Source organism: Electrophorus electricus, chromosome 18 (assembly GCF_013358815.1).
Source record: "Electrophorus electricus isolate fEleEle1 chromosome 18, fEleEle1.pri, whole genome shotgun sequence".
Lineage (NCBI taxonomy): Eukaryota > Metazoa > Chordata > Actinopteri > Gymnotiformes > Gymnotidae > Electrophorus > Electrophorus electricus.
The window spans coordinates 9,746,618-9,808,052 of record NC_049552.1 but is presented as its reverse complement, the minus strand read 5'-3'; the positions used below and the strand labels follow the sequence as shown (position 1 = coordinate 9,808,052).

Genomic DNA, 61,435 nt, shown 5'->3' with positions numbered 1-61,435 from the left:
CAGACCATTCCCTAATTTCATTTGAACTAAGTATGAGCCACAATATTATAGCCTTGCCTCACTGTCATACCAGATGCACAAGCACGTCAGCACGTCAAAAAAATAGATTTATTGTGAATCTCTCAGACTGATCATTTGCCACTAAGATACCCTCAAACCCCACGGAACTTGATCAAATAACTGAATGCTTAGAATAAGTATTTCACTACACACTCAATAATATTGCTCCACATAAGAATAAAAAATTAGTGACAAAAAAATAGTACTTTGGTATAATGATCACATTCACAATTTAAAACAAAACACTTGAAAAATAGAACGTAAATGGCACCACACTAAGCTTATTGTCTTCCATCTTTTATGGAAGAAGAGCCCTCTCAAGTATACAATAGCACTAATTACCGCTCAAACAACTTATCTCTTGACCCTAATAGAAAATAACAACAATAATCCTAGATTCCTATTTAGTATAATTGCACATCTAACTAGGAATAAAACTGACACCAGTGCTCAGATTACATCACGTATACATCACAGTAATGAGTTCATGCGTTTTTTTAATGAGAAAATTAAACACACTAGAGATAACATTAAGAGTATTAAAATGACATCATAACAATCAGGCCAAAAAAAGACTCTAGAATCCTTTACACCTATACAAGAGCCAGAACTTATGTCTTTGATGTCACTCTCAAAATCCTCCACTTGCTTACTAGATTCACTGCCCACACACTTTCTTAAGGAAATCCTACCTGAAGTAATTGAACATTAACTAAATTTAATAAACTCCTCCTTGAACCTTGGTTAAGTCCCTAAATCATTCAAATTAGCGGTAATCAGACAACTTTTCAAAAATTCTAATCTAGACCCATGTCAGCTGTCAAACTACAGGCTGATCTCAAACCATCCATTTATTTCCAAGATCCTAGAAAAAAACTGTAGCGCAGCAGCTAAACTCATATCAGAATCAGAACTAGATACATGAAGTCTTCAGTCATGGTTTAGCCCTAAACATAGTACGGAGACAGCACTACTTAAAGTAGTTAAGGACCTGTTGTTGGCTTCTGACCAGGGTTATGTCTCTTTGCTTATATTGCTTGATCTGAGTGCAGCATTTGACACTACAGAACTCAACATTTTACTAGATAGACTCAAAAAAGTTGTTGGGATTAGGGGAATAGGCCTCTCCTGGTTTGTTCTTTTCTTTATATATGCTACCTTTAGGTGACATATGTAAAAACTGTGCTAGTTTCCACTGCTACACTGATGATACTCAGCTATATGTCCTAGCCAAACCAGAGGACATAGCTTAGTATTATTGACAAATGCATAAAGGACACCAGACACTGGATGTTGAGGAACTTTCTCTCACTTAATCCTGACAAAACAGAGCTGCTACTATTAAACCCAGAGACAGCTAGGGCCTCACTCTTTAATTATTCAATGAACCTCAATGATATTCCAGTCACATCTTCTCTAACAGTTAGAGATGTTGGAGTTATTATGAATTCCAGTCTCTCATTCGAAGCTCAGGTAAAGAGCCTTTTCCTATAAAGCTCTCACACTATGGAATAACCTTCCTGTAAATGGTCAAGACTCAGACAGTCTCAATATTTAAGGCTAGGCTGAAAACCTATCTGTACAGTCAGGCATTTTATTAACTACTTCCCATCTTAAGTAAAGATGTAGATCTGGGGGTCCGTGGGCATTGAGAGTTATGGTAAACTCGGATGTTATGATGCTGTCACTTCACCTCTCGTTTGTCACTCAAGTTTGTTGACTGAGAGAGGCAGATTACCCTCTGGGTGCCCTCGTGCCTGTGTTTCCTTCTGGCTCTATCCTGTTAGCTGTGCTGCCATAGCTAGATCTGCCGGAGTACATCTTTGCACATTACAGTTCCCTAATTTACACACCCTCGTACCTGGACATGCATAATAATCTAGTCTCTCTTTCTGCCACGGTACACCTACCCTTGATGTCATGACTGTTACTGAGCCTCAACCCATCTCAGCTGCCATGGCTACTCCCACCACCCCCTGATGTCCCCTGCTGTAGCCCACCTCACCTCCACCCCAGCCAACTACTTCTCCATTGCACTTAATGGACATTCTCTTGCGGGATGTCATGATGTTACTGAGCCTCTACCTGTCTCAGCTGCCATGGCTACTCCCCACACCCCCTGATGTCCCCTGCTGTAGCCCATCACACCTCTACCCTAACCAACTACTTCTCTGTTGCCCTTAATGGACTTTCTAGGACAAGACTAGGACCTCTAAAAAATTGAACTAGACATTAATTGCTTGTTTTTTCATTATATATTTATTTTTCTACCATGACAGTTAATCTTTGCTTGGCAGTCTCCAAGGCCTCAGATATGGACAGCTTGTTGTACTTCTGTTATGTGCCCATCTGTAGGCTCTGGTCTAGATGAGAAGGTGGGAACGTGAACAACTAGTACACTAACCAAGAACCTAGTACACCCACAAAGATCATTCCGAATAAAGATTTATTTATTGGGACACCAGTAATACCAATGTATTTAATGGGACACCAATAATAACAGTAACAATCCAACTTGATAAAGACAAACATGTGCATACAAACACAGGTGCTAGCTAGGAGAGAGAACCTGGATGGTGCCAAAGATAATTACAATAATAAAAAAGTACCTTACTACACTATAACCAGTCTAAACAGAGTACAGGGGGTGGTACCCGGCCTCTTACATGGGGTGTCTATACACAGCGTCTACCTTCGTGAGGCACAATGTAGGTCCATGCACTTCCTAACCTGTTCTCAGTCCCAGTAGACACAACAGTAAGCAAACAATACAAAACACATGTGACTGTACACTCTGCTGACATATCTAAAATCTAAAAATCATTATCTAAGGCAATCCAAAACACGGTCAAACCACAGGTCACACGAAACACACAATAACCACGAGTTCAGGAAGCAAAAACACAGGGGAATCCCTGGAGCGATAACACTCCCTTCCAAGTCTCACAGAGGCACTTATAAATACAAGGTCCCGCCCACCGGTCCTCGCGATTGGTAGATCAGTGTAGGGTGATGCTGATTCCCGGGACACAACCTGCAGTAAGTGACAGTAGAAATGACAGAAAAGATAGAACATGAACAACTCCCAACCCCTGAAACAATACAAAAATGTATTTCAGGTGCCTTATGCACCTGATTTCTCTCCATGTGGCCTTTATCTTGGCTTCCAGCCTCCTTCTCCATGGAGGATACTGCTCCTTGATGATGTTCATCTTGTAGTCAAGCATCTCATGTATCAGAGCTGCTGTGGCATATACTAGCTTGTTCGTTTCATTGATGGTCACAGTAGGGATTGTCTTTAGGGTTACATTCACATCTTCTAGCAGCCTTTGAGGTACTTCACTTGGTCTTGGTAGTCTGTCCATCTTAGCCATGATTTTCAATCTCAGATCAGCAACTCAATAGTTTAACTGCAGTTATTTTTATTCCTTCTTCAGACCCTACCACACACTCCAAAAACCCACCAGTCACATATATCAAGTTTGGACTCTCTGGGTATAAAATCATATAGAAATATAATGAACAATGCTTTATACGATTATAACAGCAGGATCATTAGAATTATTGTCATGTTATACATCATTTAAAAGCATTTTAATTTACAATTTACCTAACATTCCACATCAATTTAATTTCAAGCCATGTGTTAAGGTCACTAAAATTTGTAATTACTCAGGCACAACCATGAAATATTCATAGTTATTTAACCGGAACTTTCTGCACTTCAGCAGCTCATTTCAAGAAGTGAAATACCATATTAAAAAGTGCATTATCTGAATATACTCTATGCTTGCATATAGTTATCACAAGTATATAAAATATGACTTCCCCATAGTGAAAAAAAGTTTTTTTATTTTAGGTCAGTGAAGTACTGAGTGAGAAGACCACACCCTCCAACCTCCCAGGACTGAAGGAAGGAAATATTACTTACATCCCATGTGAATGTTTTAGGAAACAGACCTGACTAACTGCATTGTTATTGTCTGCTGAAATCGCAGATCATCCTGTTGATGATTCACATCCTCGGTAAGACTTTATTTTGTGCAAATGTATAGTTTTTATAGTGTTTAAAAAGATTTCACCTTTGATCATCAAATCTTAAAACTGATTTTCAACATCTTAGATGTTACATTTATATGAGGTTTCATAATCAGGTATGAAGGAATACAGTGAGATTACTTTGCATTTATTTCTAATTGATGGGTATTATTTTCAGGTACTTTCTATTTGAAAGACACCATATATTGGCATAAAAACATAAATTCATAAGTAAATATAGAAACACCACCCACTGCTCAGGGTCTTTCAGTGAAGGATGATTTGGTCTTTTGCTTTTTTTTTTGGATAAAATCAGATATTGTCATGGCTAAGAGAGAAGTCAACTACAGAAGTGCTCATTGAAACTGGATAAGATTCAAATTCTAATAGCTGTGCTCTAGGAACTGTTCATTGTCATCCCAATATATTCAAAGATAACCAAATAATGAAACTCAGAACAATTAGGCAAAGCAATAACTGAAATAAAAAAAGAAGTTAAATCAATTTTCAGAGCATACTGAATCTAGGATTTTAGAACAAACTTAAATATATGAATGGAAAGAATGGTTAGAACATTGCTGGAACATTGAACAACATATATTGTTTGCAGAATTTTACAAAAGTGTGATTAAAGATTAAAGACAAATTATTCTGCAGTTTTTCAGACTGAAAACAAGATGGCACTGTTAAGTCATCTTTTTCCAGCTCTGCTGCTGCTGCAGTCTGAGTTGCAGCTGATTTGTGGAGCTGAGACTGCAGGTCTTCAAACTCTCAACTGTCCTGCTCCTCCTTGGGTTCCAGGCACTCCTGGTCACAGCGGCGTTCCTGGCAGGGATGGGAGGGATGGGAAAGATGGAGCTGTTGGACCCAAAGGAGAGAAGGGAGAACCAGGTTTGAGGAAATGAATGAGTGAGTGAATAAGTGATTAAGTAAGGGAAGGTGGAAATGAATAGTCAAGTTTCTGATCAGTGACTGTCTGCTCTAATTACAGGACTGAGTGTCCAGGGACCTCCTGGTAAAGCAGGACCAGCAGGTCAAATAGGTCGAGAAGGTTCTACTGGACCAAAAGGACAGAAGGGAGACCCAGGTCCACCAGGTAAAGAGAGACACATTCCAAACACAAAATATTAAATGCCACTCCATAGATTGTAAGAGGACAGGCAGACTGATGTGACAATGGGACTCTAGGAGGAAAGAATCAAGAGAAAAAAAGAAAACTGCATAAGTGCAAAACCAAGCCAACTTCCACCTAATTCATTTATCCAGTTTTCTCATGTTCCAATGTTATGATACTTGGCAACAGTATTTGGCAAATGTTCACAAACTGAGACTGAGACTTGTTGCTATTCCTAGTACAGGTGCACCATAATGCCAATGAAGACTAAAAAGAGTACATTCAATTGCAAGAGGAATTTATGAAGTTTTGGAATAGGATGGAGAAAAACCAGTCATCGTATTCAATGTTCAGAATGATCAGGTGTTGCTTGGCATGGGCATATCTATAATCGAAGTCAGTCCAGTCCAGGGTCGGAAACCAGACGCAGAATTCAGGCAGTGATTGAGGGTCAGGCAGAGTTTGGTAATCAAAAAAAAGCTAGGAGATAATAGGACGGCTTGGTACACAACATGACAGAGGTAATACTTCATAAAGTGGATATGCAAAGGAGGGGATATTAAATAGGGAGCCCTGAGTAGGAAAGGGAATGAGAATCAGGTGTGCCTCATTAGTATACAAGTGAACATGATTGAATGTGATGGTAGAGAGAAGAGGTGTGCATGGCAGCACTGGCAGAGTCAGTGGAATCTGTAACATACACAGAGCATTCTGTAGTGTTTGTGAATGATGTTGCTGATCTGTCACTGTTGCATCTTTGATCAAAATTCACAGGGACTGATTACTTGATCAGATCCCTTCAGTCTGAACTTCAACATCTCAAAGCCAGGCTCACTACAATAGAGAAGGGTAGGTGACCCTTAAAAAGCAATGAAAGAAAGCACATAATGAAATGCACTTGACTTGTGTTAATGCTTTCATCTGTCCCTTGCAATAATCCTGTATGTCTAATTTATTTTTAGCTACAAGTTTTGACACTATTAAAAAAGTTGGACAGAAATACTATGTGTCCAATGGACAGAAGGCAAAGTTCGATGAAGGTCTGAAGTTCTGCACTGATGCTGGTGGGAAGCTAGTTTTGCCAAGAAACGAAGCTGAAAATAAAGTCCTGGCTGCAATGCATGCAGGTCTTGGTTCAGTTTATTTCCTACTTGGTTCATCAGATAAAGAACATGAAGGTCAGTTTGTAGATCTAAACAACACCCCTCTGGTGTTTAGCAACTGGGCACCAAATGAGCCCAATGACCATCAAGGAAAAGAGGACTGTGCTGCTATGCAGAGTAATGCCCTGTGGAATGATGTACCATGTGACATCTCTCTCCATGTTGTCTGTGAAATAGAGATAGAATGACATACATATAAAATGATAATCACGATGCCATAGACTAGTATTCATGCTTTTCTGAGAGATGTTAAACTCATTTTATTCATCACAAAAGAGATTCAGATACACAACTTTGAATATTGTCCCTAACAGTTTGTTATGTAAAACTGTTAGGTTTCATTTCATTACTATACCTACTAATACTTAGTACTAAATAACTTTAATGACTAATACTAATCAGAAAATGTGGATGAGTAATCTGTTGGTTTTTTTACATAAAATTTGTAATGGTCAGTTCATGTTTTCATAAATAAAATCATACCTGTCCGATTTCTAATTTGTCTATTCATTTTAATTTTCAATTATTATAAGAATCTCAATTATGACTTCACCTCAGAGATGATGTGTAGAGTCACCATAGTTCTTAATGGAGTTGAAATTAAATAATGAATATGAAATCAAATTGCAGATGTTCAGCTTTAAAATTGAAAGCATGTACATTCTAGTTTGGTGAACAATGTAGGAAATATTTCAAACATTCCCTTATTAGTTCGCTGTTCCTAAATTCCTCTATATGCTGGCATAATCATTTCTATTCATTCAATAATTAAAATACAGACATGAGAATTAGTTGAAGAGAATAGAATAGATGGTCCTGTTCTTTATTGCAGGTCAATGTTAACAAGCATTATTAAGGCATGCTCCAGAGAAGAGTCTGACAATCACAGAAAAAACCCAAATTTTTCCTAAAGTTTTCAGGAGTGGTTATGTAATCACCTGTTGTTCCTAAATCCCCAGTTAGCTAGTTGTTAAGTTAAACATTGAAATATAAAATGAAGATGCAGACTTCAGAAATAGTAAAAGAGAATAGCTGGTCCCGACCTTAATTGCAGGTTAACATTAACAAGAATTATTGAGGCACCCTCCAGAGAATGGCTAACAATCAAACAAAGAACCCACATTTTTATACATTTATCAGAAGTGATTATGTATTCACCCCAACTTTTTTACATACTAGTGTTTGCATTCGCCACCATTACATCCAAACCATGCAATAGTCAACATATGCAAACTGATTTTCAACACCCACACCATTTGGAACCCGTTACAACCACATTCCAAGAGAAGACTTCTGTTAACCTTGACCTAAAGAAGACTGTTTTCCTGAGACTGGTGGAGAAGTCATAAATCTTAACTTGAGGTCCACCAAAGCCTACCCAGGATCCTTTGCTGAAGCCTGCAGAGACCCTGTATGCAAATCATTCTGAAAGGACAAAGACTCTCTATACTCCCTCGTGTTTTATGTTATTAATCTGTTTAATTCACTGTTAGGCCTCTTGTCCCTATTAATACTCTTCTTATTTCCTCACACCCCACTTTTGTTTATACACTAGTGTTTGAAATCTCCTCTATTATATCCAGGCCATACATTAGTCAATATATGCAAATTGATATTCAATACTTGTACCAGTTGGATCTTAGTACCATTACAGTCAAAGAGAAGACTTCTTTTTAAAAAAAAAAACCAATGACTTCGTCTTAAGTAAGGTTGTTTTTCTGTACCTAGTGGAGAGATGATGTGCTTTACACAGAGGTCTGCAGAAGCCTACCCAGAATCATTTACAGAAGCCTCCCTACTCTGTACACAGATAAGGATATAGAATCTCTATGATCTTATGTTTTATGTTATTAATATTTCTAATTCAATGTTTAAACCTCATTTTCCTTTTTTTATTACGTCAATTACAATTAAAAGTATGACTTTGCATTTGGAATCTGTTGCTGATAATTTCTAATATTAAGTCCAAAAAGCTGCCACTGCCAGTGAAGCAAGCCAACATTAGGCTGGAAAATTAAATCAAACCAATAACAGAGATAAACACATCAACTATTTGATACATTATCTACATGGAAACACATGGGCTGAAAGACTATAAAAAGAACTGTGGAGTATTGTGCAAGAATTCAAACCCCTGCAAAACTGGTGGCCAGATCAAGAATGACCTATGTAAAAACTGCTTTCTGTAATCAGATCAATAATCATCTTAGAACTTGACTTTATGCGTTATCTGTAAGGTGGGCTCAAACCCAGGTCAGCTAAGTGACAACACCAATAGCCTACTGGATGAGCAACCACGCTCTAACAATGGTGGGCCCATGTGCGGAAAAGTTAGATCTTGGATCAGGTAAAACAAAAGGAAAAAAACTAAACCACACTGAGCACGGAAAAGCTGAGAATGAAGGACGCCACGGGAAGAAATGGCAACCCCGATGCACTGGGGAAAACCAAACTAAAACTTCCCAAACAAAACCAGAAAATGGGGAGGAACTTGAATGGCTAAGGGAAGCCTCGGCAGAGAGACAGACTTGAGAGGGAAAACTAGACAGGGGAGGGAATGTTTAAAAGCACAAACACCCTCGCAGACAAGAAGTGAGGTGTAGTACAAGGGCTCACAGACCTCAATACCTGAAGTTACGGGGTAGGCACTTGTCTCAAAACTTTAGCAAAGACCCAGCACTGAATGATTGGGTCACTAGGCTTTTATAAGGTCTAACCCAGCTTTTGGGTGTTAAGCCTAATTAGTGGTGTGGTTGACTCAAGGCCTTCCTCTGGTGGTCGGAGGGGGCCTTGGCCTGGTGCCAACCCTTACAGTTATCTATTTTGGAAACTTGCAATCTGGGCTGAAAAACAGGATAGGTATTATTGTCAAAGCCAAAACCCAAAAGATTTTGCCAAAGTAAATAATCACAAGATGTTAATCACTGGTTAGCCTCAAAACAAGATTAAACTTTGCCAGAAACATCTTTACAAAGTCTGTACAATTCTGGAACAGCAGCTTATAGACAGATAAGATAAAGATTAACTTGTACTAGATTGATGGGGAGGAAATAGAATGTAGAAGGGAAGGAAGTCCTTATGATCCGAAGCATACTGTAACAGAGAAATGCCACCTCTGGCCTCTAGTTTGGTCTCCCCAGAATTCTAGCTCTTTTCCCTCGTCTGCATTCCAATTCAAAATCAAATTTAATTATATAGCATTTTCTTTACAATAGCCATTGTTACAAAGCAACTTTATAGATGATAGAGTCAAAGACATCAGTGATCAAGCCAAAGACAACAGCAGCACGGAAAAACTCCCTAAGAGCATAAAGAAGAAACCTTGTGAGGAATCAAGACTCAAAGGGGGTTGCCATTGGACACCACAAAAGCAAAAATATTAACAGTAAGCAACAAAATAAATAATGATAACAAATAAGCATTGAACTTCTGTTCTGGTTTTCTAGATGTCCTAGTCTGGGTTCAATAAATGTATGTGTGTCTCAAACCCATCTGAGACAAGAATGTCTGCCCAGAATGATGGAGAAGTGGATGTCACAGCAATGGGGAAACAGGGGTTGTGGGAGAAGCACAGAAGCTGAGACACGTTGAGCAACAGCATGATACTAGGAGTAGATGTGCCTTGGCAGAAAAAAAGGTTATTAGGCATATTCAAATGTTAATTTTTCAAGGAATATGGCAGGGCACACAAGTGAACTGGCTTTTTGCTCTCTAACTTTGTTGCCTTTCTGTATATTTTTTGTATGTTTTTGTCTTGTGTTTGTGACAGTGTAGAGCAGTACATGTATATAGTCAACAAGACCTGATCAGCATCGAACTACGTTGTAAGTCTGCCATTACAAATGGCTTCACCGGCGTCACAATGGATGACTAGCTGGCCTGGTAGACAGAGATTGCTTAGAAAGCATAAACAAAAGCATTGATGCTGAGCAGGCCTACTGGCTAGACTAAAGAAGCGGCCATGCAAACCTTTGCTTCGGAGTATCTTTTTTACTAATGCAAGATTGGAACTGAAGCAGCTAATTGCTTCCAACCACTGCATCCCGTGTGTTGGTTATAATCAAAAGATGGTTACAACCACTTATCCCAGACAACACAGCTAGTGGACTGCATTAGCCACCAGCAGGACAGAGGCGAGGAGTAAGAGCAGAAGTGGGGGTTTCTGTATCTACCTCTACAATGACTGGTCTACAAATAGGTAGGATTGTGGCTTGTCATACTTGTTCTTACTTAGAAGCTCTCACAGTTTTATGTAAACCCTTCTATTTACCTTGTGAGCTAAGTGTGGTAATCACAGCGGTCTACATTCCTCCCAAAGCTAACATAAGCATCACCCTCAGCAATTTACTGGCTATTGTAAATAAACAACAAAGTATCCTGACAGAGTACACATCATATCATGGGATTTTAACCACACATGTTTGAAAAATGTACTCCCCAGTTTTTATGTGAATTTCACTGTGAATGGAGACACCTCTTTAGCTGAGGAGCTGAACTGTTTCTTAGCCCAATTTGACACTAACAGGGAAATGATAGCTGCATTGCCCAAACTCACCTGTACTTCCCACACACTGATACTGCAGGAACAAGATGTGAGGTGTATGTTGAGGTCAGTAAATCCAAGAAATGCAACAAGCCCAGATGCTGAGCAAAGTACTTCAGGCGTGTGCTGAACAGCTTGCAGGGGTCTTTACCAAGATCTTTAATGTCTCCTTGTCACAAACCATTATACCATCTTGTTTAAAGATACCATTTTCCCTTTTCCCAAAAAGCCAGTTCCAGAGAATCTGAATGACTATAGACCAGTAGCATTTACACCAGTGGTCATGAAGTGTTTGGAGCTACTGCTCTTGTGCCACATCAATGCCAGCCTATCCCCTTCCTTCAAACCACATTAAAGAATCAATAGGTCCACTGAGGATGCCATCTCCACTACAAATAATATTGCACCGAGTCACTTGGAACACCATGGAAGCTACATAAGAATGTTCTTTATAGACTATAGATCTTATCAGTCATTCTAGTAAGCAAACAGCTTGATCTGGGCCTCCCAACAAATATGTACATGGATTAATACATTTTTCACAGACTGCTCACAGAGGATTAAGCTTGGTCCACATCTCTTCTGCTCCACCTCAGTAAGCATTGTGGCAGATTTTGTCACAAAGCAGCTTTACAAATGTCCAAATCCAAGCCTCCAGTGAGCAAGCCAAGGGGGACAAAGGCAAGGAAAAACTCCCTAGAGCATGAGGAAGAAACCTTGTGAGGAACCATGACTCAAAGGGGTGGGGAGGCTCATCCTCCTCTGGCCAACAATGGTCACTGCAATAGTAAAACTTTTAAGAGAAAAATAAATAAATAAATAAAAATAAAATGAAAAAATAAGCAATAATTTCTAGTCCAATTTTCTAGAGGTCCTAGTCTTGTCTCAATGGTGTGCACATGTCCAAAACCCATCCCACAAGAGAACGCCCATCAAGGGCATCAAAGAAGCATTTGGTTATGGTGGACATCAGGGGGTGGTGGGAGTGGCCATGGCAGCTAAGATGGTTTGAGGCTCAGTAATATCATGACATCAGTGGTAGGTGTACTACGACAAAAGAGAGACTAGATTATTAGGCATGTCCAGGAATGTGGGTGTGTAAATTATGGAGCTATAATGTGCAAAGATGGACTCCGGCAGATCTAGCTATGGCAGCACACCTAAAAGGATAGAACGAGAAGCAAACACAGGCATGAGGGTACCCTGGAACATCAGTACTCCACCGATCTCAGTCAACAAACCTGAGTGACAAAAGAGAGTTGAAGTGCCAGCATCAAAACATCCCAGTTTACCACAACTCTCAGTGCCCGTGGATCCCTAGATCTACACCTTGACTAAGATGCCTGTCTGTACAGATTTTCAGGTTTTTAGCATAGCCTTAAATATTAAAACTGTGTGTGAATCTCGAATATTTACAGGCAGGATATTCCATAGTCTGGGAGCTTTATAGGAAAAGGCTCTGCCCCCTGTGTAGATTTTCTTATTCTTGGTGCTAGTAAAGAGCCTGTATCTTTTGATCTAAGCAGACGTGGTGGATTGTAATGCACTAAGAGTTATCTAAGGTACTGTGGGGCAAGACCATTTGGTCCTTTGTTGGTTATTAGAAGTATTTTATAATCAATACGAAATTTTACTGGGAACCAATGTAAAGTAACTAAGATAGGAGTGATGTGATCAAATTTTCTAGTTCTAGTAATAACTCTGGCTACTGCATTTTGAACTAGCTGGAGCTTCTTTAGGCACTTAATGGTACAGCCAGATAGTAAGGCATTACAGTAGTCCAATCTTCAAGTAATAAATGCATGGACTAGCTTTTCTGCATCATGTGAGGAGAGTATGTTACTAATCTTTGAAATGTTCCCAAGGTAGATAAAGGGGGTCCTAGAAATATTATTTACAATGAGACACTGGGATCCATAATAACGCCAAGATCTTTAACTGTTAGAGAGGATGTTGGGAGACCATTAAGGTTCATTGAATAATTAGAGAGGGAGGACCTAGCTGTCTCTGGGCCTAATAGAAGCAGCTCTGTTTTGTCTGGATAAAGTGAGAGAAAGCTCTTCAACATCCAGTGTCCAATATCCTTTATGAATTCATCAATAATACTAAACTGATATATGTCCTCTTGGTTGAGACATATAGCTGAGTATCATCAGCGTAACAGTGGAAACTAGCACAGTGTTTATATATAATGTCACCTAGAGGTAGCGTATATAAAGAAAAAAGCAAAGGCCCTAAAACAGGTCCTTGTGGGACACCATAGCTAACCTTGTATGCTGAGAAGTCTCCATTTATGTTAACAAACTGGTAGCAACCGACTAGATAAGATTTAAAGCAGGAAAGGGCTATTCCCCTAATCCCAACAACATTTTTGAGTCTATCTAGTAAAATGTTGAGATCTATAGTGTCAAATGCTGCACTCAAGCAATATAAGCAAACAGACATAACCCTGGTCAGAAGCCAACAACAGATCATTAACTACTTTAACTAGTGTTGTCTCCCTACTACATTTAGGGCTAAACTATGACTAAAAGACTTCATGTATCTGGTTCTGATTCAGATATATGCTTAGCTGCTGAGCTACAGCTTTTTTTAGGATCTTGGATATATATGAAAGGTTTGGGATTGGCCTGAAGTTTGACAGCTGACTCGGGTTGAGGTTCGATTTTTTTAAATAAATTATCTGATTACTGCTAATTTGATTGTTTTATGTACATGGCCAAAGTTCAGGGAGGAATTCGTTACATTTAGTAAAGGTTAAATTACTTGAGATAAGATTTCCTTAAGAAAGTGTGTGGGCAGTGAATCTAGTAAGCAAGTTGTGGATTTTGAGTGCGAGATCAGAGATGTAAATTCTGGCTCTTAGATAGGTGTAAAGGATTCTAGTCATTTTTGGTTTGGTTGTTATGATTTCTAAGTAGCTGCCTGATGTCATGTAAATACTGTGAATGTGAATGTTCTTAATTTTCTCATTAAAGAAATTCATGAACTCGTGTGATGTTGTGTGATGTTGTAATCTGAGCATTGGTGTTTTATTCTTAGTTAGATGTGCAATTGTATAAATGGAAATCTGGGAATATTTTTGTTATTTTCAGTTAGCATTGAGAGATAAGATGTTCAAGCTGTAATAAATGCTTTTCTATACTTGAGAAGGCTCTCCTTCCATGCAAGCTGGAAGACTACAAGCTTTGTGTGGCACCCTTTATGTTCTATTTTTCCAGTGTTTTCTTTTAAATTGTGAATGTGATCATTATACCAAAGTACAAATTTTTTGTCACTAATTGTTTATGCTAAAATGGAGCAACATCATTGAGTGTGCAGCAGAACACTGATTCTAAGAATTCAGTTATTTGATCAAGTTCAATGGGGTTTGAGGGTATCCTAGTCATAAATGATAAGTCTGGGAGATTCACAATAAATCTAGGTGCAGTGGCTGATGTGCTTATGCATCTGCTATGACAACGAGGCAAGGTTGCTATATTGTGGCTCATACTTAGTTCAAATGAAATTAGGGAATGGTCTGAGATGGCATCCAACTGGAATAGTATAACTACATTCTCTATGTCTACACCGTATGTCAGTAATAAGTCAAGCGTATGTCCACCAGAGTGTGTGGGTTCTCTTATACAATGGGTGAAACCAACTGATTCTAATACAGAACTAAAGGAGGTTCTCAGAGGGTCTTAGGCACTTTTAAAGTGAATCTTGAAATCACCATCAATAATGGCTCTTTCTACTAGAGTGACTAGATTAGAGAGGAAATCTGCAAATTTGTTAATAAATTCTGAATAGGGTCCTGGTGGCCTGTAGATACTAATTAGTGGAAGAGGTTGCGTGGGCTTCTTATCGCAGGCTTCATAATTTATGCTAATAAAAATAATTTCAAAGGACTCAAAATCATATCCAGCTTTCTTGTTTATGCCTAATGTCTCAGTATAAATAACTGCAATGCTGCCTCCATGGCCAGTTAGACAAAGGCAGTGTACATTTCTGTAGTCAGAAGGACATTCATTTAAAGCTATGTACTCATTTGGCTTGATCCAGGTTTCTGTTAGACATTAAATCTAAGATCTGTTAGGATTTCACTTATCATGAGTGCTTTAGATGTTAGGTATCTAGCATTTAATAAACTCAGCTTTAGATGAAAGGTGCGGACAGTGTTCTGTGAATCAGTTACTTTATACTAATTGTGTTATTAAGATATGTTTTTCTTTGTTTTCTGTATTTCTGCTTAGCTCGGGGAACAGACACAGTGTCAATTTGATGGACTGAAGGAGATGAGTCAGTATATATAGAGTGGTGTTTAGTGAATAACCTGACACTGAACACCACAATGACAAAAGAAATCATACTTGATTTCAGAAGAAGAAGGTGTGACGGAGAACTGGCTCCACTCTGTATAAATGGGGTTGGCATGAAGAGTGTGCAATCTCCAATTCTTGGGAGTCCTCATTTCTGAGAGCACAGCAGAGACTCCATTTTCTGAGAGTCTTCAAAAAGAACAACATGGAGAGGAAGCTGCTGGCGGCCTTCTACAAAGCCACCAGTGAGAGCATTCTGCCGTATTGCATCTCAGTGTGGTATGAAGGCTGCTCGGCTATGGGAAAGAAGAAATTGCAGAGGGTGGTAAAAATGGCAGAAAAAATCACTGGCTGCTCGTTGACTTCCTTGGATGACACTGCTACCTCACACTATACCCTACTCCTCCCCAATCACCACCTATCTGAACTATTGCACTGTGACAGATGCTATAGGTTGACCAAACTCCGCAGTTGGTTCTTCCCGTTCCTATCTGGTCTCCTCCTCATTTCACAAACCACCTCACCTGTTCAGCAAGGTGGAGTTTGAATTATGGCATGGGCTTGCATGGATGTCAATGGAACTGTTTTTTTTTGTTTGTTTTTTTTTTTATTTAATGATGATGTAATTACTGAAAAAAGCAGTAGAAAGAATTCTTAAGCATACAAGACTATATTATTTGTTAGATTTCATTATATAATTTTTCCCAATGCAGATGGACCCTGGAGTGATGCATGTTGTGGAAGCAATGCAAGTCTTTTTATGAAAAGAAATGGAACTGTTCTGCAATGGCCAAGTTCTGAATTCAGTCAAGCAGGTAATTTATTTACTAAGGCAGAGCTGTGTATGAAACTGTGTATGTGCTTCCTGTGATAACCCTGACATCTGCTTCTTGATTTATCTGTTTTATTGTTTGTTTCTGTTTGTCATTTAAAGTTTAACCAAAAAAAAAAAAGTAAGAAAAATCAAGCTGAAGATCTGTACTTTGAGCTCATGTTCATTATTTAATTTCAACTCCAATATGCTGTGGTAGACAGCTAAAATAGTAATCTTTGTCCAAATGTCCAAATATGGGCCTGACTGTATATCATGGTTGACAGCAGACAAAGAACATTTTTACTTAAAGCCCATGTGGCTGGATTTAGGACAGACCTGTCTTCCCAGGGCCTTCTGTTTGGCCAACACCAGAGGGCAATTGAAGGTTTTATGCAGTCATTGAATTTTCTGACTCAACAACTAGAACAAAACCAGATGAGTCAACTTTGTACTGACAATGCAAAAATTGTATTTCATGCCTTACCAACAAAGCGTTAGCTTGGGCCAGTGCAATCTGGTCAAGCATTCAGGCAAATACATATGAACAAGTCACTTCTGAGCTTAGTGCACTATTTGACCATGCTTGTGGAAGCAGAGCATGTGGGGAATTGCTGCTGAAATTATGTCAAGGCAATTGTCCAGTGTCTGAATATGCCATAGAATTTTGTACTCTGGAAGCAGGTAGTGGCTGAAATGAGCTGCTCGTTGCCTTCAGTAACAGTCTTCAGGGAGATGTTATGGCAGAATTTGTCGACAAGGATGAGTGTCTTAATCTCGATGAATTGATTACCCTGGCTATATGCTTGGACCAGTTATTGAAGGACCATAAATCCAGGAGATCCGATCACAACTATCACTCCTGATTGAGAGTGGGTTCAACAAGATGAAAAGGAGGTGCAATGTGATACTTCAAGTGTCTGCCCAGCTGAGAAACAGAGAAGACATGAGGGTCTCTCTGTCTTTACTGAGGTCATCAATGGCACCTTGTGCAGTGCTGCCATTTCTGTAGTCATAGATCTGCACCTTACCTTGGACAGCAGCAACAAGTTTCACATGTTGACATGGTATAGTGTATGAGTATAACGTCATATAACATAGCGTAGATGAGTATAACATCTGCGAGATTGATGTCCAAGTCTTTCTACTTACCTGTAACTTTATACTGTTACCTGGATTTCTCTTTAATTTCAGCCCTGATTGATTTAAGCATGTAAGGGGAACTTCATCCATGCACACCTATTGAGGGATTATATATTCTCATGGTGATATTGGAGGTTCCTCTTCCAATTGCTACACTGGATGGGAGACCTGTAGGAATGGGTTTGATTTTGAGACGCATTAATCCTGTTTGGATCTACACCAGCACCCTTCAAAATTAACTTTTGGAGTTTCTAATGTGAGATCAGTCATAAGATTCATTAATTTGTGAAATGCCATGGTTAGAGAGATATAACCCCATCATATTTTAGCCAGATCAGGAAATATTTGTGTGGTCACCATACTGCTTTCAGCTCTATTTGCAACAACCAATGTTATCCATGTGTACTACATCTATTGAGAGTCCTGATTGTAATAAAGAACTTAACATACCCCCTGAGTACAATGATGTCCAAGACGTTTTTTAGAGGGCAATCAACCTTTCCCCACAACATTCATACAATGGGGCCATTAAATTACAGGAAGGTGCCACATACTCTAAGGCTCGTTCATACCCTTTGACATGAGGAGGATAGGGCTATGGAAACATAAAAACAAGAGGCACTGGACCAGGGCTTCATTCAACCCTCTATTTCACCTATAGCATCAAAAAAGGGATGGTGGCCTTCATCCATGCATTGACTATAGGGCCATTTATTACATTTTTTTTAAAAATACACATACCTTCTACCTCTGATCCCAATGGCTCTAGAGCAATATTGGGAACCCAAGATTTTCACCAAATTAGATTTGCTAAATGCATATAATCTGATTAGGCTAAAACCTGGAAATGAGTGGAAGACTGCTTTCATGACCACAAGGGGGCACTTTGAGAAAATGGTGATGCCTTGTTCTAATTAGTGTATTTAAACAGGTGTCCTGTTCATTATGAGGTATTGCCATGTTTTCATTGCATACTAAGTGTTGGTTTTGGATAGGCTTTTTTTTTGTGTTAAAAACACAGCCTGTATCTTGTGCTTGTTTTAGTCCCTCTGTACCTTTGCTAAAAAGCAGTGTAAGATAAAAAACATAATAAAAGGCACTTGACTTGTATTAATAATCCTGCATGTCTTATTTATTTTTAGCTACAAACTTCAACACTTTTTTAAAAATTGGACAAAATTACTATGTAATTTTCATCAAAGTTTGATGAAGGTCTGAAGTTCTGCATTGATGCTGGTAGGAAGATGTTTTTTCCAAGTAATTAAAATGAAAATGCATGCAATGCATGCACTCCTTGGTTCTACTTGTATTCTACTTGGTACATTAGATAAAGAACATGAAGGCCAGTTTGTAGATATAAACAAAGCTGGTTTAGTCTTTAGCAAAAGACCAAAAGAGCCCAATGACCATAAAGGACAAGAGGGCTGTACTTGTATTCTAATTACTGGGCAGTGGAAGGATGTAATTGCACACTGGTGAATCATCTTTTTATGTTGTAAGTGATATAGAGATAGAATTACATGAACAAAATGATCATGTTCCAGCACAATGCCATAAAGACTAAAATTCATGCTTTTCTGAGAGATGTTAAACTCATTTTGATCATCACAGAAGAGATTCAGTTACACCGCGTTTCCCTAACATTTTGTTCTGTAAAATTATGTTTTATTTTATTACTATACTTAATAGTTTTTTAGTATTAAATGAATACAATTATTAATACTAATCAGAAACTCTGGATGAATTACCTGGGTCTTTGCAGAAATTTTCATGTATTGGTCAGTTTATGTTTTGGTAAATAAAATCATTCTTGTCTGAGTCTTCATTTATATCCATTCATTTTATAAGATTGATTTCACATTAGTGATGCTGTGTAGGGTCAACAAAGTTCTTATTGGAGTTGAAAATAAATAATAAATATGAACTCAAAGTGCAGACATCCAGCTTTTAATTTGAGGGCATGTACATTCTACTTGGGTGAACTTACAACCAAATTCAAACACTTCATCCCATTTTTAGGGACCATTAGTTATTTAGCTATTCTATGGCCAGGCGTGTGTCAATCCCTTATTATTGCATTTAAAAGTACAAAAAAGCTTTCCTTTAAAATTGGAGAGAGAGAGTCCTAAAATTCTGAGAGAGAGAGAGTCCTCTTTCCTTCTGTATAGCAGTACATGAGCAAAGAAGGCCTATGACAGTGAGAGGACCAGGATTCTTGGACCAACTAATTAGAATCCCTGGATTAATGACTTGGGTCTTTGCAGAAAATTATTTCATGTATTAGTAAATAAAATAATTTAACAGACAATTATAGAAATAGTACACATGGACTGTTGTTCCTAAATCCCCAGTTAGCTGGCATTAAAATAGTAAATTCAAATAGAAAATAAAGGTGCAGTCTCAATTAGTTGAAGAGAATAGCTGGTCTTGTCTTTTATTGCAAGTGGATTTGAGGCACCCTCTGGAAAACGTCTGATGGGTACTCAAGAGTACTTACAGCCCATGTGACAGACCTGCCTATCAGTGCATCACTGCATTGTCTGCATAACTCTGGTAAGACTTTATTTTGTGCAGATTTACAGTTTTTATATATTTTAAAGTTTTCGGTTTTCTGGCACTGATTTTCAATGTGTGACGTTACATTTGCCTGTAGATTCATAATTGCTAACATTAAAGATTTATACAGTGTCATTACTTGTCATTTATTTTTATGCAAGGGACATGATTTTCTGTTACTTTATTTGTGTCACGGTGGGCCGGTCATCCAGCAGGAGGGACAGACCCAGTCCTGCTCTGGATCACAGCACACACCTGCCCAACTCCCAATCAACTTCATATAAATCCTGCTCAGCTGTTCCTTGTTTCATTACTATTTAAACCCGCAGGTTCCTGAACTTAGCGCTTCACATCACTGGACTTAGTAACCGAGTGTTACGACAGCGTTTAACGCTGCGTCAAGAAGTCTTTATTTTTTTCCTTTTGTCTCTGCTTTGCAGTTGTTTAATTATAGACAATAAAGAACACTTCTTTTCAGCCTCGTCTCTCGCTCTCTCTGTGTCGCCACCGTCACAATTTGAAGGATACAATATACTGACTATGAGATTTCGATTTATAAGTAGATATAGAAACACTGATATTTTTATCTATTTACTATAACTAATTTTATTAATCTATTTAATAGTTTTTTTTTCACTTATCTATTAAACAAGTATTAAATTAATTAGATATAAAAACTATGCTATAATTATTTTACTATAATTTTACTATCATTTACTAATCAAATTAATCCTTCACTTACATCACTTTTAAAATAAAAATATTTTACAGTAACCTTTTCTTTATTTTCAAGGTCCTACAATGAAGGATAGTTTGTTCTTTTTGTCACGGAACGCTCGCCTCCCACGAGTCACGTGGTTTGGCCCTCCGCGTTCAGTGGGAGGGTCTTGCTTGTTTATCGTGTTTGAACCACGCCAACTGCACCTGGTTTAGTCTCGTTATGTCAATGTACTTAAACCCAGGCTGGTGTGTGCACTCTTGTCGGTTATTGTTCATAGCGTTAATGTTAAACGTATTTATGTCCGTTTTCACTTTGTTCGTGTTCATCGATTACGTTAAATGTGTGCCGTTATCTTCCTGCAATCCTTCAAGGAGCTGTCAAAGTTCTTCCCCAGACTGACTGGACTGGATCATAAAAAAATAGATTATTCTGGATGCTGAAAATGTTCTTTGTGAGTTTCCCATTTTGGATACATAAACGTCTTGATATTCTATGGTTTATTTCATCCTTGTACAATTGGCCATGCTCTCCAGGGCACTTCAGTGGGTACTTCGGGTCCCTACGATGGGTGAGTTCATCACTGTCACATCGTCCATGAAGGCCCTAAATTGCCTTATGCCATCCTCAGCTTTTTGGCACCTATATTCCATTGCCCCCAATTTCACAAATATATTCATGGCAGGAGTAAAATGGAAGACCGATATTATGCATCTAGGCATTATGCTTTTTTCCAACCTCTGCCATCTTGTGTTGAAGTTTTAACTGTAAAATGCATCTTTAGCATCTCCCATATGGCACATTACTGGGTTCACTACATGCTTTGGCACTTGATGATGAGGAACACTTGGATAAGCCTTGGTGAGGTCCACTGAGACTACTGATAGTGAGTTGTTATTCTTACTGGCTTCTGTAATCAGCTGGCTCATCACTGCTCTGTGTTCTAAGTGGCGAGAACACCCAGGAATTCTGCCTTTTTTGAATGCCGGGGTCAATAAACTTGTTGGTAAGCAGTTAAGATGTTAATCTTCTGGCAATAATAGCCCAATATATTTTTCCTTCAGCATCCAGGAGAGACATTTTTCTGAACTGATTGAGGGCTCTAGCATTCTGTTCTTGTGGGACAAAACAGCCCTCTGCCAGAGCCCAGTATTGAGGTTCTTTGTTCTTCTTCTGTAGCACATGAAAGTGCCAGGCCAAGCTTCAGATTAGTAATGGGCAGTTCTTTGAGATGTTATATGTTATGAGAGCCAAACCTGCCTGAAAATTATACCAGTGTTCAGTGCTGCCTCCTTATTTATGATAGCAGAACAATTGTTTTTATATCATTTTCTAAAATAGAAAAAAAATCTAAAAATAATTGTATAAATAAAAAATGGCTTGCATTGCTGCATTTCAAATTATACAATCATCTTTCCTTTAAAGCTTCAAGTTTTCCAACATTTAGAAGAGCTAGACAAAAGTACTATGTGACTCATGGTACAACAGCAAATTTTGACAAAGCACTGAAATTCTGCAGTGATGCTGGAGGAACAGTGGTGTTACCAAGAAGTGAAGAACAAAACCAAGCTTTAGCTCAGCTCCTCGTTTCCTGTATGCCTCGGGGCAACACACAGACAGGAAAAAGACCAGTTTGTAGATGCTGAAGGAAATTCTTTCACCTTTACAAAATGGAGAAGTGTTCAGCCTGATAATTATAATAATAAATAGGACTGCACCATAAAGGCATTTGGGATGATAATGAGTGTGAAACACTTAGATGTACTGTGTGTAATATATAACAAACAGGATATGGAAATCTCACAGTAAATTGCCAAATCTACCCTAACCTAGTCATTCATTTTTATGTTCCTAAATATTTTCCTAAATATCCCCAGTGCACCACCACCTTAACCTTTCAATATTATTAATGTATCCTTAATTAATTTTAACAGCTGTGTACTTTTCCATCAATTTCTTGATTGTCTGTGGTTCGTGTAACAGCATTCTAATAACAGTCACCTATGAGGCTGTTTATTGGTGTTTGCACATTATTTACACAAAGGGATTAAATGTCCAAGTGGGATTGCTTCATTGTACCTTTGTGCTACTGTAGGTATTAATGTTGATTATCACTGATCACAACTATTATTTTACAGAAGTCTAGAAAGGCCATGAGTTATTTATTTATATATATTATCTTGTGATCATAACATATCTAAAGATAGTGTAAGTTTTCTCAAGATCACAACTTAATTTTTCTCTTGATGTCAGAATGCATGCAATGCATGATTTGGTTAACATGGGCTTCTGTAGATCATGGATCAGTACATTCATGTTTACTTTTATCAGAGACTGAAACAAGGAAATAACTGTGCGTTTATCTGTTAGATCATTTCCAAATTAGTGTGAATCACCTGAGAAGATGTGTAATTGTACCATCGTGGACACTATAATCATTCTGAAAATGTGTTTTATTTCATCGATTATCAAGGAAATTATTATAAAGTATTACCGTTGATTATCAAGCCAACTTGAAGGATGTTTACAAGAAAAACTTTGTACAAATCAGAGAACTGAAAGTTGGTAGCCCTCTTACATGTCAACAAAATGCTGACTATGGGACAGATGTCTTTAAGGAACTGCATTCAGCTGATACATTTGTAGGTGATGCCATTGACAAATGTCTCATAGAACTCTGCTTTAATTAATTAAAACCTCTCATTAATTGAGGTAATGTACACCACTCGCATATACGGTTAATCCATGCACTGGTCTTATCTTTAATTCATATAATTTTGTCTCATATACTAGTCCACATTGTATTCATGTACAGACTTTTATTATGGCTGCTATTGTTATAAGCACCTTTCTTACACTTATTTAATAAGTATATGTAGAATAACTTTTGTACATGTCAAGGGAGCAAGTGAGTGAAAGTGGAGAGAATCTTTATTCTCCATAACAGCTTGACTACAGCAAACTCAAAACAAAATGTTGACAATGCAATGGTAATAGCTCTGTGTGCAGAATAAATGCAGTAAAAAAAAGGGTGCTCAAGAACATGTACAGGCGTCGTCTCCAGGTGCAGGACTACACACAATGTGCAGCACGTGGGGGGGGGGGGGGGGGGACATGTCTCTTCTGCGGGGTGCCCAAAGCACTGTGACAACATTTAGTTGGGGACTAAGAACGTGGAAAAGAAATTTGGAAGAGAGAGGTTTACAGTTGTTTTTTTGAATGAATAAAAGAATGTGTGAGAGCAGACGTGTAAAGGGATAGTGTTCCAGGGTTAGGGTCTGCTATACTGAAAGCCCCATCTCCAAAACTATGTAGTCTTGGGCATGTGATATAAAGCAAGTGAGTATCGTGAGGACCAAAGGGAAGGAGAACATGACTATGTATGAATGAGAGCAGAAAGGTAAGGAGGTGCCACACAATGCAAGGATTTAAAAACCATAAAATGGATTGGGTAAGCCTTGTTGTATGCAAAAGTGGACAAGAAGCCAGAGTTGGTGACTATGAGGAGGAGTAATATGTTCCCACAATCTGGTATGGATGAGAACCCTAGTAGCCAAGTCCTGGACATACTGCAGCTTCTTGAGACCACAGGCAGGAAGCCTGAAGAGAACAGCATCACAGTAGTCAAGTGTAGATGAAATAAAAGCATAAATCAGTGTCTCAGCTACAGAATGAGAGAGAGGATAAAATCTAGCAATGTTCTTGAGTTACAAATATGCCAATTTATTAATGTTTTTAATATGACCTTCAAATGAAAATATAGAGACAAAAATGACATCATGATTCCTTACCTCGATGACCGAGGACATAAAATGTGGTATAAGCAGTGTGGAGTGTCCTATTTTATTAAAAGCGGCTGGAGATACAATTAGTATGACCTCAGATTTTTCATTAATTGTTAGCCAATTAAATAGGTTTTAGTCATCCAGCTCCATAATAACCAACTCCATAATAATGCCTATGGATTTAGGATTAGATATCATAAAAGCGCCTGTGGGTGTCCCAATACTTTTGTCCATGTAATGTATGTGGTTAAGAAGGCATTTATGGGAATGTGTGATGAATATTTCAGTAAAAAGCTGGAAACAATATAAGTAAATACAATTCAAAATCATTTACAGATATTTATTTGACAGCAACTATAAGCCTAACTAAGAAAGATAAATTGAGATTTAACAATATAAATATATAACTTACAGGTAGTACAATCAATGTAATTTGATCTACGAAACCCAGTGACAGTTCATCTTGCAGTTAAGATCAGTAGCAGGCAAACAGACTTTTTGAGCACAGGTGCTTTTATGACATCCCATTCTAAATCCATAGGCATTATTACAGACTTGGTTCCCCCTCTTTTGCAGCTATAACCATTTCCACTCTTCTAGAAGATTTTGTCTGTGCCTTTTTGCTCATTCAGCCAGAAGAGCAATTGTGAGGTCAGACACCAACGCTGAAAAAGAGGGTCTGGCTCACAATCTCCATTCTGGTTCATCCCAAAGGTGTTTGATTGAGGATTGGGGTCATGGCTCTGTGCAAGCAAGTCAAGTCAACCATGCCTTTGTGGACCTTGCTTTGTGCACTGGGACAAAGTCACTTTGCTGGATCTAAGGGGCCCTAAGCTAAATGCTGTAAACACCTCCATAGCATTATCCCTCCAACATCAAACTTTACGGCCAACACAATGCAGTAGGGCAGGTAACATTCTCCTGGCATTCACCAAACCCAGAATCATCCATCAGCTTGCCAGATAGAAAAGTGTAGTGTCACTCCAAAGAACATATTTCTACTGCTCCAGAGTCAAGTGGTGACATGCTTTACACCACTCCATCTGATGCTTGGCATTGTGCTTGATGATGTAAGGCTTGCATGCATCTGCATGGCCATGGAAACCCCTGCCATGAAGCTCCCAGTGCACAGTTTGTGCTGATGTCAATGCCAGAGGAGGTTTGGAACGCTGCAGTTACTGAGTCAGCAGAGCATTGGCAACTTTTATGCACTGTACATCTGAGCACTTGACGACCCCGCTCTGTAATTTTATGAGAACTGCTATGTTGTTGCTGTGGTTCCTAGAGACTTTTCAATAACACCAATCACAGTGGATCGTGAAAATCTAGAAGGGAATACATTTCACTAACTGGTATGCAACAGTGGCATCCTATTATAGTACCACGCTCGATTTCGGTGAGCTTTTTAAAACGATTCTTTCACAAAGACAGACTGCATGGGTAGGTGCTTTATTTTATACACATGTGGCATAAAACACCTGAATTAAATTACTAATAGGCGTGTCCTAATACTTTTGTCCACACAGTGTACAATACGTTTTTTCAATGATTCGATGAAGAGGTCAGCGGGCATATGAACGTCATTACCTCCCCTACGCACAGAATGAAGCAGGCATACTTCCGCTACTGCAGATATACAGGACGATAGGGAATAACCAGACGAAAAAAAAAGAAAAATAAAAGCTCTGCATTCTTAGTGATATTTTATACACACTTAAACCAATGGGTTGTTTTAAGTAGATGCTCTGTTACGCGGTATACGAAATCGCATTACTAGGTTAACTAGCTAGCTGTGCGTTGTATTAAAGTCAGGGTTAGTTAGCGCTTGTTAAGATAGCACATCTTTGTCGCTTTAGCTAACGCTAAGTTAGTTGAATATGGGGACGCGATCAAGTCGTTTGCAAGAGGAATCTGTTTCAACACCTTTCGAGAAGGATGGTATTAAGCGAGAGTCTTGCCGACGAATTCGAAACACCAGGCCAACAAGTCTTGTGGTTGATTTCGCCAGTAGTTTTGACCATGATTCAGAGGCTAACCGAAGCCGTTCTGAAGAGGGTAGCGATTCGGACACCGGACAGCAAGTAAGCGCTGATGGAAGTCCTGGTGAGCTCCACATCTCTCCGTCTCTTACCAGCGAGTCTTCGCCGACAGATGAGAACGACACCGTTGGCAAACATGAGGACGACGACATTCCCGGAAGCCCCGTTAATAGCGCCCGTTTGTCGGGGGAGGAAACGGGCCGCGTCAATCACCGCACTCTAGCTGAACGTTTACCCGGAGGTAGAGTCTCCTCCGGGCGTAGCGTCACCGCAAGGCCCACGAGGGTGAGGAACACTCGGCCAGTGTCGGATGCTTGGATCGGCGTATACAGAGTCCGCCACGGCAGTAAGTCAAACGTCTATTTATGAATCAACCACAGTACGGAACGTATTACAAATAGACATCCAGTGTTTATACAACCGTATTATTCTATGTACTTACATTCAGGAAAAGTCGTGATTCAGTAAACAGTCCCTAATAAACTTATTCGCAAGCTAACTAGAAAGATCGCAGTGCAGCTATTATGTTTGTTTCTATAGTACTGATTGACACCTCTCTTCACTTGGCTGTTTTTTGTGTGCGTCCATCAGATCTTAACACGAGACCAGAATGCAGCCTTAGTTATGTTATCTGTGTTTGAGCTAACTTAAGTGTATATTTATGGGAATATTTCCAGTTCGGAATAATTTTAAAGTGCATAAATATTTGTTAAGACAGCGGACTTGTTTATGGATTTAATAGTAAGTAACATTGTCGTTGTCATAATTTTAATGTGGATTAAACACTAATTGCAAAAAAACAGATACATGTGGGTAACACGTTTATGTGTAATTAGGCGAAATGTTTGACGACATTTCCAATATATTTTACGAAATGATCTCAGGTACTAAGAAGAACGATTCAAATGTGAACCATAGCGTTTTTATCCGTGGTTTAGTTCCGCCTACCCGCTGCCTGCTGGTTTGGCCAAAAATGTTGCCTTGTTTTGTTGCTATGTAACTTGAAAGTGCTCTGTATGGCCAGATATGTTCGAGTTGAAATATGACATTTCATCGTTCTTCCATTGGGAAGTGAGTCAGATATAAGATGTCGAGAGATTACCACTAATCTAAGTAGAATTAAGTAATTGGCAAGAAATTGGTCAAACGCTACCGGCGGAAGTGATCCAGTAAGACTGAAAGTAGGCCATGAGGGTCAGCAGACACCCAGCGTCTCCCAGTCCAATGGCTGCACCTAGGTGTCAGTCAGAAAATTATGACTAACCTTCGGGTGTTAAGGTCATTGTGCTATTGATTTGCTCCAGGAAAGATGTATGGTTAATGGTCAAGCGTGCCCCCCGCCCCCCAATACAAGCTGTGAAGATTTGTGAACTTGAACTGTTAACTGATAATGGATTTGATTTATTAATTTTTCCCCCTAGCAATTCGCTGTCCTTTCTGCACCAAACTGTTCCCAGGAGGTCGGATTGAAGAACACTTGTTAAGTTGTCTTACCTCTCCACCTCTGCCTTACAATAGTGAGTCATATTTTTTCTCTCTATCTCTCTATCTAAGCCCTACTCTCAGACTAAAACATCTTACTTTCTCCTCCCATTCAGCGGATGTTCTCAGTAAAGACAGTGGGGAGTGCTCCATATGCCTTGAAGACCTTTTTCAGGGAGACACCATCGCCCGACTGGCTTGCCTATGTGTCTACCACAAAAAGTAGCTATGCTCTCTCTACTTGCACAATGGGTCCAAAGTTAACACTGGCCGGATTTGTCTAATAGGGTTAAAATCACTTTGTGGAAAAAATAAGAAGTTTAGTTTCTTTCAGATTTAACATGCTCAATGCAAGGCTTAAATTTCTAAGAGCTATGTATGAAGTCTGATCTGATCTGATTGTAGGGCTATGTTTGAACTGCTAAACTTCTTGCAATTACTTATATAGCAGAAATACATGGTGTGGTTTTATGGATAGTAAAAAGTCCATTTTTTGTTTTTGTTTTTTTGTTTGTTTTTTTTGGCCAGTAACTTTTTCTATTTACCTGCCTTTGGCAGAAGGGTCAGAAATGTAACTTTAATAACAGGTAAGCAGGGTCCAAACAGACCATGTTTGTTTTATAAGCAGTGTAAAGCAATGTCAAGCAGTACTGAGTTTTCTGTTGCTGTTCTATACAGATGCATTGACTCATGGAGTATGGTGAAGCCTTGTTGTCCAGAACATCCTTTTGATTGACTTTGGTTCACCTCCCCCAAAACTCCTCAACTGCTTGACTCAGGTGAGCTTGTGCCAAATGAACCACAAGCAGCTTGGAGCATATTCCTCCACTTTTCAGATCTTGTCTTACATTCCACTCTTTATTGTTTTTGTTCATCGTTCAGGAGACCCTGCCTTTGCCAGCCACATCAACCATAACAAAGAGAAGACTGAGGAAAATAAAACGAATGAGAAATCATAAACATGAGCTTTAGGGATGGAGCAGGAGGCCACACCCCTAAATAGTTAGCCTAGAACCTGCCCACCTAGGACCCACCCACTGGGCGGAGATTCATGTGACGCCACTCTCCACTGTTTGCATTTCTCTACTGTAAATTGCTTGCTCAGATTAGGGATCTACTATACTTGCTTTCCTTGTTCGCTCGGAGACATCAGCGAATGGAATCTCCAAAAAAAAAAAAAAAACTAAAGCAAAATGACAAAAAATGGAGCAAAAAAGTTATCGATAGTATTGTGTGTTCCAGTGGACACTGTTAACCCCCAGCATATGAGGGCTAAGGGGGAGAGGCTTGTTTTCAGGTGGAGATTCTGGCTTTGTGTGTTAAGTTAGAAGACCTCTGCTGATGTGAGAAGTCCAGTATGTGTATGCGTATATATTGCACAGGATGCCTTACAAGGCATGGTGTTTGACATTTTTATGATGTCTTGGTGATTTTTGCCCATGAAAACGGAGTGTTGCTGTGTGTCAGTCCCCTTTTGAGATATTTTACATTTCATATGCAGTGATGTTGATTAATTCACTGTTTGTATTAGTTCAGAATTTTTGGCTGAGGCCATTGACTGAAGATGCTGAGTTGAGGCTCAGGCCAAACTGTGGCAGCCTTTTCTGATCCTAGAGTCCAGATTACGCAGTCTGCTCAGTTGGGCCATGCTCGCTATCAGAGAGCAGTGATTTGCTGAAGATTCCTGAGTGACTGCATCAAGGGTTGTGGCAGGGCTATCTGTCTGTGTGTGGAAAGCTGCAGATGAATGGGACCTTGGAAGTCCTGATGACTGCTTGACTTCAGGGAGAAGGTGTCTAAGTGCACGTTTGGCTTGATGTAAATGTACAGGAGTGGAAAACGGTCTGAAGGTGATGTGCTTAAGAAAGTTCATGTTCTTGTGTGGATCAGATGTGCCCTCCTTCCCTCCAGCCCAGCCTTGTGTTACACAACACGGATGTTTTCTTGGTCAGTCACATACATTTATTTAGCTTTTTTTGCAAGATGCTTGGAATATAGATATTTCAGAGGATGTAAAATGCATTACGGAGTACATAGATTTTCAGCGCCAGTCACAGCCATGAATGTTCTGATGTTTGGTTGGCTGCTGTATTGTTACCACATGAATTGCACCTAATTTCGCCAGTACTTGTGGTGTTTTCAGAATACATTTATTCAGAATGCATATTTATTTAGACAGTTTCACATTGAAAAAAGTTATGAAAATAAGTACATTGTTAAAATGGTGAACTATAGACGTAGCCTAAAAAGGTCCATGCTGAATAGAGGAATTGCAAGTATGGGAGCTTGTGTGCTTGAAAGAAGAGCAGGCTTTCTCACCAAAAATCTGGTGTGTAAAGGAGCAGAAAGTGAAAATGGATTTCCTCAGCTTTTCTTTTACTGCCTAAAATTGAAAAGTCAGACCCGTTATTGTTGTTACCCTTTGTCACTCTTCAATATTGAGTTTGTTTTTAATTGCTTTAGCTGTGCTGTTGGAATCGTGAATGGACATAACTTTGGGATGTTAGATGTGATGCTCCAGCACTTCTCCCTCACCTCAGCACTCTGTGCCCAACTCTGTTCATGCCTCAAAGTGCTGTGACGTGTTTGTCTTCCAGGACAATGCAACATATGTCTCTGTTCCACTAAAGAACATTGGGGTTTGCTGTGTGTATCTGTAGCTCATTCTCATCAGACTGACAAAGATCAGATTTTACTTTTTTTTTTTTTTTTCTCTCTCTCCTCTCTCATCAGTAGTGTAGTATACTATGGGTCTGTGCCTCAGTATACTACACTATCAGGTGTGCATATCTTGACAATCAGTGTTGGCTTATGGCCTTGGTTTGGCTTGTGTGATACCTTTTAGTATCCTGACTGAGTTACTCTTCTAACTCAAAAGGAGGTATTTGGATTTTTTTCCCTTTATTTTGTGTGTACTCTATAAATATTACAAATTTAAATGTCATGTTGATGTTCCTTGATGCCGGATATTTTCTTTGTTGAATCTGTGCTTTCTAACTGTTTCATTTTTTTCTTGGAGCGTATAATATACATTGGCAATGTTAAGGTGAGTATGGTGTTATTTGCACCCACCCTGACACAGACAATCTGCCTTTACTCTGCTACAGAACATGAGTATTTATTTATTAAAATGTATATATGCATCACATTTCAATATGGCCTGGTCTTTTATTTGTTCATGACATTGTATCTATGCCCAGATCTTTTGTATGTCAGTTTTTTTATATGTATTTTTTACAATAAATGTTTGTGTGAGAGATCTTGTCCCTGTTGCTGTTTTGGGGTACATTGCTCTTTTTCACCTATATTTAAGTGCCATATCAAATCCTTGAACCAATTGCTACCAGAATAAACTATTAGGAAGCTCCTTAGTTATTGACTCCTTCACTTTGGTGTGAGGCGGTAGATATGCCTTAAATCCCGGCCTCAATGCTCATTTCCAAATGCAATTTTAGACAAAAAATTAAGATTTTTATTGCTTGTTTCATTTTGCCCTCTGTATGATGTCTTCACCATTATATCTTAGTTCCTCATACTTTTTTTTTTTTTAAGATTTGAAATGCAGGGCAGTCTGGTTTTTCAATTTCCACATGAAGGTTGAGTAAAAAGGGAAGTTGGGCTGCTTTTAGGCTCTGTTTTAACACAAGGTGACAAAATGAAGTACATTATGTTTTGCCACCACATATGTTGTACTTCAGTATCTAATTGTATTTAAGCATCTGCCTTCATTCTGCAGGAAACTTGCTTGTGTTAATACTGGGAAACAATTAGAGATCACAGACAATGAGAAATGTACTAGTAACACTAGTGTACTTGGATGTTATGTTAAAATGTGATGGAAATTCTATTTTTGTTAATTTTATTAAGTTAATTAAGCACCGACATGTTCAGAAATAAATGTTATTAACTAATGATTCAGTAGCGTCAGCTAAGATCTTACTTTACCCGTATCTTATATCTTATATATCTTTACCTGTTCTGTGGACAAAAAGTTAATCAAAGATGTGACCTCTAAATGTATAAGTAAATAGAAGAAAGCTTTTTTGCCATATTTTCTCCTCCTGTTAGTTATACGTTTATTAATCTGTTAGTGGCAAAAATCACTGTTTTAGTTAAACCAAACTAGAGCAATAAAATATGGCAATGCCATGCATGTTAAGTAAGTCTGCATTATGACATAAATGAAGATTAGATTTTAGGAACAATTCATGCTGTAATTCACATAATTCCAGAAAGATCAAAAAAAGTCTCTGAATATTTAAGACATATCTGTTATTGTTAGGAATACTTCCCAATACATATACATATTTTAGTTTTTCTAACAACTCTTTTTATCTGGAGAAAAAAAAAAACATTTGTTAAATTTTCAATTGTTTGTATGCTTAAGATATTTGGCAAATAGAAGAACATGGCAGTTTGAATTACCCCATCAGCCTCTGAGAAGCTTGGTGAAATACTGTTGTTTCCCACACATGGGGTTTTATCAGTAGCGCAACAGGAAGTGTGCTGCTTTAGCCTGTGCTTGCTAAAAGGTGACATTAAAGCTGAACTTCATTTGTAAGAGCAAAAGGGTGTGCTCATACCAGTGCTGCCTCAAATACACAAGGTTCATAAGGTAAGGGGCATTTTCATTGTTAAAACTTTTCAAGTTTGGACTCAGTAATAAAAGTACACAGAAATGAAATGACAGCAGAAGTTTCAGTATAACATTAATTTCAAAGACTTCCTGGGTGTTAGATCAGTTCCACTGCCCAGTCAATCCAGGGTGATTTTAATTAGCCCAGTGAACACTTAATTAGCCTAATTAGATAATTAATTAATTGCCCTGTGACTGTCTTTGCATCTTGTGTTACTGAGAAAATCTCTAGGGCTGTGACCTACTTTGGTCTGAACAGTAACTGAACCTATTTAAATACAAATATTGTGCAGTTTTCTCAGATCACATGATCTGTATTAAATATTGTTTTGAGGTTGTTCTTCCAGTAGTACAACAGAAATGAAATGCAAACACAAAATGTGCTTTCTCCAAAATTATATTTTTATATTTTCAAAAGTCATATACAGTAGTTTAAAAATGATTTTTAAAATGTACTTATTAATTATCTGTCATGAGCCAGTAAATAAACATTATGGGCCAGTTTCTCAGATTAAGCCTAAAACCTAATTATTTCTAAATCTTATTAACAGTGGCAGTTTAGTTCAAAAGTAGGCTTAGCCCATATCCAGATGGTCAGGGCCAAACAAAATAGTTCATACCATGCATTTAACTACTTTCATTACATTTTCCTTTAAATGTCTATCTTCAAATCAACAACCAATTTTTCATTTTTATTTTTGTTTTTTTGCCCAGCCCCCCTAACCCCCCACCCCCTCATCGGAGGACTCATTATTTATTTTTTATTTACAATTTCTCACTGTGTCCAACTCTAAAGGGGTATAAAATGTCATTAACAGTGTGGATAATACAGGGCATAAAGGAGAAAGAGAAGGAAAGCCAAACAAATATACTTTCAGAAATAAACAGATGAACAGGGAATGTATGTATATAAAATATTAGCCACCTGCACCATTTTGAAAAGGATGTTTATGTAAATGTGAGTGAGTGTGTGTGTGTGTGTGTGTGTGTGTGTGTGTGTGTGTGTTTGGGTATATGGATATGTGCGAATGTATGTATGTCTGACTGTATATGCACATGTACTAGAGAAGTATATTTCTAGTTTATGGATTAGCTCTGTATGGTATTTATCAAAGGCAACCGGTCTAGGTTAGTAGTTTTGTTACTGATTAATTCAGTAATAATGATCAGATCAATATATCTTTCCATTGATACATAGTTTATTAATTTTTTTATTTTTTATTTTTCCAGTTGGTAATGATATTTTTTGTTTTACAATTTTTAAGTATTTTTTTTGGCAATTATTAATACAATATGTAGTATCCTGTTTTTACCTATTGTAATATTGGTTGACGATGTGTCTCCTAGGAGACATAAAGATGGTGTTGGGTGGATATTGTTATTTAAGGCATGGGATAGGTGGGTGATGAATTCTTGCCAAAACTGATTAATAGGTGTGCACTGCCACATGGCATGAATGTAACTGTCAGTTGTGTTTTGAGTACACTATGTACAGGTTGTTGAGCTTGTGAATCCCATTTTAAACATCTTATCTGTAATTTACTCTATGTATTATTTTGTACTGAACACATTGTAATCTGCTGATGATGTGGTAATTATTATTACCCACCAAAACCCTGCATCAGTAATAAATCTCCCTCCCATTGTCTCGATGGGAGTGTAAATTGTGCAGTCTGATTTAGATCTACTTTGATTTAGATTTCATTTAGATTTAAAATAAGTATAAGGTACCAGTTCTTGTGAATGTGCCTGTGGATAACCATGTAGGTAAATGCCATGCCATATCTGCAGTGAACTAATATGTTGCTTTGATAATACATAGTTCAAACCGGGAATGTCTATATCACAGTCCTCAACAGTCCTTGAGACCTTGGTTGTTCCGATTTTCTTCCCTGCCATGACAAAATGGACAATCAGTTACATTGAATGTTTAGTTAATTACCATTGATTATAACATTCATGACTGGAAACTGAATTTGAGATACATATTTTAGTATCACTAAGTGCTCAGTTCTGCTTCCTTTATTCCTGTACTATAACTCAACTTTTCTCTGCAGGATGACGGATGTACAGAAACAGCCGACTTCTGAGGAAATGAAGAGTGACCCAAGCATGTATGCCCCACCTCCCTACCCTTTGGGAGACACCCAGACAGAGCCCCCTCCTCTGGTCATGCCCCCACCTTACCCCTATGGCCCTATATCCCAGCCCCCTTACCCTCCTGTACAGGGAGAAAATTACTCTGGAAACCCTCCACCCCCCACATACCCCATGTCCCAGGGTGGCTACTTAACTGACAACCTGCCCCCAGAGTGCACACCAGTGGAGAGCACAGGTAGAAGCTTTTTCCTTGCACAGGAAAGGAAATTAAGAAATCCCGGAAAAGAAGGATAACTTCCTAACTTTTTCCAACCTTTTAGTTTTTAGAACTTCTCATTCGTCACATCTTAAACATTCAAAACTTTAGCAATACTACATAATATGGTAATACAGTTGGGGAAATGCCAATTATACTGGACATTTACTTTTCCACAAAAGATATGTAGTAAATATACTGCATTAATGCTCTGTATCCAGAATTAATGGTATTTAACTTCACTCTCAAACAGGAATTACAAATCCAGTGGCTGGGACCTTTCTTAAAGCATCATCATTTGACAATGACACTGTGCGAAGGGCGTTCATCAGAAAGGTGCCCACTCAAGAGCCAGTCTGCCCACTCCAGCACTAGTGTGAGTCCTCCATGGCTCACTTGAACAGGTTTTTCTCTCTGTGTGCCCTTGCAGGTGTTCAGCGTGGTCACAATGCAGTTACTATTCACCTTCTCTGTTGTGTGTGTGTTCACCTTCTCGGAAGTGGTGAAAAGTGCAGTGCAGAAGAACATCTGGATATACATCAGCTCCTACATTGTCTTTGTAGTGGTGGCCATGTGCCTGAGTCTCTGCTCCTCCTTCAGTCGGACACACCCCTGGAACATGATAGGGCTGGTATGTATGTGTGTCTGTATACACTGTGTTCACAATTATTAGGCAAGAGAGTATTTTGACCATGTCATCCTTTTTATGCTTATTTTCCAACTCCATGCTGAATAAACTTGAATGCTTATTGGATTTAAGCATATCACGTGATCAACACCCTATATCAAGGTGATCTTAATTGTTAGGCAGCTTCTTTTCCTCAGGCAAAATGGGCCAAAAAAGAAATGTAACTGACTCTGAAAAGTACAAAATTCTAAAGAGTCTTTCAGATGGGTGCAGCACTCTTAAAATTGCTAAGATATTGGGTCGTAATCACAGAACCATCAAACGTTTTGTTGCAAATGGTAAACAGGGTCGCAAGAAACGTGTTGAGAAAAAAAGACAAATTAACTGCCAAAGATTTGAGCAGAATCAAACATGAAACGACCAGGAATCTATTATCCTCCAGTGCTGTCATATTCCAGAACTGCAACCTACATGGAGTACAAGGTGATCACTCCTCAGAGACATGGCTAAGGTTAGGAAGGCTGAAACCCAACCACCACTGAACAAGACACATAAGGTGAAACATCAAGACTGGGCCAAGAAATATCCGAAGACAGATTTTTAAAAGGTTTTATGAACTGAGTAGATGAGAGCAACTAGATGGCTGGATCAGTAACAGGCACAGAGCTTCACTTCGACTCAGACGCCAGCAAGGAGGTGGGGTACTGCTATGGGCTGGTATTATTAAAGATGAGCTAGTTGGGCTTTTTCAGGTTGAAGATGGACTCAAAATCAACTCCCAAACCTACTGCCAGTTTTTACAAGAGACTGTCTTCAATCAGTGGCACAGGAAAAAGTCTGCATCGTTCATGATTTTTATGCAGGACAATGCTCCATTGCATGCATCGAAGTACTCCACTGCGTAGCTAGCCAGTGAAGGCCTTAAAGTTGTACATGCAACTGTCTCTGGGGTGGCATTTCTTCTTTCATTACTGGGTTGTTTTGTTTTGGGGGTTTTGGTGGTCATTCAGCACTTCCTGTAGCTGCACAATGACATTTATGCCCTCAGTTTGCCCTGGTCTCTGCCTAACTCTCCTCACACAAGTCACGGCACTATTAATATCTTTTGATTATAAGTGTCGGTTAAGGCATGGCTACACATCATTTCAGGTTCTGGGTCTTTTAAGTGATGCATTTGTGTGTGCGTGTATGATGCTATTATGACTAGTATGTTTAGGTGTGGTAGTGTTTGTGTGTGCGCAGTCTGTGGTGACTGTGAGCCTGTCATACGTGGTTGGGACCGTGGCTTCCTTCCACAACACCACTGCCGTTGTCATTGCTATGGGCGCAACCCTCACCATCTCTTTTACCATCATCCTCTTCTCTGCTCAGGTAAGAGTCACCATCTTAGAAAACTTATTTTGGCCACATACCTGCTGTGTGACATCACAGTAACCTTCGTTTTATTCTACACTAGTGTATAGGGGTCTCTACAGTTAAGCTGGTGTTCTAACTAGGAGAAGGGAAACAGGGAATCAACATATTACCCCAGTCTTATAAAGATTAGACTGCTTAGCTATTACTTGGTTACCAACACATCTAATTTGCAACACATCTAATTTGGTAGAAAATACCTCTTTTTCAACCCCAGCTCCAAAACTCTGGAAGAATGTTACAAAGGGTACTAGAAATGCAGGCTTTTAAAACATGTTTAAATTAAATATAAAAACATGTCATTTATTAGGTATTTTTATTTTATTCTGTATCTAACAATGTGTAGAGTTATTTCATAATTGTACTTTATTCTTATTGCCATATAAATTTTGTTTAATCTTTCTTTCATCTGTTTTTACTAATCCTTTAAGTAATGTTAGGAGTTTGGATTCAAATGTAACGTGTTACATGAATAATAATTATTATAGTTACTATATGACATGATGACGATAAATATGAACGTATGTACATGGGAGATCTACAGTATATGTGGAGGTCAGCAGCAGAGATCTCAATGATGTACGGTTCTTGTGTTGCCACTGTGATTTCAGACTCGTGTGGACTTCACCATATGTAACGGCATTCTGTTCATTCTGGCAGCGGACCTGCTTATGTTTGGCTTCTTCAGCATATTCTACTATTCCCAGGCCCTGCAGATTTTGTATGGATGTCTGGGAGCCTTGGTCTTTGCACTGGTATAAAGTTCATATCAATTAATTTAATCAAGTGACCCCTTCCCCAACCTACCTTTAGTAGACAGTCTTCCCAGTGACTCCCCTAAATGCCACATTAGATTTGTGCCTTGGGCAATGTCCTAACACCCCTCCACACACACGTGCACACTCACTTACACACCTCTTGCACTCTCTTCCTCTGCTGCAGTTTCTGGCAGTGGACTGCCAGCTAGTGATGGGAAGGGAGAAGTACGGCCTGAGTCCTGAGGAATATGTCTTTGCAGCCTTAGTCATCTACCTGGACATCATCACCATCTTCCTGTACATCCTCATCCTTCTTGGAGGCAGCTCCAACAGCTAGCCAAAGCTACACACAGCCTATTAAAAATGCAGTAAGAGTGAATCACCTGGTGTTACATGAATTTTCAGAAACGTGCTTAAAAGGCGTCAAGAAAGGTTCATAAAGGTATGTCATCTAGTATTTTGCAGATAATAAATTAACATTTTACTACTGATTGAATTTTCTGTTTCTGCTTTTAGGTAATTCTGTATGATAGCGAATTTTATATTTTCCTGTAAGACAGTCAAGCTGATGGAAATATGAGAGATGGTAGTGTTAACCTGTTGCCAATTTGTTGCTTCTACAACTGTGCAGTGCATGTTTGTTTTTTTTTGTTTTTTTTACTAGAATAGGATCAACTAGCTACAACTATATTTAATGGTATTGTTAATAGATGAACAATAATAATAAACCCCTTGTATGATTATTTACAAACCCAGAATGAGACCTTATCTTTGATATGCTTATGTTGCATTACATTTAGCTATAATACTGGGCAGCTTATCAACCTTATACCTTGGGTGACAAGATTTGTCTTAATGCATTCCAACATTACAAAATTTTAACAAATTGCAAATATGCTACAGAGATATTATCCAGTTCGCAATTATTAATCAGGATGAGGTGCCCAGAGGCTTGACCTAAAATCTAAAACCAAAGTAAATTGCATGTGGACTTTTATTAGCTCATTTTTGATTAATAAAAATCTTTAAAAAATATTCTTTTTCAGTAATTTTTCTGTATATTTATCTACTGTATGCACTGAAAGTCACTCATAAAATGAAACGTCCAATCTTTCAAAAAGACAAATTATTTTAAGAGTTTACAGATATGAGACTGCAAATATCTGGTACATTTAATATACAATGGAAATTTTTTCTTGACATTGTCTGTTATATACCACAGTGTTTTAGGGCCACTGTTAAAAAAAAAAAAGGTTTTGAGAAGAAAGTCATGATATAATAATTATTGTGGTATGGATTTTTGTCTATATGCCTTTTTCTCTGTCTTTAGGCTTTTTCTCTGACTCAAAGCACAAAATCGTGTTTTGCTAACAATTATTAAAGTTGCAAAACATACTTCGAGGTACCCACACAGACACACACAAACAAAAACTACACCTGACAAAAAGTGAATATTGAATAAACTTTCTTTTCCAAAAACATTTGTCTCAAAGGGCCAACAAACAAGTTTGTTCATTCTTTAGTATAGTATAGTCATTTCATACAGCTATACCTTCATATACAAATACCTGTTCCTACAGGCTTTTCCAGTGTCAAAACAGCTTCACCACATTGAGGAGTAGTTGAACTGGACTCGAAGGAGGTATCTCATGTATGTTTGAGCTGGATTGTACACGACATATTCATTGTAGAGGAGTGAGTATCCTTGCCCCTGGTTCACTCTGATCTTTATGCAAGGACCCACAGGCACAGTGGCACCATTCCTGACGATTGGCACAGAAAGAGAACCAGGGTCAACCGCAATTGAAACCATACATGCAAAGTACTCCTTAAGAAATTAAAGACTAAGCTTACAATGGAAAACTTACAATGTGACAGAGTTCTTTGGGTCAGGGACAGTCTGTCCTAGGCCTTTGGTGCTCTTTTTCCCAGAGGGAAGTTTATCGGCATTGTAATTGGCATCAAGCAGCTCGTTGGAGTCACCCAGAGCAACCTGTGAGCACAGAAGTGGTTTTAGACACCCCCAGGAACACATCAGGTTTAAGCTGCGCTCAACGACCTTGACCAACATACCTCAGTTAGTAAGAGGAGCCCAACATTGTTCTTCTGATTCGTGAAGCAGTAATTGGCACTCTTAGATGACATGTCGGCAAAATAAATGCCCTTACCAAACTACAGAGAGAGAATAGCAATACGTACATGATGAAAGCCAATCCAGGCTAACAGCGCAGTAGGTATCATGGGGTTTATATGTTTGTATCTCCACTTACCATATAGCCAGTGACAGGAGCCTCAGGTGGAGCCACTCTAAGACCATGGCTCAGGATCCCCACCCAGTTAGACAGGCGAGATCCATGCCATAACAATGTCCTCCAATCAACACACACACACCATTTTTTCTCATAGATGACATTGGAGCGTCTCTATAACTACTGCAATTGCACCAACATTTCAGCTATTTGTAATGCTCAAAATGCTCTCCTATGTAGGCCAGGAGTCCCCATTTGTGCACCTAGAGTACCACTGCCCTGCAGAATTCAGTTACAACCATAATCTATTGCACATGATCCAGTTAATCAAGGTTTCAGAAAAATAGAACCAGGAGTGTTGGAACTAAAATTTGTCAGGTGGAAGAACTCCAGCATGGGAGTTGGACAGCCCTGATGTATTTAATCCACACCATCCCAATATAGCATTAAGCTTCATGATAATTATTAGAATACATTTTCCCACCAAATAATTACACTGAATAACTCCAAAGAAAGAACATGCATTTTCATATTTAAATATAAGTAAAATGGCAAAAACAAAATGCACATAGGTCAATACCAAAGTTATTTTTGTCATCTAATTTTATTCATCTGATAACACAATGGCACTTAAAACAGTATTATGTTGTGAGGTCTAATAGAATGAAACTGCTGGACATGTTTAAGGACCTGGTACCTGTTGTGCAAGTTAGAGCAGAAGTTGGCCCTCTCTCCCTCTCTTTCTACTGAAAAGATGTCCAGAACTGTCATGGTGTAGTCACTGTGGGTGGGGGCATGAGTGGACTGCAGGTACTTTTCAATCAGCTAACCAGAGACAGGCAATGAGGAAGAAAGCTTCACATGGGTTCAGTAACACAGATAGTCTATGTTGAACTGCATCATCACAGCATAGCTACCAAAACAAGATTTGACCTAACACACAGCCTCACTTTACACACAGGTTCAGAATCATTTTCCTTTGTTAGTGGATTTCAAACACAAGCAAGTCATTTTCTCCTAGCGACTGTAATACCTTCAAAAGTACAACCAAACAATATTTACTGGGTATTCCCTTCACATGTGATGCACATGACTGCTGAATCTTGAGAAGGCAGACACCAGTGCAGAAATGCAGACAGCTGAGGACTTGTTGCATATGAATCACAAGCACCAGAGCTCAGTCTGAACTACGACCTACATGGTGCCACTCCTACATGTGAAATTCAGTCTTACATATAAGTATGCTCTCTGTCTTAGTGCGGTTTTATGAGTCCACTAGATCAAATTCCTAAGAAATATTAAAGTACTGAATCTTGAATCTTGAGCAGTAAAACTCAAGAGTACTGTGTGTACCTGGAACTCATGGCTATCAGATGCCAGAGGCTGTAGTTGACACTTCAGAGAACAGTACTGTCTGTCCAAAGGGTGTTCATCACTTTGAGAGCTGGATTCAGCAATCTTCACTGCTATACGTATGTCACTCAGAGCCTGGGAAGCAGACAGAGTAAAAGAGAGAGCGAGAGAAACTAAATCATCAATCCAAACACCAAAAAACACAAGTTATCTGTAATTCCAAAAGGCAATGTGACCAACTGTACTTCTAAGTCAGCATTTGGCTGAATGCTTGTATTACTTTACCTCCAAGAGTGCTATTTTCTCCTTCAGCTCCTGCTCTGTGCGGATAACAGGGGGTGTTCGCAAACTAGAGAGAAAGAGAGCCCATTACAGAAAACAAATCTATGTCTGTAAATTTTGGCTGAGTGTAACCAAAAGCCATGTCCATATGATATCCATTACTATTTGATAGATATAGTAAATAATGTGTGGTCTGACAGGGACTACATGTCTCTGTGTACCCAAAGTCATGAGGGATGCGAGTGTAGAACTGGTTGCAGGCATCCAGGAGCTCCTTGTTGCTGCCTTTCCTCTTCACACACTCCTCAATCCTCTTCAGAGAGGCATAGCCTGCTCGGATCTGCTCTGCTGTCAGCTTACCTGTCAGACATGGTATGCCACTTACACAACTCTGCCAGTTTAACTAAAGAGTTGAAAGGATATTTCACAGTTAAGACCAAATGCTTTCACTCAGCACTGTTTGGTTGAACTATCCATTTCTGGTTTAGAGTTGTTGCAATTTTAATTTAAGAGCAATTTTATTAACCTGGCTAATGATCATTCTAAATTATTATGCGCCACTATATACCAATTCTGGGTGGGCTCTTGGCTACGCACACATACACACACTAACCAAGAGGGGCTTTTTTGATGTCAAACTTCATCTCAAGCACACATTCCTCCATAGCTTTGATGTTGCAGATGAACTCCAGCAGAGACTGCACCTTGGCATCCAGCTGGGATGGCTTCCACTGGCCAGGAGTAGACAGCTCATCTGCCTCCCCCTTCTGCCAGAAAAAACAACAAATAAAGAAAGATTTACTACTGCGCAGTAAGTGTTACATATAGCATTCAAATTTGCCACTACGTCATTCTGTGTACTACTGAAAGTAAGCACCTTCTACTGAAAACAGACAGTAATGTCGACACATACCAATAGCCAGAAGTGTGACTAGTGAAGACAAAAATATATTTAAAAAATCATTGCAACCAAAAAAAAAAAAAAAAGACCAAAAAGGTTCAAACAGCTATTGCTTTCTTACTTTGTCATCAGTGTTGTAGTCCATGAACAACATATCATATTTTCCAGGAACTTTCTCAAAGTTTGCACGTCCTGCCCACGCATTCTTAGTCTTATCCAAGAACCTAAGTAACAAGAAGCTGAAAATTAGTGCAGACTCTCACTTAGCAAACCACAGTCTCCATAGTATAGCATTTATTTTTGATAGAATCCTTTTAAAAGGCCTCACTTTTTTTCAAAGACTGCTTTGGCTTGACAAAGGTCCTCTCCACAAGATACCAGGCTGCTCTGCCCTACCTTACCCACTGAGGAGAAAGAGAATATCACCATGTTATAAGTCTGACAAGATCATTCACATGTCATACATGCACCCTGGAGGAGTTTAGAGTTTATGACAGCCCAGTGTTGGTGCCAGTGTTTATGACAGCCCAGCCTTGGTGCCAACACAGAGGTGGCAAACTCATTTGAGATTGGGTTTGCACAAAGATTTGTTTATTTAAAGTGTTTAATGGCACTCATGATCAAAGCCACCTGGTTCAGAGCAAGATCCCCATGGCCCCTGAGCTCCTGTGCTTACCTCTCCCCCACCTCATCCACACACTGTAGGCTTTTGCTCCATCATCCTGGAGAAGCTGGATCAGGTAGTACTTGTTGTTATTGAACTGCAGATTTGTCTGGAACACAGCATAAATTAGTAGAATTTAGCAGTTCCCTCAACTCTGCAACTCACGAGCAGCTGATATTAGAGCCTTCAGTACTCCAGAGTCACCTGGCTCAGCATGACGTCGTAAGTGTCATTTCCCTCAGTGTAGACGTGGGCCTGGGGAAGAAAGTCGGAAGGAGTCAGAGCATCAGGGAAAGTTAAGAAAAGAGAAAGTTGGGGGGTTAGGTGGGGTTAAGAGTGAAGATGCTTCTCTTATTTGTACTTATTAACTTGTATCTGTGGTTTGAGTTACCTTTCCCAATTTGGCCTTGCATTCTGTATCTACTGGTACCTTTCCCTTCATGACCACTGTCTTCACAACTTCTGCATGACAAAAACAGGAACTATGAGCACTTATATCCTCTGATGAAGGATGCATCTCTTCTTATTTAAATCTTAGTGCTGCATTCAAAACCAAAGACCACAACATCTTACAGGACAGGTTTGAAACACTCACTGGCATTAGCGGATAAGACAGAGGTGCTATTACTTGGACCCCAACCGGCAAGAAGCAATTTAATATTCTACTAATATTCTAGTAGTACTTATTAAATCTAATATTTTACTAATATTCTTCTACTACTACTAAACAAATCTAATATTCTACTAAATCTTAATAGCTCTTCAGTAACACCCAAAACTGTTATTATTGACTTTTTCCATTTTCATAAAACTAAACTTTCCTCATAAGATGCAGAAAAACTGGCTCCGACACTTTTATCTCATCAAGATTGAATTATTGTAATGATCTTCTAACTGTATGCTTTAAAAAGCTATTAAATGAACTCCAACTTGTACAGAATGCAGCAACCAGATTCCTTACAAGGGCTAGAATAAAATTTATTATTGACTTTAAAATACGCCCCACAAGTGATCTTACTGTATACTATAACACACCTTCCCTACTGCATTCTCAAAATACAGGGTTTCTCTTAGTTAGAATTATCAACAATTACAGCTGGGTGGTACAGCCTTCTCCTATAAAATTCCAGTTATGGAAACAGCCAACCAATTTTAATTCAGGTCTCAGACACACTCCCAATTTTGAAATTGACATTTATGATATTTAGCTGACACTTCTATCCAAATAGACTTACAATCATCAATTCTGAGCAATTTAGGGTTAAGGGCATTGCTCAGAGGCCCAACAGTAACTTGGCAGTGGTGATTTTACTGGCAACCTAAAAAAAACATTGGCCAACATAATCATCCTAAGTGTATAAAACTGCAGATAAGGCACACTATCTAGGTTACAGACCTATTTACTCACCTATTGGTTAGTTTCCTGTATAAGGTGCCTGGGGGCCCAGTCATAGCATTTTCTGGTAATCAGAGCTATTGACATTGTCATCCAACCACTTTATGTGTTCACTTGTGTTTGTGTTGATAATGTGGGTGCAATGCCATGTCTCTCAGCTCTCATGACAGTTGTCACCCTCTGGCCCTCCCTTCTAGTTATGCAGCTACAAATGAACATGCCGGAGCTGCATGCCAATCACTGCACATACACTGTGTATGGACTGGTCATGTAATGCTAATCTTTACAGACCTAACTACATCTTTCTTATATGCATGTTGCTGTGGAGATTATGCCAACACTGGACTCAAACTTGCTCATCACTGACAAAGCACGACAGCAGAAAAAGTCCCAGTGCGGCCAGTAGATGAACTGATACTAGGATCTCTAGATATCTTTCCAGCCGTTCCATCTACTCCAGTGGACGCAGAAACAGCTTGCCTACCATAGGCCCAGTGGAGTAGCTGAAACTCCCACATCTACACTGAAGTGGCTATTTGGTTAAACATAATGTAATAAAATCTGTTTTTTATTGTATAATGTATAAAATCTGTTTCTTATTGCCTTCTTGCTCCCATGGTTTCTTCCTTAATTCTGACCAGGGAGTTTTTCCTTGCCACTGTTTTCCTGACACTAGCTTGCTCATTAGGGATCTGGACACATACATTTGTAAAGCTGCATTGTGACAACTCGTGTTATAAAATCTGATTGTGTTGTAAAATTTTGATTTGTTCTCCTGGAACACTCATCATTCAGAATCCACCTAACATTTCTTGGGCAAAGACATTTATCAACACATAGTGCTAGCCTGTGTGGACACCTGGGAAACTGTGCCAAACTATGGCAAAATAGGACCTCTAATGAATAAACTAGTAACTACATCGAGTGTCATTAAAAGACAGAAGTTAAATCAGCAACTGAACATTAAGGTTTTGTCCCTTCCTGTGGGCTGGACCAAGCCATCAGGGAGACTGGGGCTCAGGGGCAATGTTTTTCACCCATTCTAGGTAACCAGGGACAAGAACAGACAAATTCAATGAGTCTTCCATAATGTTCCCTTTGAAAATTGGCTCAGATTTAGCTAGGGATGAAAAAAATATCACTGCATGATGAGATAATTAAGGCATCAGCACATCTATATGTTGATGAAATGTTAATGTTGTATTGTAATATGTAGGAATACATAGTATTAATAATGTTAATACTAAATCAGTACTCATATTATTATTTTAAATAATTATCTACTGAGTACTAGCACGGTCATATTATGGTTCGTATCCTTGTAAAGAATCACCTTTACTGTCCATGACAGTCTTGTATTCCCTTTGGCTGCGCCTTTCACCACGCCTCTTCTTGGCAGCTGAAACCTCCCCTTCCTCTTCTTTTTTAACCTCAGCAGTATTAGTCGACCCGACATCTGCTTTTAGAACCTCTGTGAGGAGAAAGGCCAATTTGTATATATTATATGTATATGTTTACCCATAACTGAAACTGATGTGTAAAGTAAGGCTTATATATGAGACACATGCTTATATTACTTTAGTGATGCTGTGGCCTGAAAAAGCTCTGCTATTGCAGTGCAAATTGGAATTTTAAATAAAAAGAGTATGAATTTGTGTAAGTTATGTTACTGCTACAGCAAACAACTTCAACAACAGCCAAACAGATAATTACATATTTTTACAGGAGCTCAAATTCAAAATTGTTAAAATTGTTTGTAAAGTTCCACACCCAAAAGTGGCTCTGTTAACCAGAGAAAGGGCCATTCTAGGCTTCTTGCTCAGCACATTTGTCAGAGTTTGAGCTCTGCTGTGGGGTCAGTTTTATTTCATTATGAATACATTTGGAATTCATTTGGACACAGAGCTTTGTACAGCTCTGATTGCTGCATGGATAGCTGGTCACCGACCACAGGTGGGTAAGGTACCCACTGGACATCATCCCCCTCCCACTGCCAGACTAAAAACAGAGAACGTGCAGTCACAAAGGTTAAACTCATTAGCCAAAATGATTTAGTTACTTATAAAATACGACTTCTTTAAACAGTTATCTTTAACCAATGAAGAGAAACCATCCAGGCTAGTTAGCTAGCTACATACATAAGTGTTATGAGGGAGCCAGCTATGCCTATCCTAGGTTAGATAATCTAGGTTACCTAACCTAAATTCGCTAGCTAGCATTACCTGTTTTCAACTCTGCGTCTCCACTAAATGAATTTCCTTCGGATTTAATTCGAGTGCTCCTTGTTCGTCGCATGACGTAATAAAAATTGCCCCTGTTCGTATTTCAATATAATTGTTGTTTCTTTGACCTGTAATCGAAGAACATATAATAACAATATAGATAGCCAACAACGTAGTTAAAGCTAGATAGATAGCTAGGTAAATATTTCCTGTTTTGTTGTTACACCAGACTACCAGAATTGAGGCATCAATACTCCGTTTGGCGCCAGATCGCCCAAGATGGGCAAAACCTTTCCCAAAGTGTTTCAAGTCGGATTTATTTTGATGACGTACCTTATAATTGTACAGATGAACATGTGACCATAACCAGGCACATAGTATAGCTTTAGCTCTCCTTCCTGCTTTTGTGCAACAATTAGCTCGCTAGCGTTTATATGAATTGCGATTACAAGCATGTCTTATGTTCATAATCGTTTATATGATGTTTGTTCAAGGTGCCGTGCTGGTTTTCCACTAAGAGTGACACGATGGGTGAGTGGTCTCATAAATCTATGGATGCCTATGTGGATAGCTACTAGCTGACTACTCATATCTAGAAGAATGACGAAAATACTGTGCATGTTCATATTTATTTATAGAGGACATTCGCGTAAATGCTCTTCATCGAAAAGAGTGGGGGGAGAGTAGTCTGAATTGGGTTCTGGTCCCATGTACCAGCTCACACATCGCACTCAGCTTGCTAGCCGCGAGTGGTTCCAAGCCAGCAGGGTTCGCATCAGTTAGCATGCTGAATTGTGCAGTCACCAACGTCTCATGCGTGAACGCCATGCGTTGGCCCAAGTTTTCTGTGCGCTCGCTCATCTGAGTCAGATGATGTCCTGTGAGGGCAGCAATTGGCTCTTGTCTCAGACCTTCCCCGAGATGATTGGGTGAGTGACGAGCACTCTGCATGTGATCTCTACAGTGAGCTTCCTCCCGCTCCGGAAAAGGTTACGTTCACAGCCATCATATATAGAGTTGCCAATATCAAAGTTATTTCGATCATGGTAGTTTTGTAAGTCTAGTCATATTTCATATATTCATAACTTTTTACAAAATAAATAATTCATACATTTATTTTATTTCTTTCATATAATGATTATATAGGATAAAATACTTTAAAGGGGTTTGCCCTCACGCAGACATGGGAAATATGTAAATTGTTGATCAGCGATTGGTTTAACGTAAACATTACTCCACAGGGATTTTGAAAGTTGTTAAAGAACGCGTTCGAGTGATAACCCTTCAAGAGGAATTTCCATTTCGAATCTGTATCAATGAACAAAAAGGAACATAGTGGACTTATTTTTTTAAATTCACAACACTAAAAATATCTTCAAAATTAATTACCTAGAACATTTCATGGATTTCCAATTCTATTTGGAATGCGTTTCCCTGCTGTGTTTCCTATTGGGGCTTAAGATTCCTATCAAAAATCCCAGTCAAACTGTCAAGGTTTAACCAGCAGATGTTACTTTCATGGTCTCTCATTTTAAGCATAAATTCTCATCCACATATCTCATATGAAATAACAGGAATATTGTTTTCAAAACAATCAAAAATCTTTTTGATATTTCCATTTCTATTCCTCCTATTTTCTCTTGTGTCAGCTGTGGAAAAATATGCTTCTTTGTAGACCATTACAATAATAAAAATATTAGAGCACTTTTTTTCAAAATAGCTCATTGCCGTATATTATCTTACTTGAATGGTCTGGTGGAAAACATACCCTGGAAAAACTATTTCAAAAGCTTTGCCTTTTAAATGTATGTTAAAAATCATGTTTACATTACTTAATAGGATCTGTCCAGTTAAAGTGTTTGCTAAATTTGCTAAGGATTTTGATACCAGTTGCTCCTTTTGTGAAGCAAAATATGAAGCATTTGTGCATTTACTTTGACCTTGTACACATGCAGGTAATGCTTCTCTGTTGTGCTTCATTTAATTCAAATTTATATAATGCAACTTTCCTCTCGCCTTTTTATTGGCATTTTAGTTAAAAGATAACATTATGTACTTTTTAGTTAATCTAACTTTCCTAATTTTACATTTATTTCATATTGTCAATATATATGCTATGAAATATGTAAACAATAGTGGTAGCCAATTTTTGCCTTTGGCAGTTATTATAGTTTTAATTCTAAGCAGCACATCCTGAGTTGGTTTTGTTCCTCCCAGTGCGCAAGTACTGCATCAGATGTAGCCCTGCCTGACTTCCTGAAAGGCGCACCACACCGCAAACACCCTGGGGTGACTCACCTCAAAACTCTATGTCTACCTGAGGGGCTCCAGAGAGGAGCTCTGTCTCTCATACACAGTGAGTTAAATTCTAGTTAAATAGGAGTACAAGCCTTCGATGCCCTTTCATTTATTTATTGGTTTGTTTTCTTTTTGTTACATATACTGTCTTAACCTTGTATGTATGGGACTAAACTGAAAGAAAGGAACCATATCTTTAAAGCTCCAGCTTGGATACCATCAATATATGTCATAGGTGGTTCAACAAATGGTTACATAGATTCCCCTGCTGCATTTCAAATAGTTAGCATGGCTTTGAGTAACAGAAAGCATAAACATAAGCATCTGACAGAATATGGCTCACTAATACATGGTTGTTTGCTGTGTTAAAATTTGTAGAATCTGAAGTGAAGGATTTGACTGAACGGGCTGGTAGGCTTACTAATTTCCTGTGGAGTAGGAAGCGTGCAGCTGAAGCCTCTCAGCTGAGGGAGAGAGCCATTGCTCTAGAGAAGAAATGGATGTGGAATGAAAAGGAGCAACAGAGGGGTGAGCTATAGATGGACTAGAGAAAAAAAACTGGTTTTAACAAAGAGGTAAAAAAAAAAAAGAATGATTTCAAGACCACATAGTAAGGATTTTTGAGTGAGGTTTATTGTGTTCATGCTATTCAGATACAGATAAGCACTCCTTTGAAGCTCAAATCAGAAAAAAGGTTTTGACTGAAATGAGGAGGACGACATATCACTGGACACCTCTGAGGTAAAGATGTTGTTCACATTGAGCTCTTGTACTTATTAAGATTTGTGCAATCTGATGTGTAAGATGCCCAACTCATAGGTATGATGAAGAGCTGGGTGTGGTATACATGGCTGCAAGATTAGCAGGTGGCTATGCTGCTGTCCTGAGAGCATTAAATGAGGTAGCACAAATACACCTTTGCTTTTTGGGAGCCAATGATAAAAGTTACTTTAGGTCATCTGTAATGGAGACTTACTTTCACCCATTCTAGATAAAGAAAAGAGATCTTGCATTTACACCATATTCTCTGCTGGACTTTGGCTCAGGGCTTGGAACAGCTCTCTGGTGAGAAAGAAGGCTGATTCATATATATCTTTTTTAATTTTAGTTCTGGATTTCTCATTGAAGTAGCCTTGTAGCCTAGGATTAAACAAGTTTTAGTTATTTTAAATAGGTACTAACAAAGACCCTATCAAATGACTGCCCTTGACAGTACGAAGTTTGTCAGTGTAGATTTTAGTGAATATTTGAATAAATGCTGTAATGACACACCAAATCAGAAAATACATTCAGTCACGAGTAGTAATAACTGTACTGCATGAGGATGAATGATCGGAGACTGAGGTAATTTTCTTTTGACTATCTAATATTAGTCTGTATTTTTTCAAATGAACTGTGTTCCCCAGGGCTTCACACACACTCTGGGGAGTCTCATTGAAGGAGTATGTGTGTGTAGATTCCTGTGGAGCTATGAACACCTTGGCAGAACAGCTTCTTACTGGTAGAGAAAATTCACACATTGAAAAACAGTCTAGACACCAACAGTGTTGACGAGATGTTGACTGTATTTGTGGTTCATCAGGGGGCATTGAGGCAGGTGAACCACTTATCAAACACGTCTACTTCCGTCAGTTCTTTCCTGTCTCCCCAAAGGTGAGTTCAGAGGCTCTCTATGAATATACATGCATGTGGAAAGTCAAATATTCAACAACCATTTGTGCATGCTATAAAGGTTTGAGCTAAGTGAAAATATTATTCTGGGTTCAGCTCAGCAAGATGTTTACCTGGACCAGTCGCTATAATGAAACTAGATCCCTCAGATTTCAGACATTAGTGTTGTTTCCCATGCAGGTCCAGGCCGACCTGGTGGTGGCAGCATTCTCTTTATCAGAGATGGCCACCCAGCATGATCGACAAGAAACAGTTCTTACACTCTGGAGGAAAACCAGCTCCTATCTTGTTAGTGACCATTGCTAACTTTTATCCACATGTAGAGTTCATATATTTTTCCCATAATAAACATCTGGTTAAATTTGAGGTACTGGTGGAAAATGGAACGAAAGAAGGACACCAGATCTTAATGGAAGCCAGAGATGTATTACTTAAGGTACGTATAATTGTGTTCTACTTAATTAGCAGCAAGGCATGTTCTGGGGCTAAAAATATGAACTATATACTTACATGATGTGGTAGTTTTTGTGATTTCTTTATCTGCACATTTAGAGTGAAGAGAAGGTGACTCCTGACTCTAGGAGATCAAGGACGTTTGCACCTGTGTGTTTGGTTTGACTCCTGCTACCTATCATTTACCACTCATGATCACTTTGCTCTTTTCAGTGTTTTGTGCCTCAGTATGCACTTACTCTACTGTGGTGTCTCTGATTTCGGTCTGTTTGCAGTGCACTCATGAAATGCCTTGTCCTAAGCTGCTTAGCCAGAAAGTAGTTCCCTGCAACTTTATCCAGTCCTACTACCCTCTGCCCTTACGAGGGGTAAGTTATCTGTACCACAGAGGTCCCAGTTCAGAAAAAGAAGGGGGGAAAAAAAAAAAAAACAAAAAAAAAAACACACACTGCTTTAAACACTTCAGCTGGTCCCCATATTTCCTTTCTGACTGATTTCTTAACCAGAAGAATCCGGAGAGGGAGCAGGAGAAGTTCAGTTACCTTATCATGTCCAGGGTGAAGCAGAAAAGCGTAGGACAGGTGGACTGGGCTCGGCTGACCGGCCCGGTTCATCGCAGGTCCAGGCATGTGCAGTGCCAGGTCTGCTGCTCCAATGGAGAACTCAGACAGTTCGCTGTCACTAAACGCCGCCATGGACGGTACCTTATGTTCTCTGACATACACTACTATTAATTTTATGTTTGCACAGAGTTTCATTTACAACCCAATACATCATTTACTGTGCAAAGCTCTTTTAAATAGTGATGTGTAATATTGCAACTTACAAGTTAAACATTTGGCAAATGATGGATTTTGGTGTGGTCTCCTAATACCAATTTCCCCACCCCTACAGACATATGTACCGATGTGCGCGGAGTTGTGACTGGGGAGACCAGCTGCCAGTAATCCAAGCAGAGGAAAACAATCCTACAGACGAAACACATGACTCATACGCTGGTACAGACACCATGGTCTGAACAGCTAACACTGATGAAGACCCTTCCCATGTTACTGGTTATTTTTGCAGTAGAGAATGTGGGGAAAGACTGAATGCAATTCTGAAGTATTGCAGGAAGGATCACTGCAGTGATCAAACAGTTTCCCTGTCGAAGCTCAGAAATATAAATTAATTGAAGCAATATGGTGTCTGTACAAATTATTTTATACCTCGGAAAACGTAGATGACCATCCATTCACAGAGTATTTACAATGCAATTTCGTTTGGGATCAATAAAGTCTTATCTTCAACATTGTTCATTGACTATATATTTAGATCATTATAGTGTTATTATACATGGACTGCCATGGTATCATTTCTGCATCAATTAGCCATGGCATATCTGTACAGGAACTACATTTCATAACCACTATTTTGGGAACAATCAGTTTCGAACAATTTCTTGTAAGGCCGACCTTAGATCTTGGTACTGAAACTTGTAACCAGACTCCAGTGTTCGCTTTGGTATAACTCTTTGTCCTTGAGTGAGGATAACCGCTCTCTCTGAGCCCAGCACGGTGTCCAGGAAGAAGCCCGGCACAGGAAACATGGTTGGCCATTTCAGGAGGTGCCCCAACTCCTTGGTGAATTCAAAGTTGGTTTTGAGTGATGGAGCAACTCCATTAAACACTTCTGGGTGTGGAGAAAGGGGAGATCTTGAGGGTTCAAGACTCTGCGCGATTATCCCAGCCAGGTCTGAGACGTGGATCCAAGGGAAGGGCTGTCGCCCGGAGCCCAGGGGTCCTCCAAGTCCCAGCCGGAACGGGGTCAGCATCTGCTTCATTGCCCCACCATCTCGTCCCAACACAGCCCCTGAGAAAGAGGCCACTCATGTTCCTCCAACAGCAGATCATATTACATTTTGGCAATCAACTGTTATTGTTAACCATTAATCTTTGTATTTTCATCATCACAGCTCTCATCAAGTAGTCCAGTGTTTTTCACTCCTGGTTCTGGAGGGTCACGGACCTGAGTGAGCTAAAATAAGGTCATTATTGGGCCTTTTAAGATGAGACAAGTGTGCCAGAGCAAAGTGTAGGGGCCCTCTAGGATCAGAAGTAAAGAACACTGAAGTCCTTAAAAGACATGTAGGATACCTGGTCTAATCACCACCTGTCTGGTATTCTTGGCAGCATTCTCAGGGAGATGAGCTGCCTCTTCCCACTCTTTCACCAGTTGAGACAGGAAGTCAAAAGGCACCCACTCGCTGTCCTCTGTGTATTGTGTCTGAAGACAGGGCTTGTAACATGCTGCCAGCCAAGAATGGTAATGAACACAAACATGATCAAGGCCAAGAATTACATAATGTATGATCTACTAAGATCCATTATTTAATTTTCACATAACTTGCAGGGAGGTCTAAATTATGCTCACCCACACCAGTGATCAGGACCCATGAATGCGGAGGAGTAGTGGAGGCAGCGATAGCATGAGCTAAAGCTCTCGTAGTGTCTACTCGACTGGAAACCAGATCCTTCTTGTAATGGTTATTCCACCTATGTGATTAAAGTAAATTAGCCAGAGATGGTGTGTAAATAACCTACAGATTATAGACATAAAATGGTTATGTAATGGAAAGTGATACCACACATTTTATCGCCATGGAGAGAGTGGATATTCTGTTTGTTCTAACTATTACAACATTACTGAATGAGGATAGGAAATGATCATTTATTAGGAAAAAACAGGAGATGTTCAAAGTCTAAAAAAACCCATTCCCAACCACTGCATAGAAGGAAATCCAATGCAAGCAAGGACACTAGCAACACTTACACATATCTACTTTTTGACACATCTACATTGGCATTACAGGCCTAAATCAGTCCACAAGAAAAGGTTATTTGTATAAGGACTGACCATCTCATTGGGTTCATGATGTTCTCACCAGCAAGATTCACCACACCTTCACAATGTGGCAGGCCACCAGATTCCAGAGCAGCCTTTAGAGCAAACACATGTGGGGAAAAAGGGCAACAGACAGATAATCTGAGTTTTTTTGTAGGTTGTCATGCAGAGATTCCCAATCCTGTCCTTACGGACCTCAAATAGTCCACGTTTTAGTTTTAGTCCATCACTAAGGTAAGCCAGTCAGATAAAATAGAACTATACACGAATGTCTACATTGTTTTACACACTCATTAAAGTACACTTCTTCAGAAGCTAGCAAGTGTGCACTTATTTCCTAGGAAATGTGTCTTCGAAATGTCTATATTTCTATACTTTATTGTGGTTTTGACTGGTGTGTGACTGGACTGCATGTGATATATAAAAAAAACAAAAAAAACAAAAACCCAGCACTAGAGGAGGAATGGGGCAACAACTTATATAGTAGCCCTGCCACACTGCTGAAGGGCTTTATTTAATCAAATATGCTCATTATTTGCATATCAACATACACTCAATTACACACCATAAAAAAAGACATACAGGACTGTTCAACAGTCAAGGCTAACGTTCATTCACACTACCCACAGAAAACAGATTAGGTTTGTAACTGAAACAGTATTGTGGAACTCTGCTGGTGTTTGAGAACTGAATAGAATATCAATGGTAAACACCATGAGCATCATACCCATGTAATTCTTCCTGGGCCAGGCTGTCTGGAAATGATGGTGACCTCATGACCTTTGCCCCTTAGCATTTGGATGAGTTCACGCCCGACAAAACCTGACCCTCCACCTGAAAAGGTGGGCATGAGGAAAATTGTAAGAAAATTTAAAATCACCAGGAATGCTCAGCAACCTATATTTTTGCGTAGCTCTACAGAACTGCACTCACTGGACTTACAAAAAGGTTCACCTTAGAAACTTAATAAGACAAAGGTATTACTTTTTTTAACGCTAGTTCTTAAAAATACTGTTAAAATCCAAGTAGGGTTACAGGTCGATGTTACCTAATGGAGTAGAACAACGTAAAAAAAATACCAATGTCTGCACTACTAAGAGTACAACGCGTGTTTTCATGAGCCAAAAATATAAAACACGTTCAAAGAGATTCCACAAAATAACTTACCAATCAATACTCTCATTTTGTTGCCTGGTGACAGAAAATTTTCTTTGCTTGTTTAGCTAGTCAGCCTGCGATAAGCAAATATTTTTAACACTATTGACCTCAGCAGCGCTTTATGCACTTCCCATGTGACGAATGACGGAACGATGAGGTAGCCATATTGGTAAGGGAAATGGCGTGCCATAAAGTCAAGAGATCCTGGGAAGTATTAATATTGATTCTTCTATTTGATCAGGTTTAATTAAAGCCTTAATTTATCTGCCTTTCACACAAAACATATTAGTTACGCTTATGTACAATAAGTGTTGTGGCAAAAGTGAAAACGACAACATATTTAAAAATGACATTTTTCCGATATTTTCTCCTTTTAGCTACCATTATTACCATTATTTTAGCTATCATTATTGATAGCCTGTATAAGCAAAGATATAAAAGACGGTATTATGACATAAAGACATGCACATGAAACGTATTGAATGTAAAATGAATACTTTATTTTAAAATATGTTTAATGGGTTTTGTTCACGCTGATTAGGTGAGCAGCCGGAAGTGTGATGATTTCTCGAAACAAACACGTGGTTGGTGAGCAGATAAATACGACCACATGGGAGCGTTTCGTTCTTTCCTATTTAAGATGAGCACGCTTAAGCTAGTTTAAGTGTTGCGTTTACAAGGGTGTTTGTGGGTCTTTTTTTATTGTATTTTTGAAAACTTTCTTCAACGGGCGTTATTTCAGTCAAGGACTAAGATGGCTGCAAAAAATGAGTTTGCAGTTAATCCTTTTATTAGATAAATTACCGTCAAGATCTACTTAGCTGTGTTGACTTATGTGTTTAAACAAACAACTAGCTAGACAATTGCTTAGACGTGTGTTTTAATAGCAAACATTGTTTATTAAAACGCTTCTGCAGATTGATCAGTGTTTCTTCTTTGTGTGAGGCCCTGTGAAGCATGCAATATAAAGGTAAGATCGAGTACATTAGTGTTCAGAGTTCTCTTTCTGTTTTGCTATTACCGAATCGGCAGGTACACGCATCCATCCAAACTAGCAGGCTATACTGCTAGATGTCGCAATTTGTTATATTTGTGCCGGCTTGATGGGTCTCGATACAGCTTTGTCCTGATTTGATGATTTTTGCAGTCCGTGTTTCACCTGAGTAATAATGATTACACAATTAACTGCACTGATCAGGATTAACTAGTTAATGAAAGTGATGTGGGGTGGCGTGAAGGTGAATCCTTCATTCGTTGACGTTCTTTCCGTTTCATTCGTTACAGGCAACCGTTTCTCATCATGGGTATGTTTGTCAATTATTTCTATTACAGCGAGTCCATCACCTTTAATGTAGTGATTACTTGCGTTCTGTGTACCTTACATATTTGGTACCATGAACATCTTATTTCTCCTTTTTAACAGGTCTCCGCTACGTGACTTGACGGTTGGCCGGTATGACATTTGTACACAAGAATGCATGTAATGTACATGCAATCCTTAAGCAGTGTCGGTGAGATCTTGTAATGACCCGTAACCACTGTGTACTTTTGCCTAAAGGCTGGGGGTCTCGGTTTACAATTTTTTTTTTCCATTTGTCACAATTGTTTAATCTATTTAAATAAAGTATGGTTAAAATCCCAGTGTTGGAATTGAAAATTGGTACTTTATCTTGGGGGTGGTAGTGGAGTTGCTTCAGAAATGTTACAAAAAAGTTGCAAATGCTGTTCCTAAATTCTGAAATGGTTTTGGAGACCACGTGAAGGCTGGCTTAAAAAAAAGTCTTGTTCCCCCATGTAGGAGGGTATCATTTAGTGACAGACAAATTAAAAGTGCAGCCACATGCTGTTGCTGTATGTAGGGTAAGTGGGAGTATTGTGCATCATACAAGTGGGCAAGTGTCATCCCCTTAGTATTGCCATGGCCATAATGACAATTCCACAAAATGGTACAACGAAATGTCTCTGATCCAGTTTGGAGTTCAGTTCCAGATGTCAGTGAGCGACATGTAGGGCAACAGCAGATGTTCATCCCATTTGCAACCTGGGCAGTGCTTCAGGAAAGTCTTGATTTTGGATGTTAAGACACTGAAGTGTTCCTTTCAGCCTAGAACAGGCAGGTTCTATGGGCTGCTTTAACAAAAGAAACTACACCCTACCTTTTTAATATTTAATCAGAAAATGGTAAGTGCCACTAAGGGTGAGGATGAGCTTCCTGTGGACTTTTCCTTTGAAATTGCTCTTTGGTGATGGAGGATGCTCACATAGCTGCTTACTATTTTTCCATGTGGAAGCAGGAATTTCCACTAGTGTCTGAACTGAAATGCCTCCTGTTCATGTTGAAAGCCAAACACTTGGGCACAATGCCTGACCAGCTTTAAACATCTATAAAAACTTAAGGTACAGAAGTGACTTCTTCAAATGTGTTGACCTTGATGCCTAGTTCTACAGCTATATTCCCATTCCTCAATTTAAAAATGAAATGATGTAACTTTTGTTGAGTGTGAGACTTATTCTGGTTGGCTTTACATTATCATGGTGATCATTTGGTAGGTTCAGTACTGCAATGTTGGTCCAATCCCTTTGTTATACAGGCAATCCTACTACATAGGTTGGTATGTGCCGTAGTAAACCACTGCATGCTGTGAACAATCCATGAACACTGGTGCACTCTGGGTAACTGCACTACTATATGGGGGAGATGATGTCCCATGACACTAGGACAATGTTAAAAAGGTCTAACTCAAATCTAATTTTATATAGCCCCTATTGTGCCAGCCAAAGAGAACAGTAGTGAAGAAATGGGTACCAAAACTCAAAGGGGGCATCCTCCTCCAACAGACACAATTGCAATACTAAACGATAGAGTGCACAATAAGTAGTGAGGGGGGGAAGTGTCTGCTTTGGTTTTCTAGAAGTCCTAGTCTAAACATTACAGTGCCAATGCAGACACATGTAGAAAAATCCCACACTGATAATTGTCTAAATATCACTTAACATTGTATAGCATGAAATATCTGAAAAATAAGGAGGGAATAAACTCATTCTAAACACAAAAAATGCATTGTTACATAATTGGAGGAGCCTTGAAAGGGTCAGTCTGCCTCAGCCGTGGAAAGTGCTGTAAAGTAAGGAAAATGCACCCAATTAAGCCAGCTAAAGGCAAATCTGGCGTATGGCAGTAGTTTTCAGTTGTAACTAATGCAGATAGACATCAGCTTCAATTTGCTTGCTCTGACAAATATAAAGTACTGGTGAACAGCAGCCACACATGGGTACCTCTGGCTTGAAGTGTCCTGTTTGCAGAGTTCAAAAGGCACAAACATTAGTTGACTTGGTGGGGTGAATATCAAAGTGCCAAATATTTTAAAGAAGGAATAACAGGAAAATGTGCTGAATTCATCTGCATGGACATAGGAGTATTTCACAGTCTTTGGTTAAGGCTTGTTCAAACTACATTCTTATTTTTCTAAGATACCTTAATCTAATCTAGCCTCCTTGCCATTTTTATATGTATTTTTATTTTTATGGAGGCCATTTAATTTTGTATTTTATGTTGTTTGAATCAATGTATAGCCTATAAATGTTCTGTATTTAATTTTTTGGCTTGTGTTTACTCAGAATAAACAGCGTATGCTTCAGTGGATAATATCCTACATGTTTCTTTTATATTACATTATTCCTTGATGTCCATTTACAGGATTTGTGTGGGTCTGTTACAAAAAACTCATAATTTAACAAATTTTATAGAAACAATTTCCAACTTCTCTTTATCCCTTAGAATTAAACAAGGGATTTTTTGTTACTGTGCATTTTTGATAAATAAATGAGACAAATGAGCTCAAATGTTCTGTTTGGCTGACCCTGTATTGTGCCTCATTCAAAAAGCACACAGCTGAAACATGCCTGAGAACTGCAATGTAAGTGGGTGGGGCTAAACTGCTCTAGGATGAATAGATGAATAAATTAATTTGTTCTTGTAATTTCAAAACAAACTGATTTTACATCTTGTATTTCATGAATTGTATGGACTGGGGGAATTAAAGGTGTGTTTTGAAACTTGTAAACAATATTTAGATACTATTTCAAAATTATTTCAAAAAAGCAAGGGAAATTCAGTTTTACATAATAGGGAACCTTTTAACAGTAAAATTAAATCAGACAGCTGTCCATTAGCTATATTATTTCAGGGGAAAGAGAATGTTAAACACTGGATGATGTTTACACTCTTACAAGACTGCAGGAAAAAGCAGGCAGGAGCAGGACGAATGTTGCAGATTTTTGACAGATGGGAGTGGGATGAGTAATAGTCGGAGCTGGCAGGAGTGGTAATTAAAGAATCAGTCCCATACAGAACTCTAGTGTTGAGGAAATTCACAGAACATTTATACTAAACATTAAATGGAAATTGAAGTTGTTGAATATTCAGTTAATTATGAAAATGTCATTAAGAAAATAAATATGTCATCAAGAAAAATATTGGCATTCAGGCTGGTAACATTATTTGTAGCCTAAAGAATATTACCATTAGGGATACAGATTAGTTAAATCAGCAGTATGGCTTACGTAAAATGGTAGTTTAACTATCAAAGGTCTTTTGTGCTCATTGATGAATTTAGGTCACAAAGTTTATCACCAATCTGTCTTGTCCTTTGTGCATTGGCAAGAAATTCAGCACTCAGCTTCAAAAACATCTGCTAAAATCTCAAGATTTATTCATTTTTATAAAACAGAGTAACAAAAATCTTCTAATTTCTTCTATATAACCTGAATGTCTTTGAGACAGTTCCATCCCCTTTATCTGCAGGCTTCACAATCAATGCTCCATTTTGACTTGACTCACAATGTAATTTTGAAGAGCTTCATTCTCATTTTAGAAATATTGTGTCTGGTCTTAGGCTGTCAAAAAAGCGTTTCAACATCCCTATCAACCATGTGACAAAATATATTGATAAAAGCACTTTAATCATCTTTAAACACTTAAGAGATTAACCAGCTACGGGTAACTGTATTTGTGTATTCTCAGGAAAATATTTTGTAGAGATATAATTTGCATTGAATTTTTCAGTATTTTCTTAAGATGTTTTTTTTTCTCAAGTTGTGGCACTGTCCATGCAGAGCAAAGCCTGTTCCGCATAATATTAATAGTAAAATGAAAACATGTACGTGCACATTATGCTAGATATTCTATGTTAGAGGGAATATTAGTGTATTAGGCCAAGCACTTCTAATTTAACATTCCAAGGTTAAGGTTAAAAGATGTTAAAGAGGTTAAAACTAAAAATGCACTTGTTTCCCTACACTTGAATTAACTAGATATTGGTTAAAAATTGACTGTATTTCTTATCCATATTTTTATCTTATCCATATGGTAAAAACACGGTAACATTCAGATAATTCTCCAAAAATATTCCATACTGTTTTCTAGTAGTACTTTATGGAATAATAGGGGGTACATACATATTTGCACTCAGTATGATTGAGTACACACACACAGTTCCTTGGCATTCCTATGCTCCCTGGAGATAAAAGCTGGGAGAGCCAGAATGAAGAGGACCCAGAGGGCTTCGAGCACAGAGTATAATTCTCCAATGGGCGAGGACGTACATGCGAGGCTACTGCACAGCCACCAGCCTGTGGACAATAGTGGTATAATAGAGGCATACATAATAGTGTTGCACAGGTAGAAAAGCCAAACACCTGACCAAACACCCACAAATGCTTGGCTAGGTACTCCACAAAGAATAGTGTGAGACACATGATGCCACCATCTGCGAATGCTAGGTTTAGGATGAGGAGGGTGGTGACAGCTGCATGTTACAAGAAGGTTTTCCCCCTATGTCTTGGAAAGCAGGACATCAGATGATGAAGTGTTGCGGCCCAACAGATTGGAGAGTAACACTGCACTGTAATTGTAACACTGCATATCTTTTGTTTTTTAAAGATTATGCATGTTTTTGTTTTCATTACTATTGCCAGACAGATATGAATACTATAATGATTTTTTTTATTTCCATATTTGTATGGGAGAGAATAGGAAAATCTTTAGTTATGGTCAACAACACTATGCAGTCAGTCCAATCCTGATATATGTATTTAGTATTCATTATGTAAGTATTTGCACAATGATCAAAAATGCTTTGGTGATTGTGACCTTTTGTGTTTTGAAGTAGAAAGCTAAGGTTTGGAGTGTTGCAGAAAATTGCATTTAAAGCACTGAGAATGGGATTAATGTTTAACTAAATGCAATGTCATTAAGAAAAACTAACATGTTTTTGAGCCAACTGTTTGCTTTTTCCCAAAGATGCATTTAGGTGAATTGAGATTTTTATTTATATTTAAAGGTTTTTAAAAAATGTGATAT

At 38.8% G+C, this 61,435-nt stretch overlaps 6 protein-coding genes and 1 long non-coding RNA gene across 12 annotated transcripts; 5 read left to right on the top strand and 2 right to left on the bottom strand.

Annotated features, from left to right (window-relative positions):
* The first annotated feature begins 4,004 nt into the window (after nucleotides 1-4,004).
* LOC113584151 (mannose-binding protein A-like) lies at nucleotides 4,005-6,873 on the top strand. The gene is made up of 5 exons (XM_027020889.2): nucleotides 4,005-4,086; nucleotides 4,756-4,989; nucleotides 5,090-5,194; nucleotides 5,987-6,061; nucleotides 6,175-6,873. The coding sequence occupies exons 1-5, from the start codon at nucleotides 4,071-4,073 to the stop codon at nucleotides 6,561-6,563; spliced, it is 819 nt and encodes a 272-aa protein (XP_026876690.2). The 5' UTR covers nucleotides 4,005-4,070; the 3' UTR covers nucleotides 6,564-6,873.
* Nucleotides 6,874-25,739: 18,866 nt separating this feature from the next.
* Nucleotides 25,740-31,010, top strand: zgc:66427 (uncharacterized protein LOC406256 homolog). Of its 3 annotated transcripts, XR_004777136.1 has the most exons (6): nucleotides 25,741-26,617; nucleotides 27,693-27,788; nucleotides 27,870-27,975; nucleotides 28,282-28,340; nucleotides 28,432-28,532; nucleotides 28,636-31,010. XR_004777136.1 is itself a non-coding variant. In XM_035536390.1 (5 exons), exons 1-4 carry the CDS (start codon nucleotides 26,110-26,112, stop codon nucleotides 28,487-28,489), a joined length of 918 nt encoding a protein of 305 aa, XP_035392283.1. In that variant the 5' UTR covers nucleotides 25,740-26,109; the 3' UTR covers nucleotides 28,490-28,532; nucleotides 28,636-31,010. The 3 variants fall into 3 exon arrangements, 2 of the variants coding, with proteins under 2 accessions (XP_035392283.1, XP_026876698.2); XM_035536390.1 differs by having other exon boundaries at nucleotides 25,740-26,617; nucleotides 28,282-28,532; XM_027020897.2 differs by lacking the exon at nucleotides 28,282-28,340 and having other exon boundaries at nucleotides 25,745-26,617.
* A 1,247-nt stretch (nucleotides 31,011-32,257) lies between these two features.
* si:ch211-284o19.8 (protein lifeguard 1) lies at nucleotides 32,258-38,295 on the top strand. Its single transcript, XM_027020893.2, has 7 exons — nucleotides 32,258-32,368; nucleotides 34,447-34,724; nucleotides 34,999-35,081; nucleotides 35,176-35,376; nucleotides 36,616-36,744; nucleotides 37,398-37,541; nucleotides 37,729-38,295. The coding sequence occupies exons 2-7, from the start codon at nucleotides 34,448-34,450 to the stop codon at nucleotides 37,879-37,881; spliced, it is 987 nt and encodes a 328-aa protein (XP_026876694.2). The 5' UTR covers nucleotides 32,258-32,368; nucleotide 34,447; the 3' UTR covers nucleotides 37,882-38,295.
* A 697-nt stretch (nucleotides 38,296-38,992) lies between these two features.
* On the bottom strand, nucleotides 38,993-46,914 carry parp2 (poly (ADP-ribose) polymerase 2). Of its 2 annotated transcripts, XM_027020892.2 has the most exons (17): nucleotides 46,846-46,914; nucleotides 46,612-46,739; nucleotides 45,723-45,860; nucleotides 43,385-43,455; nucleotides 43,198-43,248; nucleotides 43,006-43,102; nucleotides 42,658-42,733; nucleotides 42,451-42,553; nucleotides 42,042-42,195; nucleotides 41,650-41,788; nucleotides 41,432-41,495; nucleotides 41,147-41,281; nucleotides 40,491-40,618; nucleotides 39,815-39,914; nucleotides 39,618-39,716; nucleotides 39,413-39,537; nucleotides 38,993-39,307 (listed from the first exon to the last, which is right to left on the bottom strand). In XM_027020892.2, the coding sequence occupies exons 2-17, from the start codon at nucleotides 46,682-46,684 to the stop codon at nucleotides 39,148-39,150; spliced, it is 1,713 nt and encodes a 570-aa protein (XP_026876693.2). In that variant the 5' UTR covers nucleotides 46,685-46,739; nucleotides 46,846-46,914; the 3' UTR covers nucleotides 38,993-39,147. The 2 variants fall into 2 exon arrangements, with proteins under 2 accessions (XP_026876693.2, XP_035392280.1); XM_035536387.1 differs by having other exon boundaries at nucleotides 46,612-46,895.
* A 47-nt stretch (nucleotides 46,915-46,961) lies between these two features.
* On the top strand, nucleotides 46,962-52,322 carry mettl17 (methyltransferase like 17). Of its 3 annotated transcripts, none has more exons than XM_027020903.2 (14): nucleotides 46,962-47,142; nucleotides 48,829-48,967; nucleotides 49,288-49,437; nucleotides 49,563-49,650; nucleotides 49,729-49,810; nucleotides 49,901-49,974; nucleotides 50,316-50,410; nucleotides 50,492-50,562; nucleotides 50,761-50,868; nucleotides 50,948-51,016; nucleotides 51,133-51,183; nucleotides 51,309-51,401; nucleotides 51,543-51,733; nucleotides 51,928-52,322. In XM_027020903.2, exons 1-14 carry the CDS (start codon nucleotides 47,065-47,067, stop codon nucleotides 52,049-52,051), a joined length of 1,413 nt encoding a protein of 470 aa, XP_026876704.2. In that variant the 5' UTR covers nucleotides 46,962-47,064; the 3' UTR covers nucleotides 52,052-52,322. The 3 variants fall into 3 exon arrangements, with proteins under 3 accessions (XP_026876704.2, XP_026876702.2, XP_026876705.2); XM_027020901.2 differs by having other exon boundaries at nucleotides 51,540-51,733; XM_027020904.2 differs by having other exon boundaries at nucleotides 51,590-51,733; nucleotides 51,928-52,019.
* sdr39u1 (short chain dehydrogenase/reductase family 39U, member 1) lies at nucleotides 52,219-55,193 on the bottom strand. Its single transcript, XM_027020905.2, has 6 exons — nucleotides 55,084-55,193; nucleotides 54,644-54,750; nucleotides 53,929-54,011; nucleotides 53,446-53,567; nucleotides 53,169-53,321; nucleotides 52,219-52,884 (listed from the first exon to the last, which is right to left on the bottom strand). Exons 1-6 carry the CDS (start codon nucleotides 55,097-55,099, stop codon nucleotides 52,457-52,459), a joined length of 909 nt encoding a protein of 302 aa, XP_026876706.2. The 5' UTR covers nucleotides 55,100-55,193; the 3' UTR covers nucleotides 52,219-52,456.
* A 503-nt stretch (nucleotides 55,194-55,696) lies between these two features.
* LOC113584138 lies at nucleotides 55,697-56,715 on the top strand. The gene is made up of 3 exons (XR_003411385.2): nucleotides 55,697-56,044; nucleotides 56,359-56,378; nucleotides 56,498-56,715. It is a non-coding gene; the product is annotated as an uncharacterized LOC113584138 (long non-coding RNA).
* Nucleotides 56,716-61,435: the final 4,720 nt, after the last annotated feature.

Coding starts and splice junctions, on each gene's coding strand:
- LOC113584151 (XM_027020889.2), top strand. Junction 5,195..5,986: donor GGGAGACCCAGGTCCACCAG/GTAAAGAGAGAC, acceptor CAAAATTCACAG/GGACTGATTACTTGATCAGA. Junction 6,062..6,174: donor GCTCACTACAATAGAGAAGG/GTAGGTGACCCT, acceptor ATTTATTTTTAG/CTACAAGTTTTGACACTATT.
- zgc:66427 (XM_035536390.1), top strand. CDS start 26,110: ATGGGGACGCGATCAAGTCGTTTGCAAGAGGAATCTGTTTCAACACCT. Junction 26,618..27,692: donor ATACAGAGTCCGCCACGGCA/GTAAGTCAAACG, acceptor TTTTCCCCCTAG/CAATTCGCTGTCCTTTCTGC. Junction 27,976..28,281: donor CTATGTGTCTACCACAAAAA/GTAGCTATGCTC, acceptor TTTTTTGGCCAG/TAACTTTTTCTATTTACCTG.
- si:ch211-284o19.8 (XM_027020893.2), top strand. CDS start 34,448: ATGACGGATGTACAGAAACAGCCGACTTCTGAGGAAATGAAGAGTGAC. Junction 34,725..34,998: donor CACACCAGTGGAGAGCACAG/GTAGAAGCTTTT, acceptor ACTCTCAAACAG/GAATTACAAATCCAGTGGCT. Junction 35,377..36,615: donor CCTGGAACATGATAGGGCTG/GTATGTATGTGT, acceptor GTGTGTGCGCAG/TCTGTGGTGACTGTGAGCCT.
- parp2 (XM_027020892.2), bottom strand. CDS start 46,684: ATGCGACGAACAAGGAGCACTCGAATTAAATCCGAAGGAAATTCATTT. Junction 40,619..41,146: donor CTGATAGCCATGAGTTCCAG/GTACACACAGTA, acceptor GTCTCTGGTTAG/CTGATTGAAAAGTACCTGCA. Junction 39,538..39,617: donor GGCTCCTCTTACTAACTGAG/GTATGTTGGTCA, acceptor CTGTGCTCACAG/GTTGCTCTGGGTGACTCCAA.
- mettl17 (XM_027020901.2), top strand. CDS start 47,065: ATGTCTTATGTTCATAATCGTTTATATGATGTTTGTTCAAGGTGCCGT. Junction 48,968..49,287: donor AGCTCTGTCTCTCATACACA/GTGAGTTAAATT, acceptor TAAAATTTGTAG/AATCTGAAGTGAAGGATTTG. Junction 49,811..49,900: donor TCCTGAGAGCATTAAATGAG/GTAGCACAAATA, acceptor CACCCATTCTAG/ATAAAGAAAAGAGATCTTGC.
- sdr39u1 (XM_027020905.2), bottom strand. Junction 53,568..53,928: donor ATCATGAACCCAATGAGATG/GTCAGTCCTTAT, acceptor TTAATCACATAG/GTGGAATAACCATTACAAGA. Junction 53,322..53,445: donor GGTCCTGATCACTGGTGTGG/GTGAGCATAATT, acceptor CTTGGCTGGCAG/CATGTTACAAGCCCTGTCTT.